Source organism: Melozone crissalis, unplaced genomic scaffold (assembly GCF_028551555.1).
Source record: "Melozone crissalis strain CALT ecotype California unplaced genomic scaffold, PUWL_Pcris_2 ptg000016l_1, whole genome shotgun sequence".
NCBI lineage: Eukaryota > Metazoa > Chordata > Aves > Passeriformes > Passerellidae > Melozone > Melozone crissalis.
In genome coordinates this window covers 31,421,618-31,493,706 of record NW_026535794.1, presented here as the reverse complement: position 1 = coordinate 31,493,706, position 72,089 = coordinate 31,421,618, and the positions used below count along the sequence as shown (strand labels likewise).

At 38.5% G+C, this 72,089-nt stretch overlaps 2 protein-coding genes across 6 annotated transcripts; both read left to right on the top strand.

The window, feature by feature from the left end:
* Window positions 1-30,666: 30,666 nt before the first annotated feature.
* Window positions 30,667-50,054, top strand: TMEM196 (transmembrane protein 196). 5 transcript variants are annotated; one of them, XM_054273446.1, is made up of 5 exons: window positions 30,667-30,986; window positions 42,878-42,934; window positions 44,748-45,002; window positions 46,878-46,951; window positions 49,238-49,325. In XM_054273446.1, the coding sequence occupies exons 1-5, from the start codon at window positions 30,840-30,842 to the stop codon at window positions 49,242-49,244; spliced, it is 540 nt and encodes a 179-aa protein (XP_054129421.1). In that variant the 5' UTR covers window positions 30,667-30,839; the 3' UTR covers window positions 49,245-49,325. The 5 variants fall into 5 exon arrangements, with proteins under 5 accessions (XP_054129421.1, XP_054129419.1, XP_054129418.1 ...); XM_054273444.1 differs by having other exon boundaries at window positions 30,667-30,998; XM_054273443.1 differs by having other exon boundaries at window positions 30,667-31,004.
* Window positions 50,055-66,457: 16,403 nt separating this feature from the next.
* On the top strand, window positions 66,458-71,318 carry POLR1F (RNA polymerase I subunit F). The gene is made up of 4 exons (XM_054273938.1): window positions 66,458-66,687; window positions 66,764-66,905; window positions 68,013-68,221; window positions 69,670-71,318. The coding sequence occupies exons 1-4, from the start codon at window positions 66,458-66,460 to the stop codon at window positions 70,079-70,081; spliced, it is 993 nt and encodes a 330-aa protein (XP_054129913.1). The 3' UTR covers window positions 70,082-71,318.
* Window positions 71,319-72,089: the final 771 nt, after the last annotated feature.

Here is a 72,089-nt window from a genome sequence, read left to right as displayed (position 1 = left end):
GAGGTACTGTAAGGTATACTCCACACAGAAGCAGACAGATGACTAAGGAAGAAAGGACAAGCAGAATACAAGAGGTAGCTCTTGAGATACATGAAGTTTTTTTAATATATAAACCTTCTCCACATACAGGTGGCCTGTGCCAGCACATGACAGCTGCTTCCAGCAGGGTTATCTGGAGGGTATGGATAAGAGCAGGCAGATTGTACTTTGACACCTTCTTGAAGGCATCCAGCCCCTTCTCCTTGACTTTGGTGCAGGTGAACAAGCAACATAAACAGGATTGGGGTTAGGTCCAGATATAGGGTTTGCCTGGGAATGCCAGGGAACAAGAGCTACTGCTGGGACCCCAGAAGTGTTCTTCCTGACTCTTATATCTGGTTCTGCAGGGGGAAAGGCAAACCTGGCATGATTTGTTTGGGAAAAACTAATGTCTCTCAATTAGGGGTTCAGTAACACTGAATGGAAGGAGGGCTGAGCTACAGTGTAGGAAAGTTTGCTAACCCATCTTAAAGGTCCTAAAATTTGATGGATTTGAATAATTTCTTTAGAAATAAATCCACTATTATAATTATAATCCTGTATTAGGATATAAAATTCCAGGGTACTACTTTGGAAATAAAGTATATGTAGACTTCACTATTCTGGTTCTGAAAGGTTTGAGCAGCTCCTGTAATTTATGATCTAGACAGATTAGTCAACCTAGGACTATGGCTGGTTCCTTTATAATCTGGGGTAATATTATTTCTGTATATATCCAGGGTATTTTGGTGGATTCTAACATGTATACAGTATTGGGTTTCTAATGGTGGTGTGATTGCAAGAGTAAGAATTTGGTTTGGGTTCGAAAACGTAGAGAGTTCTGAGATGCAGTAAATTCAGAGATTAGAAATGTTCACTAACTAAACTAAACTTTAGGGCTTGACATGAAAGGTAGTATGGTAAGTGACTTTCCATCACTTCCATTATATTGTACCAGAGTTAAATCTGGAGTTTGGGATAAAGAATACAGAGACATTATGATTAATTTTCATAATGTGGTTAAAAAACATGTCAGGGCTAAATTTAGGACACTATTATTTGGATTTATGAGATTTTCATTTGATTTATAGTCTTGTGGGGTTTTGATTTGGTTTGGTTTTGGTTTTTTTGGTTTTGGTTTTTTGAGCTACCCTTCAGTCTGTGGCATGAGGTAGGATTGGCTATAAGAAAAATCTGCTGTCATTTTGGAACCACTGCTTTTGAGGAATTAAGTTGATAATCCATATGAATTATTTCAGGTAGGACAATAATATTTTTTTAGTCAGCAGAGATTCAGTTAATAAATTATTCATCTGAGACTTTCTTCATAGTGAAGAGTCAAAGAAGTTACTTCGGTTCTAAGGAACAAGTGACTGCTCGGTTCATTCAGGTTTAGGATTTGATTTTGGTATGGCTAGGGATGGGATACAGCCATGCAGTAACTAATAAAATTTTTCACCTTATTCTCTTAGTTCAGAATTGAGCTACTGCTTTAGTCAATCATGAGAATTTTTTTCTTGCACTTTGCAAAACCTGTAACCTATGACTCAATATTTAGATAAAGTTCAGTGTGTTGGTCAAGAAACTAATGCAAATAGTGCTAGAATTAGGTTAGCAATATTTTTAAAATCATGGGCTGACTACTGTTCAGCTTTCCCTGAATGTATAGTAACAAACAATTTAAATAGCAATAATAATAGTAGTAGTAGTAGTAGTAGTAATAATAATAATAATTTATTCATTTTAATTTTAGCATTAGTCCTTTATCAATAAGCTTCTCTCTTTTCTTCCTTCTTCAACCCACTTAGAAAACTTTAGAAACAAAGCTGAATAATTTTAATGATATCTATCTTGTCTTATTACTTCAGCCAAACCATGCTTTCTGCCAAGTCATTCATGCAATAGATATCTGACTAGTTCCATACCTCTGCATAAGGGGAAATTGTAATAACCTGAAAATGGTTTTGTAACAAACTTCACAGAATGAGTTACTCATACATTAATGACTCAATCTTCACATTTAACATTATTACTTGTTGAAGAATGGATAGCTTCTGGACAGGTTTTTTAATCTCTCAGGAATTGATGTCTGGGCTATATTATAATCTCACAATGAATTTTATGAAATTGCAAGTGAGTTCATAAGACTGTGGCTCAGAACTCACTTTTCCATAATATTTTGAGAATTGCCAATCTTGTAATTATGAACCTTTGAACAGAGAAACAAAACAAATAATCACACTGTATCACTGAAAAGTGAAGTTTTAAAAGCTTTTCTTTTAAATTCAACTAACCCTCTAAATTATGCCTCAAGAAAAGGACATTTGCAGACCCTTAAAGACAGAATAACATCATCATAAATGCAATAATACATAATCAGAGAGTGCTTTTTCTGTAACCTTAATATCTGCTAATGAAGAGCCTGTTGCATGATTTTGAGCTTGGTAGAAGTAGAATAACATTAACTTGCCCTCATATTGAAAGGACTGCAGTCATGAAAGCATTATCAATTCATCATTTGTCAGTGTGTAGCCTGACCCTCCTCTGAGCTTTGTTAGGGAAGATGTCTGTGTGCTGTGGCACTGCCTTCAGTGTCAAAGCCAAGGCCCAGCTGAGGTTCCAAACCTGCAGCTCTACACTCAAATATGCAGTCAACATTGTGACATCTTTTCATGGGTCAGTCTTTCCACCTGCATAGTTATGCTACTTAGATTAGCTGTTGTACAGACTGGAAATTTATGTCATCCTAACAAAGCATCAACAGGCTTCAATTCGAAATTCTGGTTAGGATTAATGTTATGATGGAATTATGATCAAAACACAGATTACTAGAAGGTAAATGTGACAATCAAGTACAACATCATGTTTTGGTCCTGGGTCACTGTGACAAATACCTCCTGCACTGGATGTTGGTGATATGAGAGGTAGAAAGAGCTTAGTTCCAAATGCAGATGAAGGAGGTGATTGTCTCTGTGGGGAGTAGTTACTGTCACCTTCATCCTCTCAACAGCTCCATGCAGCTCATGAGCAGGGGTGGCTAGCAAACACAGAGACCATCAACACTCGTTTGGTCAGGAGCACAAAAATAGTTTCAGGAACACTGAACCAGAGGTCTGGTTTCCAGTCTTCACACATCAAACCATCATCTCTGCCTAGAAAAGCTGCAATGTTGTGAAAATACATGCATGCGGTAAATTTTTGCATGCATCAAGACTTCCCAAATCTACAGAGAGGCCAACTCTGAGGTAATACTTGGAACTTTCTGGGGAGAGCATGCTAGCCTGAAATCATCATCAACCCAAACTAAATCAGCCTTAAAAGATTAATTGTCCTAAACTGCAACAAAACATGATGTAGGCACTGCAGTCACCTACTACGCAAACAGAAATGCAAGACAAATTTGAGACAACACTGATACAAAAGACTGTGTGACTAAACCAAAGCTTTTAAAACCAGCTGTATTTAATTCTATCCAACAGCAACCATAAAACTGTGTGCTTGCTGTATTTATCTAATAAGCATATCCTTTAATGTCAATTTTTCTTCTATTGTTAGCTCACATATTAAATGAAGATTAGGAAGAAAACTATGATGTTTCATAGCACTACTGACTGTGTGCTCTTCTGTAGTTCATCTATTCATGGCTGCATATAAAAGAGAGCAAAACAACAAACAAGTAGGTATTAACAAAACCAAAAAAATAAGTACTCAATTGGTATCTCTTCAAGTGTTTGTAAAGAGCATTTACATGCATGGCAATTTGATGACTCTCCTTAAAAGAAAGTGAATTGTATGTTTACAGAAGCCAAAGAAACACTTTGAAAAATTCTTTGAAACACTTGAACCACTGCCTTTGAACTCAGATCTAGAGAAAGTAACCTGTGAGGTTCTGTAGGCCTATTGGTATTGGGAGACCTGCTTTGGAGAAATCTTTTATTTCTGAATTTACACTCTGTAGAAATCATGACTCATGCCAGGTGGTTTTATTTTGGAAGTTACATGTATAGGAACTGGAACACTACCAGCACCTTGCAAGTTTAACATTTGAAATATAATTTACTGAATAGAGTGAAAAGCATATCTAAACTTGTGACATGCAGATCATCATGCAGGTTCAAAGTGATTGGCCATTAAGTTTGCTGATATTTTGGCATAAATAAGTGAATTTTCATGGAGCATTTTTCTGTGAGTGCACACATTTCTTGGAGCAGTTTCAGTTGCTCTCAAAAATCTGTATCAACTGCTTTCAGACAATTTATATACATTTCCTTCTTTCTCTGAGGCAGGTCCATGAGATTTCTTGCATTACAGGAAGGAATAACCTCTCTTACTGCCCTTGCAGAATGATTAAAAAAATTCTAAGAAAGGTTTGTTTAACATATGGAAAGAGTTCTTTGTTATATATTCATCATTAATCTTCTCTCTTTGTGTGAAATTTCTTGCTAAGCTGAAAGCAAATATATATTAAAAAATGTCTGTTGCACTGAATTATTTTTTCTGTCTTGCGTAGCAAAGTGCAATAGTGCAAGATAGGTATCTTGCATTTCAACAATTTTATAATTTCATTTTTTATTAGCTTTACAGACTTCGGTCACTCTTTTGATACAACTAGCAAATTGAAGAATTCATGATGATCCTATTCTTAAAAAAATTAAGCCAAGCCACTCATGAAAGCTATGAGACAAAATTACACTTAAATTCAAATCCAGGCATCACAGATACAACTAGTGAAACTGATAAAAAACCAAACCCACAAGTATCCAAAGACTTCATTGGAATTGCATGTCTTCCTTTTTTCCTTTTTCCTTTTTTCTTTTTTCTTTTTTCTTTTTTTGTTCTTTTTTTTTTTTTTCTATTTTTCTGGCCCTATGGATGAAATAATCGAGGGTGCTAAGTGTTCCTGACAGAGCTGTAACAAGTTTGCAAATCTCTATAGTTATGCTGAGCTTACTGAGCAATGAAATGTTAAACAAGTCTCAGGAATGCTTCTCACAATGGGGAAAGCTGGAGTAACTTTGAATTCTGCTCTGCAATGTTTTAGCTTGTTTTAAAAAGTTTATAATTGAATTTTGCATTGAGTGAAAATTTGCTTGCATCTGTGGAAATATAAAACAAAAGTAGCCAACCTTTTTGTTCCACAGTTTTCACTAAATTTACTTGAAAAATGGTGTTGTTTTCTTAATCCAATTTCCAAACATACTAAGCCCAAAACTACTATATTAAAATGCTAGTTTGAAATGTATTTTTAGCTATCCTACTACCATGGAAATTAATGTAGAGGTCTTAAATACAAAGACACTATGATTTCTACCTTGTATAGTTCAGCATTCTAATAGATTCTTTTGGCTAGAATCAATTATTGCAGAATCAAAGGAAGGCTTGACAATAGAAGGAAAATATTAATTGCTTGGCACACATGCAGGAGGTCAGCATTTATCTCTGTGTTGGTCCCTAAACATCATGCCACAAACAGTCTGTTTAAAACTTAGAATATGTTTGTTTGTCTTCTTTTCTCTTTCATATCCTCTCCCATCACTCAGCACAGCAATACGTTTACTTGATCTTTGCCTCTCTTGAAAAAACATTTTTATCCCACTTCTCACTTAACTCTTTTCCTAGACTTAAATTTGAAATTTGCAAAGTCCTCCTCAGTGTGGCTGAATGAAGCATTTATGAAAAAATTAAATTCAGAAAGAAAGTGCTTTCAAATTTTTCAAGGTCCAATGCCAGCTTGTGTTGCTTCAGAAGTGTTTTCTGAATGGCTCTACAGGGATTCTCCAGGAATTGTGGAATAACTTTTGATCTATGACATCAACTTTATAACTTATATTCTTTTCTTATTTCTACTTCTGCTTTCCTGCAGTTTTTGGGGGTTTTTTGCCACCTTTTTGAAATCCTAGCCATATCTTTCAGTAACTAGTGGTATTACAATTATAACATCTGATGAATATTAAAACCCATCCTGCACATTACATATTGTCCTAGGTCTGTGAAGCAAAAGGTCTTGGAGGAAATAATAGAGGTATTGGTAAAACATTTTCCATCCTTTTATGGATATAGAGAAAAAAATTGCACTGGAGTTCATTAATGAACCATTAATGTAAATGCTTATGCAATATAACAGAAGAAAAACTTGTTTCTCATTGAACAGAGAACTAACAACATCCTAGACAGGACAGACAAATATTCAACTATCTACCACCCATATGTAGATATGGGTGGTAGATATTTGTACATTTATACATTTTTGGAAAAAATGTGTTGTACATTTTTGAAGAAAGCAACAGTACATGCAACTATATGTTACACATTTTTGAAGAAAACAACAGGTATAGAATTGCTCTTTATGTGCAATGCTGAAGGCCTGGGTTACTCACAAATCCTTGCTTAGCAGAAGGCCCTCTCTAGAGGCTCTCATCTATCTGCAAGCTGGCTGCCTCCAACATCCTGAAAGTCTCAGGTGAAAGCATTTACAGGAACTGTACACTGTGCTGTACAGATCCAGGCAGATCTCTCATGATGGAGGTATTAGATGACTGGAGGAAAAATGCACATGTCTCCATGGCATTGTAAACTGAATAGCAGAAGTTTTTGGCAGTTGTCTAACCACAGAGCAAGCCATATTGAAAAACGTGACAGTAAGAGGATATTAGTTCTAGAGTATAATTTCATGCAGAAGTTCAGTAATTTTCCAGAAAATTTGCAAAAATCAGGAGCTGGATGTGATGGCTGTTTTGATTAATTAGAAGAGAGATACATTTATTTAAAAGATACTTTTTTGTCTAAGGAAGAAGGAAATTTGGGCAGAGCTGAGAGCTACTTTTCTTTAATGTTGCAATGCACTGAGAAATCAAATATTTTCAATAGCAGTCTGAAAAAATATTTCCCACAAGTCAAAAATAACCAATGAGAGGATAAGGTAGTTAGACAATGAGGAAGGTGCAGTGAGGGAATGAAGCTTCCTGCAATCTACATGTCTGATTCTACTGTAGGTCTAAAAGATGTAATATAAGATGCCATATAAGATTTTAAACACAAAATGTAATTAATTATTCTGCCTAAAATTCTGCTTTTCCACTAGCAGACTTCCACTTGCTCCTCTCTCCAGTTATTCATTCCGATGACACAGGACAGCAGATATAATAACATTTCATATTTACTGTGCATAAGAAGCACACATTTACTGGGAATTCAGAGAAGTTGATCTTAAGATTTCCGTCCAAAACTCGAGACATTATGATGACACTCATTCTTGTTTCTTTTCAGGATTTTGTTTCCCTAGTAAAGACTGTAGTCTGGCTTTTATTCTGCTTTAAGAGTGGACAAGAGATTAGGACTCAAATTTTGTCTTAAAATGATTCACTGCTTCCCTTAGAAGAAGGCAAAACAGTCAGGCTCTTTGGAACTGCTGTTCATATTCATTCCATTATCACTTCCTGGGCCATGCTGTAGGCTGAACAAAGGAGCTATGCAGCTGTGGTTTTCACCCACTTGTTGGTTGAATGTGATTTTTGTACTGTGATGAACAAGTCCCCAAGAAAATTTAAGCGTTGTTCTAGCTCTCCTAGGAATGTTCTTCTGCACAAAACTATTGCAGTATGTTGTACAAAAGCTTTGTCCTTTCTTATGCCATCTGGGGAATTCCCAAATGCTGACTAAACTGGCAGCTGCCTGCGTACAGCAGATGTAAAATCTTTCAATAAAAGTCCAAGAGAAAAGTGGAATTTACTGGGACCAAGAATATCATGGCTTTTTTTTGTTTATTCTTATGAATATTGGACCATTCTACTGGATGGTTCTGGTCACGGTTTCAGAAAACAAACCAAAATTCCTAGGTTATATTCAAGCCATGTTTATACTTCAGATATTCAGTGTTTTTCTATCCCTTGGGTGAGATTATTTGACCAGTTTCAGAGAAAATAGCCAATTTGGGCTGGCCCTGTTGGTATGAAGATTAGCCCAAAGAAGTTGCTTGTTTTCTTTCCTGTGGCTGAGCAAAACTGTCTATATTCTATTTATACCTGATCAAGATGAGAAGCAGAAAGAAGCTCTAATTCCCTATGTTTGAGTCTTAAGAAATTGTTCTAAATTACAGCAGTCCTGAGGTAGCCCTAGGCTATGTTTTAAGCAGCAAACTAAAATACCTGGAGTATATAAAGTTCACTTTCAGTGACAATTAATGTCTTCTGCACCAACTGGATGGAGGTTGAGAAGAGGATCTGGCTCAGTGTATTGCAAATTACTGGAGACAGCCATGGAATAGATTCTGCTTGGCAGCCACAGCACCTCAAGCCCTTTACCTTTTCTGTCTTTAATGCCTGACTATCATATTGAATTCCTGCAAAGTCAGTGGGTTGAATTTCCTCACTCTGATAGATCTGATTTTACAGCCAAATGCTTTGCCTTCATCTTGTTACTTTGAAATTTGAAAAACTTGATTGCTTTCCATTTGTGGTCAGTAATTAACTTCTAGATAGCCCACCACACTATATTCATCTGCAGAGGAATTGGCATCTGGGTCAAGTGTTAATAAGACATAAAATCAGCATATGAAAACCCTGTTAGTAACCATGTCCCTAACCAGTTTGTCCTTCTGATCCTTTCTGATTTTTTAATACACTTGATAAACATTTAATACCATTTTTACCATCTTTTAACTCACTCTTTTTTTTCTCTTCATGCCTCTTCTTATGTTTTATAGCTATAACATCTGTTTTCATGTGTCCTGTCTTTTTAGATTGTCTTTTGTAGCTTGAGTGTAATGGCAAACAGGATACTGGAAAGAGGAAGACTCCCAAATTCTGAAATTTTCATGGCTGTACACTGCATTTAGGAAAGAGGGATGCTTGCAGTTTAGGCTAACTGAAGCTTTATAAATGTTATGTGACTCTTTTGCAACTGTAGCCTTAAACTTCCATTTTGAAATATTCACTGCAATGGATTACTCTGCTCCATGTGAAATTCTCTGGAGTAGCCCTTCATGTTTTCAAGTTGTACTTGAATTATTCTACTTTGAAATTAATAATACTTTCATTTCCCCATGGTAACAGTTTCTAGATATTCAATAACCTTACCATGAAATTATTATAGGAAAATTACATAAACTTATACCCTTGATGACTTAAAACCATTGGGATTATCAGAATGAGGAGGAAGGCCCTATAAGTAAACTGGAAAGATTAGCTGATACAGAGAAGGGGTTTTTTATATAATTTAATCTTATCCAGAGATTTCTTTAACAGTTGATATATTTAAAAGACTAAGCCATTCATAATCAGATTTTTCATTTCTTTTCTTCAAGTGATATACCTTATATATAATATATTAAATTAATATATATAATTTATAAAAATGATAATAAGGCCAGTAAAACCAGACTGCTAAAATATTTGTCTGTATAGTTATAAAATATTTGTTCTGTATAGTTCCTGCCTTGCCTGTCTCATGACTTTCTAAGCCAGAGGAGGAAGGAGCCTTGATCTTCCTGCCATGTGCACAAGGGAACAATCATTGAACACCAGCTAAAACTTCTGAAATCAGAAAATCTGTCTTCTTAAATGTGAATAGTCTGAGGGACTTTAGGAAATTTTTCATCTGTTTCATTTTTCAAGTTTACATTTGTGTCACTTCTTTGCAAGTGTTGTGTTAAATTAATCCAGTTTCAGAAGAATTTACCAGAACAGCGGCTTCTAAGAGAGAATTACAAAATATTTTAAAAATTAAAGTTTTTTCTTTGCAACTGTAAATATTCATGCCTGACTAAAATTAATGTACACATCCAGGAATAGGGCAGAATCACACTAAGTGATCTATGTGCTGAATCATCTCAGATTCAACTCTTTCATGGTGAATATTTGTATAATTCTATAAAATACTGACTGAAGTCTGTTTAAGCTAATGAATTCATCATTTCTAATGCAGTTTGAGAAGCCCATACTTGAGTTTGTCAGTTTTATTACTAAGGTTTTCTTCCTGAATGGCAGAACTTTCCTCAGAGGGAAAAAACCCCAAAAATAAACCACACAACAGGACAGATCAGCACCTTTAGTGTTGATAAACAAGAATCTGCAGTAGGAAATACTTCCTTACTCATATTCTCATGAATGCATATTGAAAGCTATCCTAAAATCACAGGGCAATACAAGTCAGGAAGAGACTTCCGGAAGCCTCTTAACCAAACTCCTGCTCAGAGCTGGTCCAGCTCAGAGATCAGACCATGCTGTTTCAGGTCTCTGCCCAGCCTGATACTGAAAACTTCCAGGGGTATCAACAGTACAAACTTTCTAGGCACTTTGTTCCACTGCTCAACCCTTTGCATGATCAGTCTTTTTTTTGCCTGTGTCATGTCCAGTCTGAAGAGCTCTCTGAAGCCTCCCATCCTGTGGCCTTTGCCTCCCAGCCTCCCACCATTCACAAGTGTACATACAGCTGTTAAGAACCTGATTTCTCCATAACTTCCCCCCAGGCCCAGCTGGGAGCTTCCAGGTACTGTCTTTTCTCCAAGCTGGATGAGGCCAGTTCTGTAAGCCTCTCCTGACAAGGCAAAATCCTGCAGCCTGCAAATATCTTGGTAGCCCTCCACTGATTTCATTCCAATTTATCAGAATCTTTCTTGTTGTGAGGATCCCAACGCCTAATGCAATATCTACATCTAATGATTTGTGGTCTAAGTGAAAAAGAATATTTACTTCTCTCCATCCACTGATTCTACTGCTGTTTGTACACTTTTATTGCTGACCTCCTTTGCTGCCAAGGGAGCACTCCTGTCTCATGTTCACAGACTACCAATACCCCCAAAATTACTCTGCAGCCTGGAAGTCCCCAGCCACTGCTCTTCCTTCATCCACAAATCCAGCCATACCTACTCATAGCTGTGTATTTAACTTCAGTTCTCTGACATGCCTTAATAAGGACCAGGGCAGAAGTATGCTTATACACTTAAATTGGAAATAAATGGCTTAAAATGTTGTTGGGAATCATGATAAAGAAAACTACAGGTCCCTAAGTGATGTAAATTGACACATGGCAGCCATGCATGGGTTCAAAACATTTAGCATTCCACTGTTAGCTATAGACATTAATGAGATATTGGTTGCATCTTCATCTCTTTCTCCACTAATCTCTTTTAATTAGATACAAGGAGGTTTAACATGCCTGCATACTTAGGTCTTAAGTTCTCAGTGAATTAGACCTTGTATTATATTAATTTCTGCTGTAATTGAATTCAGGTAAATATCAGAAAGTGGTATGACTTCATAGACAATATTGCTGTTATATTAACTTTGATTTTGATGTTTTCCCCTCACTTCATTTTAATGTTAGATATAATTAGTTGTCAACACTTTTATGTGCACTACATAGAAAACACTTACTATGCACAAATATATGTATGTGCACATATATAGGAGGAACACCTGTCAAGAGTCAAGCTATATTCTACAACTCCATCTGGAGTTCTGCATTGTCTCAGATGAAGCTATTTCATATGCAAGATTGCATAAAAATATGCCATGGTTTTGCATTGTGACCTTTGGACAGATGACACCAGAAATGTTTTTTGAAGTGTGCTCTGCTATTTTTCAGGATTGGTGCATTTAGATATGATTTTATTAGATATTATTTTGTTCTGATACTTAATCTCCTGTCCAGACTTTTGCATTTCTCTGTACATTATGCTTCCTGAATTTCTCCTGCTAGATACTACAACCTCCTGCTTTTCTCCTATCTGCTTAAAGTTAGAAGGCATCTATTTTATTTTTCTCCTTCAAAATGTAAAATCCCATCGTTTGTAGCTTTGTTGACAGATTTACTGAGCTGAAGGATGACCTTGGTGATTGAAGTAATGCTGGAAGTTTTCCATTTTAACAATTATTTTGTAGTTTAGGAAAGTATAGAACAGTTCATACAGTATACCCAGTATCCTACTCCCAGGATTCTATTGATTCTTTTGTGGTAAAAAATGAAATAAAAATGAAAGGAGGATGTTGATTGCTCTAGGCTGAAGATTTTTTTTATTCTCGGTGTGGAGAGAATTCTTTAGGATTTTTTCTTCTTTTATATATTCTTCCTTATCTTTGGGAGATTGTTTGATTAACAAATAGTTTTTCCCCACTTTTTGAACTTGATTAGGACTTCTTAAGACAGGAACTTTAAAAACTGATGCTGGTATGTTGCATAAAAGGGTCAGCAGGGCTTTGTACACACCATGTGCAGAATCTTTCTACACAGGACACATTTGGTTCTCTCTTCATGAGATCCAAAATATGTTGGTTTAATCACTCAAAATCCATCCTTTTGAAAGTCTGTTGTGATGGTTAAAATTGCCCAGCTGCATTGGATTTTCAGGATACAAAGAAAGTTCAGATATGTTCTTAAGGATTTTATTTTAGCAGAAATCTAAACCTAATGTTTAGAAGCTGGTGTGACAATTAGAGCTATTTCTTCTGTAGAGTCAATGATTAATTTGCAGTGTTACTTGGGTCCATAACAGTTGTCTGCAGTTTTGAGCATCATTTATTATGACCTCACTGAGATTTGTGGCAGATCTCACAGCTGATTCTCATCATGTTTTGCCTAAGCTGCACTGCTGCTTTACATAGTGCATCTCAGAAAATGAAAAATAAACTGATGATTCACAAAGGAAGAAGGAGCTAGTAGGAAAGTTATAACAAATATGTCTATTTTTGCAGCATTGAAGAGAGTTACCTGCTTCAGAACTAGCATTTGTTAAAGGAAAACATTTTGTTAGCTTGCTGTGAGCCGTCAGAGAGAACTGATTGTTTATCAGGCCAGCTTACAATCACTGATCCCTCTGGATTATCTGCAGTACTATTTAGAAAGACTTCTTCTTCAGGCAAGACTTCCCAATGTAATTTACAGTCCAATCTGGATATCCAGACAGATCTTTGATCTCCTGAGTAATGCAGAGAAAAGACTCCTTTATTCAGTCTAACTTTTTGCAGAGACAATTTTTCTTGGGAGTACTGTTGGACTCTGCCTAAAAATTTTTATGTCTTGTCCAGCCGGATTACTAAAACCCTCACCATTGATCAAACAGTCCTCCCACCAAGGCCAGCCCACCAGAACCACAGTGAGCCTATAAAGCAGAGGTCCTGAAAAACCACATATCCTGTTAGCCATCTGAGTGCTCTTAGCTGTAACAGCAGGTACTGTAGGCAGCTATCAGTGTTTATGATTTTCACTCTAAAAGCATCCAAAACACATCCTACTGTGTGTCCACACCCCCATAAAGTCAGGCCTGAAGGACTCCTTTCCCATTTTGGCATTGCTTTAGCACTATCAGAATTTCCACTGAGTCCTTGACTCAAAGCATTTACTTATGCTATAAAAGCAGAAGATTTGTCTGTGCTCAAGATGTATAAATAGCTTATCTTGGGTTGATGTATTGTACTCAGAATTCCACTTGATTAATTTTTTTTTAATAATTGTTTTATTTTCTGAAAACATTGTCAAAGCTCTATTGCTTGTGCTTTGCAATGCATGATGGACTGGAAGGCTGGCAGTAAGCCTCCATCAACATTTTAATGTGGAGAAACCATTTACCCCAACAAGCACATAGGACTAATACTATGAATGTTTTACCTCTTGCATTTAAGTAAACAGAAGAAAAGCCTACAAAATTATGTGGCTAGGCAAATAAGATTATTTTTTTTGTTTGTTCATGCTGATTTCATTAATTTTTAATGTGCATTTTGTAGAAAATACTCCATTAACTCTACCAAACTAGAAACCTACTTTCCAAGAACACAAATAAATGTGATTAGTTAAGTGGACATGTATTTAAATTAAAAATTGATTATGAGCAAATCCAGTTTCTTTCTGTTCTTTCAGTTCTCTTGCCTGGTAGAAAAATGAATTGCACCATTGATGGTTCACTAACCTAGGGAAAAAAAGCAGGCAATGGGAGCTTGTTGTTTAGCAATTTCACCAAAATTTATCGCGGAGTCAAATGATTTGCGAGGCCAAGCAAATATCCAGAGAATAACAGAGGATGAGCTTTACTGAAGAGCAGAGAATGAAATTTTTGTATTTCAGCACAATATCAAGCAATCATTCTATTATTTGGCCAGATCAAGACTGAACATGTTGCACCCTGTCTGAATCAGTAACAAATATCCCACAACTTCTTCCTGTTGCACATCCAGCACATACTGGATGCTTTGAGGTGAACACCTTGCCTGCAGACACTGAGAAAAACTACTGGAGTACTCAGTGTGCTTAAATTTCTTTTAACCTGATATGGCATCTAATTTGCCTGGATTTATTTAAGGCTTTCTAGAAATAACATTGCAAAATACCGGCGTAGGATGTTCCATTGCACACATAGAAAATATCATTATCATTATCACCATCATCATCATCAGGTGCCTGAAGCCCATGAGACAGATTTAATTATGGAAAGGAATAGCTACTTATTAACAGAAAACAAACCAAAAAACCCCCAAACAATTCAACCCTTTCAATATTTCTCCCTTTATTACAAAGCTAAGGCAAAGTCCTTACTGTCCCCAAACCTTCTTTTTGTCATGTACTTTGTAACTTTACCACTCTTTTCAGAAGAGATTTTTATAGTAGCTGCTTCTTCCCTCTTTCTTTAGATTTCTAACCTACTAGTTCAACTGTATGAGATCTTGGTGATGTGGAATGTTCTCTGAAATGTAGGGCCTTTTTTAAAAAAGGTATGTCTTTGTATTTCAAAGTAACTGCGCAGCAGGACAATCACTGATGGAAGACTACTATTCTAGACTCAGCCTTAAAAAACAAACTTTAAAAAAATTTAAAAATTGAGTATTCTTACACAAATTGTGCAGCTCATGACTTTTACAAATTTTCCATTATCATTTTCAGAGCACCTCTCCTTAAATGATAAAGATGCCATGAGAAGATGATCCTCAGAATAAACAAAGTGCAATTACCAAGTGAAATAATTAAAAGGCAAGGATAAATAGAGGCAGAGGGCACATCAGAGAGAAAGTAAAACCTTTTCTAACTATATATGGAAAGGAACAAATATTTAGACAAAGTTATTCTGAATCATTGAACAGACTTGCTGCAGCATTTTTGTTTATACTGATTTTTTTCTGAGCACAAAAGGAAAGAGACTACTATACTGCAAAATCCTGGGCATGTGTGGTGTTGAAATAAAAAAATGAGCAAGATCTCACAACTTGTCATTGGAGGAATTCAACTGTTATTGTTGTAGAGAGAAGAGAAAGAGCTGGCCAAATTCTGGCATGGATTGAAACATGAATATCTTACCCTGATGTTGATAGTTGCCTTCTTGCATGTTTCTATGTCACCTTCTTCTTCCAAAAATTATTATCTGTACACTTAGAAGCAAACAACCCCCATAGGCAACTTTGAATTTAAATGAAAACTATATAAATGTAACTGAAAACAGAAAAAGAAGCATTTGAAAATTGTTCTTAGGAAAATAATACTTATCTTTCTGTCAGTAAGTCTTACCCATATAGATGCATCTTTAAGTGGTTAAATTTTCTCTCAGAGTTTAAGGAACCCAAATACATGTTCATACCTTGCATGATACCTGTCATTAAGTATACCCATACATCTGGTACTATGTAGAACTAACAAACTGTCTACTCTTCCCCTGGTTCCACCATGAATTGCTGTGAAATCTGCTTTCTTGCACTTTGAAAGGAGCTGAAATATACAAGAAGCACAAAAAATAGTCAGTCAGGAAAAAATAATCCTTCGAAAAAAGAGCATTACATGGTGGGTTGGCCCTGAGTAGCAGCCAAACACATAGAGCCACTCACTCACTCACTCACTCACTCACTGCCCACCTTCCAGCAAAACTGGGGGGAAAACAGGAAGAACAAGAGAAAGATTGTGATTTAAAAAACCCAAACACTCAGCAGTTACGATCATAAGCAAAGCAGACTTGGCTTGGGGAATTTAACTTAATTTTTAATATGTAGTTACCATTTCACATATTGGGAAACAAAAATGATAAGCATTTAAGTGCCAAGGGCTGCCATGGGCACATCTGTTCTGGTGCAGGCTTGTCCATGGCTTCAGTTGCTTTGGGGGTGTCCCTGCTCCAGCACAAAGCATCTCCTGCTCCTCTGGCCTTTCTGTAATTTCTGAAATATGATTTCACAGTGTCATTGCAAACTTCTCTGATTGGTTCAGAGGCAACATCAACTCCACTGTTAAACTGAGCTCTCTCCTGCCGAGGAGCCATTTAGGTGTCTGGAACTGGCTGTGTCTGGACCAGGGCAGTCTCTGACTTCCTCCCCCAGAGCTCAAACATTAGGATCCCCACACAAACATGTCATTCAGCAATATGATTGCAGAGCATCAGGTTCTGTGAAGCCATGCTTTTGGAAACCAATTCATTTGCTTGTAAAAAGGGCATGGCATCTCTTATGAGACCAATGTTCTTCTCAAGAACAGAGTTGAACCACAGGGTACAGACTGCCAGAACATGAGTCTCAGCTCATTTACTCTTGAACAAAGCCTCATGCAGGCAACTGCTCTTCAGCAGCGGTCCTGCAGTCCATGAGGACCTGAGCACAAGCAGCAGTTGAGTGTTAATGGAAGTGGAGACACAATGTACTCTGCAGAGCTCAAGAGCTGGCCCGGCTGCCAGACAGCCCTGGTTAGCCTGGCTGGCACCAGCGGTGAGCTGGCCTTTGCTCCCCTTTGTTCCCCTCTAGTATTAAGACAACCTACAGCTGTGTTCAGTCTGCCATTGACCTGAAGGTTATGAAGTTCAATGCAAAGCTGTTGGTGGAGACTGAAGTCTGTTACTGACAGGAAAAACTGGCACAGCCAGTGTCATTAGGGTAAGTAGATGCACAGTTATACAAATGAATGGTATTGCTGTATCAGTTATGCTATCAGATTGCTCTGTGCCAACCCATGAGCAGGTATCCATTCACGCTCTGCAGACACAAAGCACATTCCATTGGCCAAAATGAGTTGCAGCACAAAAGTAGATGCAGGACCCATTTTTTCCAAGAAGCTGAGAGATCAAAAATTATTGGCAGCTGCAATATTTAACAGTATTAGCTCTTTAGGACTATAATGAAATTTTCACTCAAGCCTTGAGGATTGTCTGAGTAGGTGCAGTTAGGGAAGAACAGACTGTGCAATGAGTGCTGCATAGGGAGTTGGATCAGCCCTCTGTTTCTTACTCCTGGGCTCCAAAGGATCAGGACAAGCAATGGTACTCAGTCTTTTGGTATGGGTTCAGGTCAGTATGTGCCATTGACAGGCATGTTTGTTTTTTTTGTCCTACAGGTTAGTGGAGAAAAGGCTAAGAGGAAATACCTTAGAAAATCAGCTCCAAAGTAGCTAATTTTAGAGTAATTGGTTTCACAAAAGTGATGAGAAGCAAACTTCTTTATTAAAGATTCTTCCTTACAAAGGCTTATTAAAGCCAAGAATTTAAAAACTGAATTCTATCAAAATACATACTTTAAGCAGTTGTCACTGAAACTATATATAGGAACTTTATTATCTTTCTATGAAGATTTAGCTGAAGTTATCTTCTACCTAAAACTTTGTTTTCAAAATAAATAAAAAGTCTCCTGTATTTTGAAGAATCAATATAAAACGTTTTTAAAAGAAAGTGGCATGTTGATAAATGCATGTGATTTGAATTCTTTAAATATTTAACTGATGTTCCTCTTAATTAGCAGTTTTCCATAGAATGAAAATGTTTAGACAAAGACTAACCAGGAAGACCATGGAATAAAAATTACCGGCATTGGTCTAAATAATTTATTACAAGGAGGGAAAACCTAGCTTAAGATTTAGAAGATTGAATAGACCTTTATTGTGACAATGAAAAAAATAAGCACAAAATAAGACTGTCAATACTATGGCTCAGAAAGCAGAATTTGGTCCCCAGCTCCGCTGCCTGTTAGCTTTTTTTGTCCATGACACATATTCTTGAGGTGAGATGACTTTATTCCAATTCTGGGACATTTTAGAATCACTTCTTACTTTCTATAAGCACGAACTTGGCAGGTGCAAAACAGAAAAGTATGAGCTCAAAGACCTATTCTCTGCTACTAGGCATGAGACTTTACAAAGACACCAGACTTAGGAATGTCAGATGCCTGTCTAAATAATTGACAACTACAATGAAGTGAGGGCAAAAGTCGTTCCCAACCAGGCTATATTTAAAACTGCCAACCTGAGAAGGATGCATAGTCTAGGGAAAGTGTCTGAGATTCATCTTAAAACCCTGCTGTGTGCTTCCAAGTTCAGTCATCCATCGGCTGTGGAACAACTTCAAATGAGAGATTTACTCAGCCAGTTACGGCACAAAACTGGCTATGTGGAAAGTTACATTGTACTGATGAAAACACAGTTTATAAATCTTATATCACATTATGGCAAAGCTGATTTACAAACCATCTGCAGCCACACTAAGCTTCTAGCCAGACTTGGACATTGAAAGGAATTGGTGTCATTTTGATTTGAGGTTATGATTTGCTCAGAAATCAATCAAGAACGAGATTAGCTGACGATGTAATGTTAAATTATAGTCAATACATAGACAGATGGAACAAGACCACAAGATCCAAAGGGTCTGGAGGCTGTGTGCCAAACCACTAAACAGGCACCAAGTTCAGGGGTCAAATTCTTCCTGTTGTGAGTATACCTTGCTCCTGCCCAAGTTGGTGGGAGCAGCATGTCTACACTGCAAGGCAGTGTGTTTGACAGTGATATATTTCTACAAATAAACCTTTCTTGTGTTATTTAATAATATTTTTGGTACTGTCGTTTTTTGTATTGTTTTGGTGTTTGTTGTTGTTGTTGTTTTTTGTTTGTTTTTAGGGTACTTTTTAATAAGCCTGCAAAACTGCAGAATGTTGAGAAAAGAGATATTGAATGAAATCCTGGTTTCACTGAAGTTGTTGGGAAAATTCCTATTGACTTCCCCAGGGTCAGCTTCACTCTTCAGTACTGTCCCTTGTATATTTTTGCTTGGTGACACCCAAATAAAATGTGCTTTGCTTACAAATCAAAACATTTTTTATAAGCTGCTAGCACTTTCAGCGCAGCAAGGTAGATGAAATACAAGCTGTGCTCTTCTCTGCATCTCCTATTATTACCTGTCATAAAGAATCCACAATTAGGGTTTAGCTAGCAATTTTGTTGCTGATACACAAAGCAGATAAAAATCCAGATTGTTCTTCCAAATCTGTTTTAGCTCTATGTCACTGATACAATAGCTTGTGGTGCTGAAACAGTAAGCAAATATCTACTTTCATCTATGTTGCCAGATAAGATGCCCAATGAAAGAGGAGGGATGGATTCCCACACAGTAGAAAATTAATATATTCCACAATGTTGCTGTCATTGAATTTTTAAAATCTTCCATTTGGGTTTACTGCAGCAGCAGTGATCAGTGTACCTGATCTTGGCAGACATTTTAGAATTACTTCAGGGACAGCAGGATCAAATCTTTGAGAGCTGACAGCAGTTCCTGCAGACACACACAGGAAGAAACACATAAATTATTTTTTCAAACAAATGTGACTTTAAAGAACACAAATGGAAGAGCAGTAGTCAAGATCATAGCATTGGTATTTCTAAAATACCATAGTAATCTCTTGAAAATCTTCTACCAGCTGTGGAGATAGAAATGGAAGATGAGAGAGAATGAGTAGGAATGAGTAGGCAACAAGATGCGATGTTCTGAGTATGAAGAAGGATTATTTTCTCTTTTGTATATTGACCAGTGAAGCAGGAAATATCTTGTACCTGACTTGGGATTGTAAGTAAGACAATTTCTTTTTGTGTGGAAAACTAATTTTTCAAGTTGTATGAAGAATAGGCAAACTAGTTGGCCTAAATTTAATCTCTCTAGCTGTGGAATAAAACCAGTATGATAAATTGTAGAAGGTGTAAAAAACCCCTTCTTCTTTGAAAGATGCTTCTTTTCTGGGAAGAAATTCTTCTAACTTGATTTCTGTCCTGTTGGAACAAAGTAATAAATATTTAATTAAATAAATAAATAAATAAAATATTTTATTTTATCACAGTAACATCAAGTTGTTATCATTACAGAGAGAGCAATTTCACATTGATCCACAAAAAAATGGAAAACAAAAGGACTAATAGGAAATAATGCAAATATGTAAATTATTTTAATTTAAAAAATTACCAAAATAAAATGCTTTTAATGTTGTTTATATTTTTTCAAAGGAATGGTTCTCTTAAAATTATTTGACCCTATTTATAGACATTGCTTTTTCTCCTCTTGTTTCTTTTTGCGTTACTGTTCAAATAATTTCAAATTGTGATTTATGCTTGTATGGCATAAAAGGGTTGAAGCCAGCGACATCTATTAAAATAGCCTGTGTCATAGATCATGCTATATTTCCCTCATCTGGAGGCATTTTCCTGTGATCTCTTTGAGTTAATTTAATTTGAAAAATGTTGTTCTGGAGTTAGAGTACAATGAATTATAGTCATTTGTTTTGGAAACAACCAGTGCTTTTTTTAATATACTAATTGTTTTGTTTATTTAAATTAAGCAAACTGTATGCCTATGGACCTGTTACTAATTCTCAGGACTATACAGCATTTTCTCTGCCCAGCAGCAAAGATTAATAAAATACAATTTGTAATTAGTTTCTTTTCACGCACTTTTGTAAATGGAGAGCAAAGAAATTTAAACCAGAAGGCACTAATGTATTTCCAAATAAGGAAAACCTAATTTAGTGTTTCTCCAGTTAGTTGAAGACCTTTATCATCTTGAAACAAGAGGGAAGTCAAGGACATGGCCTGTTCTCAAGAACCCAGGTGGGTACCACGAAGCATCTCACAAGGAAAGTGTTGGAGAGTTTTGTTCAGACATGCCATAATCATATACAGCTGATGGAAAAGTAAAAGGCAGCTGTAAGCAGCAATTCTCAAGCCTATTTCTGTAAACAACAAAGTTCTCAGGCACATTTCTGTAAACAGCAGAAGTTCTCAGGTTGTTTTTTAATAACAAGTAAATATTTTGTCCTTGGATAGTTATGGGAAAGCAGAGTGACAAACATGGAGGCCTTGAGAACCGTTCATAACAGGATGAGACAAACAAGTCTTGGTCTCAATAACAAACCACAGGTATTGAAAACAAAAGGAGGGGTTGCTGTGTAATCTGTAGCCAATGATGAGCTCGGGTTTTGCGATATGTATGAACTTAATTAACACGGTTATAAAATGTGCATGTTGGATCAATAAATGGGAGTTCAATGCTGATCAAAGGATGGGTCATCTCCCTTTGCTTCTACAGGAAACCTTACAGCCTGAACAGTTGGGGAGCTTCCTTTTAATGAGGATCCTCTCCTGCTGGCAGGCTCTGGGCTGGAGCATCACCATGTCTGTCCAGAACCTCACAATGTTGTGCCTTAGGCTGGCACGACAGCCAAGCCCTACTGATTCAGAGCTGGAGTGACAACAGTCCTGCTTTCTTCCTGACAACAAACGGAGTGAGGCACAGCGCTGACACGTAACAAGAGCCAGCCTCTGAGAAAGGGCCTGCTCTAAATCAAATCAGACAAAGAGAAAAGCACAAAGATTTTTTTTTTCCGTCTTACAAATGGGAAATGTTATTTTCAGGGAATGTCAGATTCTTATTTAATAGACTCAAAACTTAATGGGAAGCAAATATTCTGATTATACTATATACTTAAATCTCCTTATGCTCTGGAAACATAGGTACTATACATGAGCATGTGTTGTATAAATTACTTACCTCATCACAGAAGCACTTCCTCTCATTTTTACATCTGCTGATGACCCAGTAGCTTCAGCTGGTCCTGATTCATAGTGACATAAGGGAATAGGAAGCATATATGGATGAGATTTTTTCATATTTAACTTTAAATATGACTCTGATTTTTGCTTGCTATATTACTAGCCTTGCAGATTTTAATCTGGTGAATTATTTCTGGTTTGGGGATTTCTTTCCAAATTGTGATGCCCTGAGTTTATTTGGGTTTTTTTGTTTGTTTTTAAATTAATATTAAATAGATTGGGCAACATAGAAATAATTTACCTGTGTTGGTATGCTAAGGAAGATTTCAGTAAAGTGTTTGCTTAGATTGTTAACAAGTCATATAATTTGGTTTATATATTTACATTACTTGAATGCTTAACCAGGGCAATCATATTCTTCTCCGTGAAAATTTTCCCTCTAAATCCATAACCAGAAAGAAGAACATTCAATAATTTGAAGCAATGATAAAACAAGTACAATATTAAAAAGGACATTGCCTGTAAAAACCTGAATATTTCCCTATATCCTCCAAATTCCCTGTCTTGGTTAGTAATCTGTATCTACAGTGCGTGGAACCTTAAATAAATTATGAATGACAGGACAATCTTCCAGGGGTGAAAATTTTCCCCAAGGCATTATAGCTCTGAGAAATAGCTGACAAAGAAGAAGTTGTATCTGGTGTGGTAGAAATTGGTAAATTTAGAAACCTTAATTACTCTGGTGTTAAATGTGGGTGAGGATGTTTTTATTAATGTCTATTCCTGCAGGGTAGATTTTTGGGTGATAACTCACTGGTTCAACTTCACCAGACTTAAAATAGAATAATGCATTCCATGATTAATTTGAAGCCTATTTAAGTCTGTAAATGACAGAAATTTATCTTTTTAATATATGTTGAGTTGCATTTGACCACAATAGCTGGGAACCAAATAAAGCATGCATATTTCAACAATATTTTATCTTTTCCTTCCAATTCCTAAATACCATGTAGCAGGCAGAAACCTATGCTGTTATTTCTAGAGTGCTATAGGAAAGAGATGAGGTAGCATGGCTGGAGGAAACACATCTCTTTATTATATTGAAGTGGCTTCTCTTTCATTCTTCAAAATATTATTTTCATAAAAGCATCTATTTCTGAACTGTCACCATTTTTATGCAGGCATCTTACAGACATAATAAAATTTACATTATTTTTTAAGTTTAATCTCAAAAATAACTTCAAGATATTTTTATTAATTGTACATACGTTTAACATTTCACTTTCAGAAGGAAAATATTGTTTAAGAGGCATTTCATTTAGATCAAGACAATTTTTGAGAAAAATATACAGTTCAAACATGTAAAAAATTATTCTTGATATGCTTGGGAGAAAAGTCTCATATTCAAGGTACTAAAAGGGAAACATCATCAAATGGTTGGTAGATCATAAAAATAGTTTCCACTTATTTTTTATGGTAGTTAAACCAGTCAAAATAATGCAAAGCATGATCAGTGACATCTATGAGTATGGTTTAAATTGAGAAAATCTGGAACAAAGCTGAGGGAAATCATGCTTTCACAAGAGGAAGTCTGTTCAGTCCCAATGCAACAAGAAATACAAAAATCAAATGGGAATGGTCTCCTAGAGATGGCTGAGATGACCTCAGACCTTCTGAAGGTCTGGTGGGCTCTCTCTCTCTCTCTCAGGAGCACAGTCCCAGCCCTGGATGGAAATGTCAATCCCCTGAAAATAACCTGCTCCCTTCCAGCAGAGACATGAGACAATTGGTGAAGGTCTTTTAAATACACATTTTTTAGTTTATCATCGTCTTATTTTAAGGTGTTTTGATTTTTTCCACACACACACAAACCAACCCTCGAAAATTATGGTGCAGTAATCAGCAATTTTTAAAGTAGACTAAAGTAATCATCATATATAATAGACAATGCCAAAAAATGTATTATAAACACATATTGGGGAATGAGCTTTGAATAAGATACCAAAACAGCTCTGTGCTCACTTTTCCAAGCTAGAAAGCACCAAGCAGAAGTGAAAATGCTACTGTAATATGACAGTTAGAAATTATTACAAAATTACTATTAGCTAGAACTCATTGTTCTGCTGGTTGGGAAGGTATGAGATCTTTTTGATTGCTCAACTACAGTAATTGCTGCCAGATGGATGCAATTTTAAGATCATTATTTGTAATCCTTCCTGTGCCCTGAGTACTTTATCTTGAAACAATTGCAATTAATATGTTCCTCAACAGTTTTTTGCTGAGATAAATTCTTTTCTTGCTCACCCAGGTTAAAACAGTACTAAATGAATCATTGAACAATTTAGCTAAGGAACACAGCTTTGTTGGTGTGGAGTTGTTTTTCACATTTAATTAGAAGGAGTCTGAGAGCTGATTAGCTGATACTGTACTCAGTATGATAGTGCAGATCATTAAGAGTCAGATGCAAACCAAAGCACAGTGTCTTGTCTCACCATGTGCAGAGTACTTACCTGAGTAAGCAGAGGTCTCCTGGTGTGAGGCATGTCAGTTCTTAGGTGAAAGGAGATTTTGCCTAAGAGAGCTGGTATTGTCAGGTATGTGTCTGATCCGACCAAAACATGAGGGAACCAAATGCACCAAGGGCAACCAACATCCCAGAAACACGTCTCTAAGGATGCTTGCTCCAGCTACGCTTGCTTTTCAGAGCTGTAAGGCCAGAATTCTAACTTATAATACCAATCTGTAGCACATATTGTTACAAAGCCCAGATGTGAACTTTACCAAGTGAAAGAGCCAGGGTCACTATGGCTTCCTCCTGCTGTTAGCACTGGTCATTTCTGCACAAGGCCCTAATTCCCTGACACTGATGTGACTGCACAACTTCCCCAGCCAGACTGGGTCTGCTGCTGCTAAACTATCAGCAACCTACAGGTATTACTGGAGAAAAATAATCTGATCTTTATAGACTGATGTAACAGGACTTTAGTCTAGCAATACACCCTGTGTTTTTTCAGGTAAAAAATTGTTTGTAAATGTTGACCAGCAAATACTCATAACACACTGATACCTGATTCAACTTGCATTTCATTCAGTTGTAATTTTTTTATTAACTAGACAAGGAATTGGGTCAGACTACAGATCTTCCATCATGTTTTACAGTAACTAACACTTTGCTGGGTATAATCCAAGAAAAAACATGAATTCCAGGCATGTTGACAAATCACTCTTTCAACTCTGTGCCCTCTGAGCTAACTATTTTGGACTCTTTCTTCATGAAGTGTGGTTTTAATAAAAATTATTATTACAGTTTGGCAGAGAAAAGGGGATGATAGAGGCATACACAGTTCAAGGAAACTCTTTTTATTAACCATTAATTCCTACTTTTGCCTAACTTTGAAAGAATGTGAATAATTAAATTTAAGTCCCTAAACACTTTATTTTTTATTTTAGACTGCTAATGATTTTTTTTTTGTACTCTACCTTGGACTCAAAAATTTTAACAATTGTTTTTCAAAGAACAATGCCACAAAAGAAAACCTCATTTCAAATCTTCTCAAGTAACAGCTCAGATGCCCCGTGGTCAAGGACTGTTTTCAACACTATATATCTCATCACTAGAAAAAAATTACTCTGTGGGAGATAAACTCTGACCTAATTAAAAGAGCTGGTGAAGGAAAAAAATAACCACACTCCTTATTCAAAAGAAAAACCATCCTGTGAGGCTTCAGATTAGGGCTCTTAACAGGGTTCCCACCAGGTGTTATCTCTTTCATGACTCATCCAAAAAGTATGAGCAGGCAACAGCTAGAGCTTGGACACTGCCTTTTTCTATAGGGTACTGGATGCCAAAAATGGGAGCAGATACTGGTCCTGAGGTTCTTGAGTGCTAGTTTCTGAGTTGGCACTATTTCCAGTCACTGTAGCAGCACAAACTCCTTTCATGCATGGGTTATGTAGTCTGTCAGGACACCTAACATGTGCAGGTCTGTTCTAGCCCTCTAGGCTGTGCTCCCACTTAGGCAAATGTAAGCTTTGGGAATCTGCATCATGGAAGCTGTAATGACTCTGTTTCACAAAGCATATCCAGTGCACATTTAGCTGTACATGTGTTAGATTCACCCTCATTCAGAAAAGTGTTACTCTTAAGGTGAAATCTGAACTCATTTGACAGCTGTACTGTACAAAGGCTCATATTCCAAAGATACCTTCTAACCTTACTGCTTCAAAGTGCTGCAGGATTCTAAAATTCAGTGGGAAATATACAACATACTGAGGTTTTAGTTAGACACCCGTTTCACAGCCTTTTAGGTTTGAGAATGCTTTATTACAGTCTTCATTGTCAGAAAATATTTTGACTCCATTTAGATCAGAGGAGTTTAATCAAATCTTGATTTAATGGACTTCTCTGGAATACAAAACTTACTCCAAAAAGGGAAAGGCAGAGACTGAAAGATGGCAGGATGTCAGACAGGCTGTGTAAGTCATGCAATTCAAAGCACATGTTAATTTACTATCCTGAAGAGAATGTTTTACACATTCTGTTTATATAGCTATGACAGTAATGTTATCTCATTTTTTTTAGTTTTGGACATCACAAATTTGCAGAATAGTCTGAGTTGGTGGAGATGCACAAGCCCAACTCTTAAGTGAATGGCCCATACAGGGATCTAACCTGCAACCTTGGTGTTATTAGCACCATGCTCTAACCAAACAAAAAGAAGGGAACCAAGTCAGGACTCTTCTTGGTCATTACATCAAATAAATAATTTGGATTAAAGATTTATGTTCCTTTTTTTATTTTGGATCAGTATTCCCAAACAGCAGAGTAAATTGGAGGAGACTCTTGCCAGCAGTGACAACAAGCTGAACAGTGACTAGAGTGACACAGATCCTAGCTTTACTGGGCCTGAACTACTCATTCAGCAGAAATTGCCTGTGTATTGAACTTTGAACAGACAAAATCAATGACACTCCCTTATTCTTCTCCTGTACAAGTTTTACATGGGGTTTTCTTCCCATTTTAGAACACCAGCACATACTAATTTAGAGTATGAGCAGACTAAGGAATCAAATTTACTGAGTTGATTCTGCACAAAAAAAAAAAAAAGGAATACTCTAAGGGCTGTTTCACACACATTTCTATATATAGGATGCAATTGATACAGCTGCTTTTAGAATAAAATCAATGGGCAACCCTTCGTAGAACCCAAGGCAGTGTGTCACTCCAAACACTTAAAAGATGTTTGTCAGAGTACTGGTTTTCCTTGGTTTTTCTTCAGTCAAACTGAATTGAAGGGATTCAGGTGACAAACTGAGTGTAAAGAAATGGAATCTGCAAAGCAAGTTGAAAGCATAAGGTGCTTGTGAAGAGAAGAGGATTTGCAAGTTGCCCCTGAAGCTGAATTTTTCTACCTCCCAGAGAACATCCTGGTAGAAGTCATTTAGTCTGTGTCAAATATTCAAAGATAGCACAACTGATAAGGCTTGGTACTGACTAGAAAATAAATCCATAAGGTAAAAGAGTAATCCAGCTTCCAAGATCATTCAAAGTTATGTCTATTTGTCCAAAATTGCTATCTTATACCTACGTATTAATAACACCAAAACTTCGGGAGTATTTCCCCTCTAGGACTGCACCAACTTGTTTCTCATCCTCTAAGCAGTCACAGGATAGTGTACAGTTTCAATTTTATTCACATTTTCCTAGGCCAAATTGGATTCAATGGCCTATGTTCTGATTTAATGCCATAGGACAAGTTCTTATTCATAATAAAAATCTTTACAGTATTGTTTTAGAGACTCATGGAATTAGGAAATCAATAAACTGAACCATTTGAACAGAGTGTACTCAGCTATGAATACATGCTCAGAAGTGTTACATAAAGCTGGTAATTTTCAACAGAGGGGCTATAACCTTGTTAGGGTCTCTTGGTCATCAGAGACATGTAAAAGGGACTAAGTATAAATGAATCTTTTTGCTCTGATTTCTACTTCTTCATTGCCAGTACGATGTCATCCAATCACCCTTCATCCTGCTGTATGACTAGAAATTTTTTTTGTCATGAACCATTTTTAAAGTCTCCAATGACAAAAAAAGAGAGGAAAAAAAAAGTTTTCCTTCAAAGTCAAGAAGAATAAGATTGATGTCTTTTGTTCATGAATCCAACAGTTTAAATTAAAAGATCCAAAGCCCTCATGACTCCAATTAATTTTACTTTGGAGATGGGATTTTAGTATTTGACTTTCTGCAATTATAATGAAAACTTGCCTGCATGTTGAATGATTTTTCCCTTTTCTCCCCCCCTCCTTTTTTTTTTTCCTTTCATTATAATATTTCTGTTATTATAATCACAAATGCAGGAAACATTTCAAAAGCAGCAAGCTGAGACAGCAAGCAGATAAATAACTTAATGTTGCAAAGATGTAAGCATATGCTGAAATGTATGCATGAAGAGTCCCATGTGTAAAGTTAATTGCCTAGATTAGCACATAATGATGATGCAGCACCATAGTACACAAGTTACATGGACAAAGACTGTACTTTTCATTTTAAAAAGGTTGTGATTAGAACTTTATGTTTTCTTCCTGCCTTTATCTAAAAGAGTGCTCCTCCTGAGCAGTCATTAACTCTGGCTATGGTCTTGCTCAGCTCTTCACGTCTCTGTAGCCTGCTGATTAGAAAGCAGGCACCCAGGGCACTTCCTCTCCTGCTGTTGGACCCCAGTTTTATACCTCTGTTTTATTAACTGTTGCATGAAGTGATCTCCATCTAGGCACACTTTTCACAAGGTCTCTTTCCCTCCATCTTTCTGACAGCTTATTATGACTGAAGTGGAAATGTTACATAAAACAAGCTGTTTATGGAAATCTTATTTCTGTCACATGAGCTCTATTCTGATGTGACAGGCTCTCTATCTGGCTGCAGGCATTAAATATATTAATTATGTCTGTCATTATGCAATTCCCCTCTTATCACCACTGGATTTTAAAGACCTAGTAAAATATACTCTGAGCAGTAAAATCATTGCACCTTAGCACACTTCAGCGTTTATAACAATCTGACATAATAAGGATACTGTCATTGCAGAAACACCTTCCTACACCCATGTGGGTACTTGAAAATCTGTGCTTTCTCCATCCTCCTACATAAATATAGTAGCTTAGGAACTTTTATGCTGTGCCTTGATTTTAAATGATAAGAGATGTCAGGTAACATTTAAAACATGAGAGATGAAAAGGGGCAATTCAGCTTTAACTATAACAGAGCTTTCCTTTAGATGTAGCCAACTGTTCTGCTTCTGTGAAGTGGGAAAAGTGTGAGAAAATAGAAAACAGATTAGGTATTAAACTAGAAAGCATTAAGATCCTGTCTCAGGACCTTTTACTCTAGTTCTTGGATACCTAAAAAGCATAAACACCGTATGGTGACAGACTTTGATGCCAATCTATCTCCACTAACCATAATTAAGTATTGAAGATTTCTACAAATGAGAACTAAACTCTGACCTGCAATGGTGGATCCAACCTTCACAAATGTATATAATACCTATTCTCAAAATATAAGATAGGTTGTGAAGTCCAAAGGAAAATATTCAATCAGGACTTTGCTAATCCTATGCTCTTGCTACCAAACTGCACCATGAAATACTGGACAAATCTAGACTGCCATTCTGGATTCTGACATCTGAGTGTTGGATTTATATGCAGGTTAAGAATTGCAGATTTTTTGATAAAAGTAAAGATTCCATATAAGTTTTTGTTAGAGTAGAAAACAGCATGTATATAGAGGAAATAATTAAATCCTACAGGATGCCAATATTTTTTGAATCCTGGTACAAACTTGGGAGATATAAATGTCTATTCTTTTGCCCTCTTCTTAAGGTAAATATCCAAATGTTGGTGATCCATATTTAGGAAAACCAAGGTGCTAGATTGAGTGTCTGTGTGTTACCATGTTGTGCAGCACATCTGGATTGTAAAACTGTAGTCGGAGTGGCAAAACATCCTCAGTATCTAAGCACAGTAATCAAGATTGGTGCCAAGCAATCCAGCAAGGCTTAAGTTAGCAGCCCTGAATCTCTTGTTCTATTTTGCTTTATTGCTTATTTGTTTTGGGACTGACACAGTTCTGGCCATTGTGAGTGACAGGAATGGCTACGGAAATTGCCTATTTTGGCAGTAGGGTTCTGCAGAAGACCAGAGTTTTGCAGTGGTGAGACACAGCATACCCTTTAACTGATACAAGAGGAAGACGAGCTTCCTCCTGAATTTTGACAGCAGCACCTGGGAGCGGGGAGGCCTGCGGACCCCCACTCCGAGCAGGGTCACCTCTCAAGCGTCCGCCTGCGGCTGGCATCGGCTCCCGCGTCCCGCCCCAGCCAGCCCGAGCGCCGCGGGACGGCGGAGGTGTGCGAGCGAGCGAGCGAGCGCCGTGCCGGGCGGGGGAGGACCGGCAAGGTGCCGAGCCCTTGGCCCGGGGCGGGGCTGCCGTGCGCCTCGCCCGTGCATTGGGTCTGCATTCATACATAAGTATAGCCGGGCTGGGCTCTCACACTCCTCTACCCCCCGCCCCCCAGCCCTGGAAGGGAAGGGGGAGAGAAACAAGAAGGGGGGGAGAAAAATCCCGGTGAGGTCATTCCAATGAGAGCGCAGGAGGAGAGCGGACAAGGTCGACTTTCCCGGCGGAGGCGCAGCCCTTAGGAGCGCGGAGCCGCGCACCCACCGCCGGCGCGGCACCTTGGAGAGCTCCGCCGCGCCGGGGCCGCGCCGGGGCCGCGCCCGGGGCCGCGCCCGGGGCCGCGCCGGGGCCGCGCTCGGAGCCGCGCCGGGGCCGCGCTCGGGGCCGCGCTCGGGGCCGGCGCGGCGCTGCCTGCGCGGGGCCCGGCGGCGCCGGGGCCGCCCCGCCGAGCCTCGGTAGCGCCCCCGGCCGCGGATGCGCCGCTCCGCCCCGGCTGCCTGCGAAGGAAGAAAAGTTTGGGGGCGACTTAGGGCCGCGGGAGCGCCCGAGGAGCAGGAGGAGGATGCGCGGTTTCCCCGGCTGATCGGGAAGGAAGGATGACCGAGGGAGGATGTGCACCAGCAGCCAGATCATCGGGAGCCTCCTGGTGCTCTCCGTGCTGGAGATAGGGTTAGGGGTGTCCAGCGTGGCCGTGGGGGCGGTCAGTTTCAGCCTGGTCCTCACAGAGCATAAACCGCAGCTGGGAGACTCTTCTCCGGTATGGAGCGGGGTGTGTGTACGTTAGCCATTTCACTCTCTCTTTAACTCTTTATGGTGATGATCAGACCGTGCGAAGGCATCCCCTTTTCCCTTCCCTTCCCCTCCTTTCCCTCCCGCGAGTGCATGCTGCGCCGGCCGCGCCGGGTCCATTTGCGATGTGCTTGGGGTACGCTCTGCGGGGCGAGGGGCAGGCACGGCGGGGACAGATGTGCGTGTGTGCTGGGCGGCGGGAGACCTCTTCTTTCTCGCTCCTTTCCGTTTTTCAGTCTTGCTGTGAGCAATTGAACTTTCTCTGAACCCCTCCTCACACCTGGGGAAGCCCGATGCTTGGCGTGAAACCCGGGCCGTAGCTTACGGTCTTTAAATTGACGGCGAGTTTTGCTTTCTCAAAAGAACAGCCCTGTCCATGATGAAGAGACTGTCAAAAGGTGCTTTAAATTAATGTCAAGGGTATGTCAGCTGAGTCCTGAGTTTTTGGAGGAAAAATAGAAAGAAGAATTGGGAAAGAAAAGGAGAAAGATGTTCTCATGTACTGGATGCCCTGAGCTTCTTGTAAAATGAACAAAAAAAATGAAAACCCAGTAATGGGTTAATAGAAGCAGCATGTTCTTATCAACAGATCATTTTTCACTTCTCAAAAATAATTCTTATTTTTCCAGTTTGAGATATGCATGTTTCTAGGAAGAATTTTCCTCCAAATGGTTATTTATATTTATGAAAGAATAGGAAATGTTGAATATTCAGTCTAAACATGAGTGGGCATTTTTGAAGTCCAAAGCTGGTTTTGGCCAGCTTGTATTGTACAGCAGTATTTCTAAAAGGATTGTTTGCTTAGCTTCAGATAACATGATAAATGTAAAACAGTCTTGATTATTCACCAGCATTACCTCCTCTAATTTATAGATTAATTCAGACAAAGTGCTTCATGTAATATTCTCCCTGTCAATAATTATTAATTATTGACAACAGTGATAAATATTTTTTTCAGTATATAAGCACACATATAATTCTGCACTGCAGAACAGGTAGGTGAGAAATGAAAATGAAGACTAGATCAGACAGGTAATGACATTACCAGGCCAACAGGTAATGCTATTATCAAAATCACTTCAAAAAGGGAGGTTTCTGATCATTGTAAATGAAGAAAAAAATTGCTTAAAACCACATGTCTATCTGAAGATTTAATGGCAAAGATCAATTTCCTTGGTTTCACTGAGGTCAAAGAGCTTTGATCAGCCAGTGAGATCAGTATTTTATGCAGTGATTGCATTTTGTGACAATGCTATCACAGCTGATATCATTTCATGACGATGCACATTTCCTGCATAACTGCCTCATTCATGTTTATGCTGTTACCCCAGAGTTTGTACTAGGCATAGAGTAAGAATCTGTTATGTTAGATGTTGGCTTCCAAGGACATTATAATCATAGTAAGAGACAGATACAGTATAAAAGGGTGTAAGCGAGTAGGGAGAAAAAACAAACCAAAACTGAGTGGTATAACAGGTGGTTGCCTCAACACACCAGCTGATTTAGGGCTGTTCATAGGTAGAGTTTTAGAGAGCAATAAGACCGAGAACAGTGAAAAGGTTTTACAGATATTTATAGGAAATTATTCCCATATGTGAGTGCAGAAGCAGGGAAGGTAACCCAAAGGGACTTGTTTGCAAATGTAACAAGTGCGCAAAGGATGCCCACAACCAGAGCCAGCAGAGGCAGACATCAGGTTCTGGGAACTGAGCAAAAACTGCAGGTTGAATAGGCAGAGAGGCCTCAAAGAAAAAGCAGAGTGGAAGAAGGAACCTCATGCTTCATGTAGCAGAGGAAATTACAAAATCAAAGTGATGTGTAGAGTGGGGTGACATGTTTCTAAAGGCTGACTTACTTTTCATTTAGCTAAAGGTCTGTGGTCTAAATTGTCATCATTATACCACTCTTGTTGTACTACTCTAGCAGTTCAAACTGTTAGGTTGCATTCTTCTGACTAGGGGACTAGCAGGCGAGGCAGGCAGGCCAAGAAAGGGGCCAGAGATTTGCTGTTCTACAGGGATACTTAGGGCCATGGGTAACTACTTTCAAATTTAAACAAGTGGACAAAGATTTGTTTGAACAATCCTCAGGATTGTCCTGCTGCAGCAGTGGCATAAGCCTCCTTTCTGCTCACTGTAGCTTACACTGGGCTCATGTTCCTGGTATTAAAGGATATGTCTTGCATAAAATATGTTATTTTTTTTCCAATTCACACCCTTGAATCAGGGTTTTCCTTTAAGAAGTGAACACCAAGGAACAGAAAAGGACATTAAAGAAAAACTAATTCTTTGACATGTTAGATACAAAACACTTAAGTTGAGCAGTGTCATTCCTCCTGTTGCAATTTACTTGGAAATGCACAGAAAACCTTTGACCCTGTTCTATCCTTTTATGTGGGTGGAACTCAGCAGAGACCCAAGTTCATAAGGAAGTAGATGAAGATAGCATCACCATGGAAACCTTAACCTGAATTTCTAAAATTTGGGCATCTTAAAAATCGTGCACATTCTATCTTCTATACTTGCCTCCCTATGATGGTTTGCACTTGACAAACATTAGCTTTTCTATTAAAGTTGTTCTTATTGTTCACTGCTTCCATTCAGACAGATTATTTACTAACATACCTAATTTTAACCATATGAATTCCATCCATAGCATTATGGATACAAGTGAAGTTAAGCATGGGCTGAAGTACTCTGATCATTGCATGCCCTGCGTTATTTATAAGCAAGCCAGGCAAAGTAGAGTATACCAGAATGAAGAAATTGAAAGCCTAGGCAATATCTGTATCCAAAAATACATAAAAATGGTAAAAAAAAGTTTCAAATCTGTTGTTCTCATTGGAGCTGAATTGGATTGAGATAGTACAAATTGTTTAAAAAGTAGCCATAAGAAAACAGCTGAAGGTGTGACTGTCTTCTCAAATTATCTGGAGCATGTGAAGACAACTAACCAGTTTACATCATCACCAATCTGTTCTTTTTAAAATAGGCCATGGCTGTTAAATTGAAAAAAATGCTAAAAACTAAAACAAGCCCACAATAAAAACAGTCCCGAATACCCTGAAGTGCACATGTTGGTGATCTCTAAATTTTCTGTTTGTTGTTTGTATTGGGATAAACTATTCTACAGGCTGTAACCAATGTCTCCCAGATTTCTTTGTTTCCCAGAAACTGAGGGATATTTCTGAAATCCACCATTCCAATTCAGTTATATGACGTACTATAGAATAATTCAACCAATGAGAATGCTGAACCACTAACAATAACATAGCAAGAATGACAGCATCCATAGCAAAGGCTTTTGCACAAACAACAAAAGTCAGAAGATAATAAACCAGAAGGTATTCACAGCTATTTTTTTTAATGGTTACATGCTTCTCTGTCTATATTTAGAACACAGTGGTTTCATCACTCTCACTATGAGTAGTGAATTCACGTAGATATTCACGTACACACACATACATTTGTGTAATTTATCCTCATTTATTCTGCGGTGGTGAATAAATCCTTGCTGTAAATGAGTCTCCCTCACAGAGAGAGAGAGAATGAGACAAAAGCCACATCTTTAGACAAATATGCCATCTATCTTCATATGCGAGAGAGATACTCGATGATTCACTTATGGCTATGCCCCTCAAGAGTAATAATTTCTTCTCTTATAAAGGCAAATATCTGAATCTATTTGAGAGATATGCACTTTATGTATGTTGGTCTGTTTGCCTGTCTGTAGATAGAGGCAGAATTACTGTTTCCATGATTTGTGATTTTATCACAGTGGAAGTCTGCCTGCCCATTAAAAATCTGCATTTGGCTACAGAAATTTGTTCCAAGTTGGCACTTGAAATACTTGATTTAAATTACTTTAATTTTTTTGAACCAAGATTTGAAGGAAAAGAAAGAGTGTCAATCCGTATGGACTTTCCCAGAGCAACAAAACCTTTTTAGACTGTTAAATCAATGTTGGTGGCCTGAAATTTTAAACCACTACATTTTACATCTAGATTTTACTGTTGCCAAGTTTCCTTTGGAAAGAACGGTCAAATTTTTTTCTTTTTTTTCAAAAACAGCACTAAAAAAAAATCACATTATTGTTTAGCATGCAGACAAAATGCAGATGGGTTCCTACTTTATTTTAACATATGCATTGCATTTTCATCAAACTGACCATATTTCTGTCTGGCTCCCACTCGTGATGAAATTAATCACAGGACTTTCAGTGAGCTCAGTAGAATCTGGAAAGAGTTCTGTACCTATAGATAGGGAAGGGCATATCAAGGGTGGAAGCTTCTTGCCTTGCATGGAGCCAGGACAATTCACTGAATTCAGCTGAGGTCTTTCAGTAGGGGTTTTTTGTGATTTGGAGACTCCAGAGGCACATACAAACCTGGAAGAAGTTCCATGTAACTCCTGAATTGTATTTAGTGGATCTGTTGTATATAGACGGACTTAAGCATATGCTTAAATGTTTTACTACTATAAGACTGTAGTTCACCTGCAGGGAAGAATCTGTCATTTATTACTTTTTTGAGATGTAAGCAGTCACACTGTAAACCAAATGCTTGATACAGAACAAAAAACCTAAAAGCATTATTTGTATTTGTTATTCTGATAGGCTCTAAACAAACAAAAAGTAAACATTATTATTTATATATAATATAAACTATATATAACATGCTGATAATTTAAGGGTTTTTAGAGATGGATGGAGGTTTTTTGAATCACCAATGTCAGATTCAGAAACACACTTCTTAATTTCCTTGATTGTTTCTAAAAACCATTCCCCATTTTTAAAGCATGTCTGTAGGTCTATAATCAGATGAGTGGAAACACTAATCACAGGGACTGGGATAGAATTTAAACTGATTGAATATTGCTTGAATCAGTGGGAAGGGCAGCAGCACATGATCTGATAAGACCCAATAGCACACTGCCAGACAAGGTATTGGCTCAGATTAGACATGATTTAACACTATGCCTGAGTTATAACTAAGCCTCCCCTCCCAGCATGACAGATTTGGTGAGACACAGGGTTGGGTTTTGGCAATGCTGCTGCTTCTGGTTCTGTGTCTGGATGCCTTTCAGCCAGCTAGACATTGCTGTCCCCACCATCACTTGCATGGGACAACAACCTCATTAGAAATTTCCATCCCTCTTTTGCAAAAGATTATTGGCATACCTGATACCTAGGCATACCTGGTAATAGGTATACCTGGTACCTAGGCTTGATCTTCTTGCCTGCTGTAATTTTTATTTAGTTTGATGTCTTTGTTTTCATTAGTAGATTCTGTGCCCTTTATGTCTGTGCTAAGAACATTTAATCCTTGTTCTGAAATACTGCTTTGAATAAGAGTTACAGTTAGAGATATCTGCTTAGTTCATCCATTAGGGATTTCAGCTTTTTTCTCATTTGGATGAAGTTGAAACAACATTATTAAATAGAATCTTTCTTTCTTTACATTACTAATTTCAAATTCCTGGTTATTGTCCTGAAAGTCACATGCTTATGCAGCTTTAGTGTAAAAACACAGAATTTTCTAGTTTACTACCTGACAACGGTAGATAAAAGTGAAGTTGTTAATTCTGTCTTGATGGTTTAGTCTTCCAAGTAGAGTGTCATTTGACTAGGTATGATACACTTGCTTTTTCACTATGCTACATTCCATTTTGGAATAATTTCCCTTCATCTGTTTCATCAGATACATATGGATGACGTACAGAGGACTTCCCATACAGTCTATGCAGTTTAGCTGTCTTTTTTGTCATCAACAATGACTAGGGATCAAGCTGTCCTTATATTCAACAGGTTTTCTCTACTATTTTGTTCAGCCTGAGTCCAGGAAATTTTTCTATGAGCAGTTTTCATTTTTTCAAGGGAATTACACTCACCATTGCTTTTGCCTTTTCAAAACATAAGACAGAAAGGTTTCTTAGCTTCAAGATATAAAATAAAAATAGTTCCTTTTCTTCTGCCTGATGGAAAAAACCAAATCTTTGGCTTCCTGCAGATTAACTAAAACTGAATCTTTTTCAGACTACCAGGGACAAAGTACCCGTTTTCCAGAAGGAAGTGAAAGAAGCCAAGTCTTTTGTTCCAGAAAATATGAAATAGGGATAGATCCAAACCACAGAACTTGAATATAAATTGAGATTTTAGCCTTCTTACCAAAATTTATGGGGTTTTGGATCTGAGGTTTTGTTTCAAGGCAATATTCAGTATAAAGTAAATTAAAGCAGTCTCAAAATAAGCATTCTTCTTTTCTGGGAGGTCTTCGGGGTTCTTTTCCAAAGTTGAACAGACAAAAAGAGAAATTTTCCAATATGCATATGGGACATCAGCAGGTACAGCTGCAGCGTGAATGACAAAAACACCACAAACAAACAGACACTACTGCATCACCTTGCAATGACGCTAGTGCTATCAGAGCCACTCTGACTTTGGTGGGTCCATGGTAAATCATCACTGAAAGTGGGATTGAGGCACTCAGTCTCTAAGTAGCTTTTGTGCTTTGTAGCATCTTTGGATTTTTTACCATTCGCCCAAGAGGAATTATGCCCTTGTCTATTACTTGATAATATATTTGCATAAACTCATAGAATCACAGAATCATACAATAAGGATTGGAAGGGACCTTAAAGATCATCTAGTCCAAACTGTCCCTGCCATGGGCAGGAACACCTCCTACTAGACCAGGTTGCTTAAGGCCTTGTATAACCTGGCCTTGAACATTGCCAGGGTTTGGTCAACCACAGCCTCTCTGGGCAACCTGTTCCAGTGCCTCATCACCCTCACAGTAATGAATCTCTTCCTAATATCTAGCCTAAATTTCTCCTCTTCCAGTTATCTCTTTACTCCTTGTCCTGTAACTACAGTTCCTGATGCAGAGTCCCTCTCCAGCTTCCCAGATATTGGAAGGTTGCTATGAGGTCTCCATGCAAACCCAATTATACTTGTGGGTCCCTTCCAGCTCAGAATAATATGTGAATCTCTGAACCTTTTCTTCTTCCATGTTGAACAGCCCAAACTTTCTCCACCTAACTCCTTAGGGGAGGTGCTCCTGCCCTCTTACCAACTTCCTGGCCCTTCTCTGGACTTACACCAGCAGTTTCAATACAAGGCTCCTCTGCTAGTCTTGATGCAAAACATACTTCATGTACATGTGTGTATAGGAGGCATGAATAAGTCTGCAACCAAAAGTAACCCTATAGTCAATAGGGTCTGCGTGAAATTGGTGATCTGTGCAGGTTTTTAGGCGAGCCTTTCAGTCTTTTAGCATTTTACTGTTTTTAAATTATGAATAATAATTTAAATGGAAGTCCAACAATGAGACATCTATTTTAAAAAGTTCCAGCTGAAGTTCCCTCTCGGGCTTCCAGGGAATTTTGTAGGGCTTATTAGCTTAGCTTATCTTTAATGAAATGCTTTAGCCTTATTCTCTGCATAAGTTGTGAACGCTTCAGCAACAGAGTATTCTTCACAAGAAGCTTATCTTCAGTGATTTATTCCTTTTCCACTCCTGATTTACTGTATTTTCAGTATAAGTCTGTTTGCCTAACTTACCTCAGGCAAGTTAGATTACTTGGTTAGAAAATATATAGTTAGAAAATATAATTACATTTAAAAATTCCATGAGATTGGCTGGTAAAAATTTATTAAGGATAATCAATGATCAAGTAGAAAGGAGCAAGTCCTCACCATGACAGTATTAGTTAGTCAAGGGTAAACTGTAGTCCAGAGTAACTCAACAGTTACAAACCAAGTTTTACCGTTATAACAAATTGAAATGAAGTCTTTCAAAATAGCCAAGAACAGATAGAGAGAGTGTCAAGACAACAGAGCCCCTGATGGCTGCATTCCAGTTGGCAGTATTATGAAATAGAAGATTCTAAGTAAAAGACACTTTCAATCTGATTTTTACTTCATCCTTTTTCTGGTACAAAGGGCCAGTGTAGTTTCTCCCATCCCCTTTTCACTACTGCTGATCACAACACTGACATATCAAAAATTTTGTAGGAAATTCCTACAGCACCACAACAAAAAGAACCCCAAAAACAAACAAACAACAAAAAAACCCCCAAAAAATATGCCAAAAGAAAAAAAAAGTTTAAGTTGCTATGCTCCCAAAAAGCAGAGAATAGAGTCAATCACATATCTCACTGAAATCCTAACTGTTCTAGATGTCTCCACATTGGAAAGCTTGGCTAAAGAAATTCTGCATGAGCAGTGTTCCTGAGCCATGGGTCTTACTCTCTTCATAGAGCAGGTTTCCACTGTTTCCAGTGAATCAGCCTTAGAAGAGAGTCATGAACTTGGCTCAGAAGTTTCAAAGTTTTGCATGAGGTATAATAGCCTGACCTTGTGGCACAAAGCCATCCCGTTGGTTTTAATTGCAAAATGCATGCTGGCATAAGTAAATATCCATACTAGGTTTTGGGCAATGCTCTTCTCCATGAATGTAATGCACTGTCATCTTAAAAAAAACCCCAACCTAAATAACATTAATCCTTTGCTACTGCCTGAATAGTTTTCTTCCAAGGTTTTTTAACATATTCAGGCACTTGAGTGCATTTGGTTTCACAACTTGTTTATCTCATAGCCATGCAGATTATAAAACAGGCTCCCCAGGATCTTCAGCATGACCTCAAGATTAAACAGAAGAATTTGGAGGAAGCATGAATATGCAATTCATCTGAGTTAGAATACAAAGAACTCTTTTAGCTCTTTAACTGTGGAACATGTTATTCCTTGCCTATATCTACAAACACTGTAGATGTAGAGAGAGAAAATACACACAGAGTATACATGACACAATACAATAATATCATAAAATTGTAGAATTTCTCAGCTTGTAACGGACCCAAAAAGATCAGCAACTCCATGCTCCTTGCAGGACTACCTAATACTAAATCATAAGACTAATAGCAGCATCCAGAGTGCTCCTTGACCTCTGACAGTCTTGGTGCCATGATCCCTTTCCTGAGGAGCCTGTTCCAGTGGCTGACCACCTTCGCAGTGAAGAACCTTCCTCTGATGAAACTTCACTCCCTTTCCTTGGGATCACTGATCATCCAACAGAGATCAGCACCTCTCCCTCCGCTGCCTGCCTTGAGAAAGGTCTAGACTGTGCAGAGGTAACCCCTCAGCCTTCTCTTCTTCAATCTGATCAAACCAAGTGACCTCAGCTGCTCCTCACAAGTCTTGCCCTTAAGGCCTTTCACCATCTTGGTCGTCCTTCTCTGGACAAACTTTAAAAGTTTAATGCTTTTCTCATACTGAGGCATCCATCTCAGCACAGAATTCTCAAGAAGGAGCTGCACCAGAGCAGGATAGAGCAGGACAATCACTTCCCTCCACCAGCTGGTGATGCTGTTCTTGATGTACCCCAGGGCATGGTTGGCCTTTTTTGCTGCCAGGGCACTGCTGACTCGCATTCAATTTGTCATCAAGCCAGGCACCCAGATCTCTTTTCCTGTGCCTGCTTTCCAATCTCTTGACCCCCAGTATTTATGTATAACCAGGATTACACTGTCCTAGGTGCAGAATCCAGCACTTGGCTCTTGTTAAATTTCACCTGATTGGTAATTACCCAGCTCTCAGGTCTATTCATATCTCTCTGTAAGGCTTCTCTACACTTAATAGTCCATGGTGTCTCCTAGTCTAGTATCATTAGAAAACTTAATGTACATTTAGCTACTGCATCCAGATTTTTACTGCAGGTAGTCAAGTGCTTTAAATGGAATAGTCATCCCTTGTTTTGAAAAGCTGGTACATTAGGGCTCATAGATTAGCTTCATTGACTCCAACTGGAGCAGAATTAAAGCATTCCTGAAAAAATGGGTGACCTTCTCTTTCCTGCTCTTTTACCTTTAAAGGTAAATTATCAAACACAGAGGTTTTTTAACTAGTTAACAAGTTAAAACTATCTATGATGATATCTTCCAACACTAATTATTTTTTCTATATACAAAAATTTCCTTTCAATCCTATTCAATCACTACAGAGAGAAAATATATTATTAATTCACTTTATCAAATCTGACTGAATAGAACTTAATTACAAAGATGTCTTCAACAAATTTCATTTGAGGTTTCTGCACTTTGACAAATACAAAACACGATGTGTGGAAATCTGAAGTGTGCCTTCAGCTGAAGGCAATCTGCAATGGCAGGATTGGGAGTAAAACCCCAAAACTTCACAGAAAGCCTGAGCGAATGCTTACAAAGCAGATGTGATGAGCTGAAATCTTCTTTGCCTGTGGGAATGTGCAGAAGGGACACTGCCCCTTGGTGATTTCCTTTGTTTTATTGTTTTCCAGGCAGTGGGTTCTAGCAGCAATTACCAGTTGTGCCTTCTGGTATGACCTGAGCCATTCAACACCCTGGTCCATGTGACCCAGCCCTCTCTATAATGTGATTGGTATTACATTCACATCCCATGCTTAGTATAAAAGTAAATAATATACATAATTTATCCATATTCATTATGAGGAACTGTCTAACTCAGAGTAAAAAGATACCTCAAGGCTTATACTTAGCTATGCACATAAACTACTTTAGTTAGAGGGAGATAAACTATGAGTTAAAGCAACTCCTCAACTGAAATAGTGAAGTGGCAAAATGTTAGAGTGTAAATAAGAAGTACCTGCAATATATTACACAGACCCTGAATGATTTACAGAACCTCTTAGGGGTTTGGATTTTTGGGTTTTGGTTTGTTTGGTTTTTTACATTTAACATTGTTTGTTACATTTCTTATGTAACAGCCAGGTCTTTTCTGTGATTTAATTATAAATCAGGGTCAAGCAGAGCCTTTTGCTAGAATTACCATCTCAATGCAAAAATAGTGTAGAAGAATACAGCTTTAAAACTATAAAATTACTTCCCAATGGGGGAATAGGGTTAGCTTTATTGAAAATAGGTAGCATAGATTTCTTAATAAAAGACTTTATGAGATATCAAGGAAATCTTTTGACAGTATTACTAACACCTGAAGAAGGCCTTATGGCTTTCATACAACTACTGTAGTTCCTACCCTGACTGCTTCCCTGGGGACTATTCATTGTTTTTATCATTAAACTTTTCTGTAGGAGGAAAAAGACATCAGAGGACATCACTGGTCTTTGACAGAGGTCACTATTAAGCATTATCATTAATTTTTATCAGCTGGTAGGCATTTTTCTGGTTTTGGTAATTAATTTTTGCCTAATGCTTGGTGCTGCAATTAGCAAATCAGTTTATGTGAGGGAATGACATTAAAAAAAAGTACAGATACCTTCATGCTCTCTCTTGCAAATTGGGCCATCAAGAGTCTGAACCATCCTTCTGCATGCCCAGAGTAGTCACACCAACAGACTGTACTGATATTTACACCTGCACCCACGGACATGACTGAATTATATTCTTGCCCAGAGTTCCACTGTCTTGAAGACAACGATCCATATGTGATCCTTCAGTGGTTCAGATGGTAGGATCAGGGCATTAAGTCCCAATGCTATGCTTAGAAGTAGATGATTTGGATCACTGACTAGTACCTTGCTAAACTCTTCTGAGAGAAAAATAAAAGAGTAAAAAGGCGTTTTTGTGCTCGCAACACTGGGGATTTTTTTCCAACTTGTTTATCTAAGCAGATTAAAATTCATATTTCTTTTTTTTCTCGTGACTTATGGTCACTAGGACTTCTCATTCCAGTTTCTTTCTGGTAAGAGTGTTTATGGTTGAGTTACAACCTCCTGAAACATAAGGTTTGTGACAAAAATGCTGAAATTGCCTGAACTGTGGCCACCACCACAGCAACACACTGGGATTTGAACTAAGTACCTTAAATGATGAAATAATTGTGTGGTTTCTTGTTTTTTTGCAGTTCCTGCTTTGCGGCGTATGCGGAATATTGTGCGCCAAAAAAAAATCTGGACTTGTTGTAAGTTTTTCCACTGCATCCATAACACATAAGTATTTGAAAGGCTTACTTATCTAATTTGAACTCTTTACTGGGGGCTTTCTGCATGCGAGGGTATTTGATAAGCAATTAGAAAAAATACAAGTTGGCAATCTAAGAAAAGCAATCAGCACTTTGGAACAGTCACAAAAAACAAGGCAGTTTTGAAATGGCCTATGTAGGTCATGCTATTTAAGCCATACATTTAAGCCCTATTTATCTGTATCTGGATAAACTTTGATCAGAAATCACTTGACATAGATTTATGTCAAGTCAATAAATGCTTCTCAATAATGTCACTGGACTGTATCTTCTCTCCTTCAAAAACCAGCACTGGGTTGCCATCTCAATAAGGCTGCTGACCAAGTTTGTTTCTACATATCATAGCTGTTAAGTGTTTAGCAAGTTTGTTTAGCAATCTGAAACACATGTATGTAAGTTTTAAAGTGGTGGAAGATGTCTCTTCAGGTACAGTAATTTTCTGACTGCAGCAAAATGTTATTACTCAACAAGTCACAGAAGAACTCTGTGTTAAAGACATGATCTTATTTTAAGTGATAATGCCAGTCCTAATTTTCTGTCAGCTTGATTATTCTGCCACATACAATGGAAGTCACATAAAACAAACATAAGTGTGGTGGGAATCAAAAGCTCTTTCCAATTTTTTTTTTTTAATATCTATCCTAAACTCTGTTAAAATGACAGTCCCATTTCTTAAAACATGTGTACCATAGCCAGTTTCCAAAAGCCATCTATTCTGGAGGTCTCATGTAATAGCCATGTGCCAGTGGACTGCAAAATACATCCTCAATGCCACATTCCTAAGGAAATTGTCATCCTAGTTGCGTACTGAACTAGTCTGTAAGGCTCCATAAATTTCTACCACCACAGTAGATAGGTAAATATACAACGCCATATTGAGAAATGTTAAATGCCCATCTAGATCACCTTTTGACAGGTCAGCAGTATCAAGGGAAGTGAGTAAGACAATCATTTAACACTGTCTCCATAAGGTCTTTTGCTCCTGAATTATTTGAGGCTAATGCATATCCTGAATCAGTGCAACATCTTTGTGACTAAAAGCAATAGGAGGTCTTTAAAAATGTCTCATTGATTGCAGCCTGTTTGACAGATTTCTAAAATTCCCAGGAACATTTTACTCAAGTTAAAATCAACCAAACTGAACCACCAACCATATAGTCACCAAACTGACCTTCTGTAAAGCAGCATCACAGATGTCTTTGTTGTTTCTTTTGATTCTTTGACCAGCACATTCACCTTGAACACTTTCAAAGACCCCACAAAAGCTGCAGAAAGCCTTCAATCTGCTATCTGACTGAATAAATTATAACTGAGCAGGAGGCACAGTCAGAATGCACACAAAGCAAGAGAGATTCACTACAAATACATGAGGCATTCACTCCTGAGGCAGGGTGATAAACTGCACAATAGAAAATTACGACTCCTTCTGTCATGTTACTGTTTTGCATGAACAGCTGGAAATCAGTTTTGTGTCCTAGCAGCCCTTCCATCGAATAGGTTTTAACTTTACCTACTCATTTTACCCAACTTTTTTTTACATGCAACATCAATCTTAACTCTTGTATACCAGAAGTTAATATATTCCCTTGGTGCTATAGGGGAGCTAAGAGAGTTAAAAACAAGGGGCTGTGCAGGGTTTTGCAGTCAATGATGCTATCAAAGAATTCAACTGTGGTTATCTCATATTTTATATGCATTAATCCACTTCTGAAAAATAATAATGTGACATAACCTCTCTTGTCTCTCCTGACAGATGATACTTTTTTCTGCCTGTTGCATCTGTGGACTAATAGGAGGAATCTTAAATTTTCAATTTCTTCGTGCTCTGACAAAGAAGTCATCTGCTCTCTATTCTTTGCATCTTGCCTCCATGTCTCTTGCATGCATTGGAATTGGTGGTTGCACCCTTTCTTCATGGCTCACTTGTCGGCTAGCCAGCTATGAACAAAGGAGAATGTTCTCAGAAAGGGAGCATTCATTGCATCACTCCCATGAAATGGCAGAAAAAGTGAGTTGTGTGTCCTCCTTTATTTATTCTGTTTCTCCTCAAATGCTACTGTATGTGTTAACATTTACAATTGGCAAGAGATGTGTTCAGTTTTCAGTTCTATATGAGAAAGAGATTCTGGAAAATGAAATGCTGCCATTCTGTGTAAGCTTTATTATGTTGCATTATATGGAGCTATTTTTAGGTACTGTATATTTGCAGTACATCCATTTCAATGAAGTACATCCATTTTCAACATAATTCCATTGTATAGCTATTTAGGGGCTTAGCTGCTAAATATAGCACTTCCTAAATAATTGGAAGCCCTATTAATATGAATTATGATGTCTTGTACTGTAAAAAAAGCACAGAAAGCTTTCTGTAACCACATCATTGCATGCTTCCAGGATTTAATCAATCTCTTCCTCTCCCAAGTACTCAGCTTATAAATTAGGTTATTTAAACAGAAAAGCCACAGCTCACAAATGTAGGTGACTTAACCTAAGCATCTAAGGGCATATTTAGACACCTAAATAAACTAGTCTCATTTGCAGCACTGAGCATTTACTTCCTTTTTGTATTAACAGGAATCCTACCAAGGTGTATAGGAATATAATTAGGTGCTGAAACTGAAGTTCCCAAAGCTGAGCACATAGGATCAAACCAAGTAATGGAGTGGAATTCTTGAAATAATCTCCTTATCTTAACAGATCTGAATAATATTTTAGGAGTTAAGTGTCCGCTGTAAACCTGTGCTTTGCATTTGGACTTAGTATCTATCCAATGCCTTTCATTTGGAAAATGAGCAGAAAAAAGAACAAAAGTCAAGTGGACTGTCCACCTAAACCTCCACTTGCAAGTCTGCATTACTGTAAAGTTCAAGAGTCTGCTGTCTACTGAAACCTCTGAAGAGCAGAGCAAGGATTAGTCTGCTCAGACTGTAGAATTGTTTTCAGATTCCCTGAAAAAACATGATGTAGCAGTTTAAAATGACTTGTCACTATTTGGTTTCTTAACTGAGATGAGACTTCAAGTAGAAATATAAACTGAATTAATCTTAGATGATGCTTGAAATGTGTCTTAAAAACAGGGAGTTTGAAATGTTTTAAAGAGATGATGTTTTAAACATGTTTTAAAAAGTTAAATAGTAGAGGCTGCAACAGTAACATAAACAGGGTGATCATATCAACAGATGAGATACATTTCTCCATCTCATTTCAAAATGAAGAAGAATTCTGATGAGCTATTAGGCAAATATGATGGTCTTGCTGATGGAAGGCTAGATATCAACTTTCAGAGAGACTCTTGCCTCAACAAGGACAAAGATAGGAGAAAGGAAGAGAGGGAACCGAAGAAGAAACAGCTTAGAAATGAAAAAACCTTTCAAAATAATAAAAGCCAAAACCTTATCAATTTGGGGTGAGGATGACATGGGTAATAGTAGTTCACTGCCTACCTTTCTGGCCTGTGGACCTACTGAGCTTTTTGGCACTTAGCAGCAAGGACTGCCAGGTGTCCACTTAGCCTGGGTGAAGGGCCACAATGTACGTGCAGAGCAAGCTGACTGCACACACTCAGCAGATCTGGGATGCGCCCCACTGATGGCAACCTTCCTGCATGTCTGCTGTAGAGCCAAGTATGCATGTACACATGGCCTGACTTGGGACTTCTCAGACCCACAGACTGCCTGCTGCTGGCAGGGCTGAGTACACTAGCTCATGGCACAAAAACGTAAATTAAATTAGACCCTAATTTAGAAAACAGCTTAGAAGTGTTTTATATATATGGCTGTATTGTATATTTATACTGATATACTGATATACAGTAATGTAGACATGTACTGCATGTGCATTTGTTGGTGCTATATTTATTGTATAATTGTTATATTTATATTAGAGATTGAGGGGTATTGAAATAACCGACCTGCCCAGCTGCCCGGTGATTCCCCCGACACCAGAGTTACCTCCAAGGTACGCTGAACACTAGGGAGCGACCATGTTGTTATGTCACTTCAGGAAGGGCCACCTCTACGAGGAAGTCATAGCTTCAGCTAATCGAAGTTGGCTGATGCTCTGATGTTACTCTGAGGCAGGAATGGTGCTTCCAGGTAGTGACATAACTCTACGTGGTGAACGCTGCAGTCCGGAAGTAAGTTGAGTATTTAAAATATTCACCCTAGTTACAGGCATCCAAATACTCTTATTTGGATGTAGCCACCATTGATTCACTCTGCTTCTAATCTGTGTGCTCCTTCATTCCCTAAATTCAGCACCTTTTTTTTTTTTTAATTAACTTTTTTTTAGATAGAAATATTGGGGAAAATAAATGGGTGTTGTTATTTTCCAAAACTATGGTGATATTCTAACAGCTGATGTCTGCAGACGATTAAAGTGATGATGCTTACAAAAGGAAACTCATGAGTAGCCTTCTGACAGGTCATTGCTATCAAAATATACTGATAGTTAGTATTTGGTATTCTTGGTCTCTTTGGCCTTGGTATTTTTGGTCTCTTTCCCAGCTGACAGATACCTTCAGTGTAGATCCAACAAAGCCTTTGGGCACCCACAAATAAGAAATTACAGTGCCAGACAATCTCCAAACTGGGAACCATAGTCCAGTGTTAGGCATGCATGTTCCTCTTCAATATATGAGGAGAATAAGGCACAATACCAAAACATCCAACACCATCGTCTGCAAATGGAGACCTGGGGTGGTAGAAAATGCTCTAAATTAGTTTCACACCTGATTTTCTCTGAAGCTTATGCTTGATTCAGGAGTATTAACTGGCAAGGCTACTTGGTTTGGTGACATTGTAGAGAAGACTAGAACATCCCTTCTTTCAAAAACTGTGAAGGGAACAATTAAGTCCTGTGATTTGCTTTAAAATGTAGCTGGTAATGTGAGAAAGGAGGCATTAGTGCTTTTTAACTTTATGTTACTATGAGTTCTGGTCTCTGCTTGCCAAATATTGTGGACCAAAAGAAGAGAGAGACTGAGTACGACTAGTAATAAAGACCAGGTTGAATAATTTTCTTCTCTTTACCACGAATCTCAGCTACTATGCTATAGAGTTGGGTTCTTTCTTTCTGTCTTTTTCTCTCTCTCTCTCTGTCTAGCCCAATGAATGTTGCTTCACCTTTTTACAGAGGCTTCCACAGGAAGGGGGACACACAAATCCCTTTTATTCCACGTTTTCTCCAAGTGTACCTAGGAGGAAGAAGAGGTGAATTTGATCTTTCCATGCAGAGAAGAGCCTCTGGTCATCATGCAGCTATTTTAGAACTAGTCCAACACTGACACCTTCACCTCATCTACTTGAATTTTAGAAATACTCCAAGCTGCATTTTTACCTGTATCCATTCCTCTTGCCATAGCTGAATGTTCTCTGTCATTGGACATAAGCAGCAGATCACTTATTTCTGCACCCAGATTCAATCTGGTATGAAATAGGCCTGGGATTGCTCAGAATAAGGTAGTTCCAACCATAAACTCAATGTGGCTTTGCAGGCTTGGAGATCAGGGAACTGTTTAATTAGTGTAGCCATCTCTATGCTTAGACAGCTGCTAAGGGGGTATTGTTTGCATTTCAGTTTGAGAATTAGAAAATCTATCTCTGAGCAAATCTTGGTTCAGGTGCTTTAGGATTCTGACTCATGAGCCGGTCAGCTTACTCTGGGATGACTCACCTGCCACTGGAGAAGCAATCCCTGAACTGCTAAAAATTGTAGACTGGCATAATGAAGGAAAACTAAAATCAGACCCATCCCAAGGGAAAACAAGTACTTAAAACCCTTAGATCCTGTTTGGATCTAGATCTACTTCCCAAATGTCTATTTCAGCAGGCATTGACTGACATCTGTTTGTAGCATGTCAGCGCAGACAGAGGTTTGAATGGAAACAACTTAACTACCATTTCATTCTTTTGTAGATCAGCACACAAGCTTGAGTTGATGCAATTTCAAAGGACAACATCACAAACTAGTACTGGTGCCATCAATGCTCTATATGTGGCCTGAGTGTAATGTCCAACTCAATCACTATCAATGAATCTATCGGCTTTCAAATGTACCTAATTTATGAAGGAAAAAATCTGATTTATTTGTAAGGAGGTTTATCAAGATAAATAAAAATGTAAAGTGTTTTTGAGTGTTTGAAATTCTGAGTTTGTTCAAATTTCATCACACCCTTAGATGACTGAATTTTGTACACCTTACAATAATTCTAATTTTATTTAATGTTTTCTATTCTTGTTCTAGGAAATGACAGACAACCTGAGCAATGGTGGCCCACATCTGATTTATAATGGAAGTGTATATTAAGAAATTTTTAAAAGTTCCATGGAAGGAAGTGGTTTTAGAATTTTCTTCAGGAAATAAAACAGACTCCAAGAAATTAAGAAAATGAAACAATCATAGCTTTTATGGCTCAAATGTCACAACTGCAGACCAGCACAGTTGCAATTCCCTTTTAGAACCATATTCAAAATTTGTCTCCTAAACATTTTGCGGATATACAATATTTATTCACTTCCTGGCTACTCTCTTTCAGTTTTTTGTCCAAATAATCTTTCTGAATTGTGATAGTATTTGAAATAGACTTTGCAAGACTTATTCTCATGAAGACTCAAAAATCAGAAAAAAACTTGAACTGCATTTAGCCCACTCAAAGGAGAAGGCAGAGGAAGAATGGCTCAGGGGAATCTTTTTCTCCTCTCCACTTAGCAGCATCTGGTTTAGTATGATGGCTTCAGATCATGGCAACACATTTGCACAGTCCCTCTCCTCACATTTTGAATGCATCCTGCCTCAGTTTTCCCAGCAGATCATATCAAAAGAGAGTGCAAACTCCTCTTCCAAAAAGCTCCCATCTCACATCCAGAGTGTAAATGAACAGTGTGCTGAAAACAACGCCGATGTCTTTGTTTTGAAAGACAGAATGCTCTAAGAATGCCATAAATCAAAACCTCAATAATGCCTTGTTGTAAAGAAATTGTAAATATTTCCAATTTGTGAATGAAGTATATTTCGTAACTTGTTCATAAAAGATGACAAATAAAATGAAATCTAAACCAGAGATTTTAGGGAGATCTTTTGGGTTTTTTTTCTTGTTAGAAATATCTTGCGAAGCTGAACTGTCATGCTTGCAGTTTAGCACAATATATTGAAAAGTTTCTAAAAGCTCAGAAAGGAAAAAATGAAGGTTGAACAAAGTCATGGTCAAGATCAGAAGTCACTGATTCTTCTCCACACCAACAATAATGTTTGGGGGTATGTTAAAGCAGCAGGTATGCAGCTTTAACTGACCCCAAACTTTATTGCAGAACCTAGTGGTTGGTACAGCCATGAAAAATGGAAGGTATTGTCTGTAGCAGAACATTTACAGCATAATATTAATATTAATATTCATATTCTTGAAAATCACTCATATGTTACATAGTGAATCTATGACTTTGCAGTATTGCCCAGCACTGCAACACGAATTTCAGATGTGAGCATCACTGATGAGTGGCAACATTTGATGATTCATATCCATGTTCCCAGACAGGTATGAATAGAACTCTATTAATGTTCAAACTACGCCATAGAAAGCCCTATAAATTACATCAAATTGTTTTGTGAATCCATATGGCATAAAATAATCTTTAAACTGACTATCTTAGAATTGTTGAAGTCCATAAGGGATCTAATTACAACATGGGGAATATCTTCACTGCAATTTAAGTCTCTCCCTTAAACTCCAAGCTAATTAGTTGGATGGCTACACTTATGAGTTGAGAAACAGTCCACCTTACAAGGCTTCTCTTCACTTACTTACTGTTCCAAAGAGCTTTTGAATTTTCTCAGAGGCCCTGGTTGACTAGTATTCATTACATACCTTAGACATTGCTAATGAGATTGTTCAGGTTCGTTGAAGAATACAGACAGTGTCATAGCAAAATAACTAGATGCTAAGGTATCTCTGCTCAAGGAGGTTCTCCCCTTTCCAGGCATTACCTACCTTTACACTGCTTCCTTCACTATGTTATAAATTGTTTGTGCTCTTTATAGGTGCCATTGTCCCTTCAGTTTGATACTCCTCTTCCTTTGCAGCAGGAAGCATGAGATAAATCTGTGCCCAGTACAGGCCCTTTATGGGAGCATTTTTGCTGCAACTCTGGACACAACCTGCCAGGGCAGGACCATGGTAGAAACAGATGCAGAGATTCACATATATTGAAAAATGCACATTGAACATACAACCTGGGGAGGTGGTTTTGTAACTTTCCTTCCCTCGTTGTCTCAGAAAAAAAACCCAAGGGCCTTATAAAATCAAGACTAAATTAAAATATTACTCAAAAATCCACCTTGGAACTGCCTGGCTGCGGTTCATCATAACTATACTATCATAGTTCACCAGAATCTCTTGTGACATCTCAGGACTAGGAATGGTAGCTTCAGATCCTGGAGTAGTTTGGAGTTGCAGTTCAGAATCTGCTCGGGAATGACATGAAACCACTGACCACAACACCACCACAGTTATTTATCACAAATACTTAATTTCCTGGCATATTAGTGACAGTATGGGATAGTGCAGGGAAATAAGTAATTCTTCTCTATCCAACACAGTAGTGCAGTACAACAGCCACTTCCTCCTACTTTGGAAAGGAAAGGAGGATACATCCTCTAAGCTCACAGTGTTTGAAGCCCTGCTGTGAATTATGAAATACCACCACATCATGTCTGCTTACAGAGGTGCTGGAAGGAGAAAGAAGAGATCTGGGCCCCAAATTCAATTGATAGAGGTTTTTTCCTTCTTTTGGTGCCAAGCTTGTAAAAGGTAGAAAAACTGGCTGGTCCCTACATAAATAAAAGCCTTGGAAATGCAAATCTGGAAATAAAAAGACTTGGGAACAAATGTGACAGAGTGCTCCTACTTGAGACATAAAAAGAGGATCAGAATTCAGAGCAAATTACCACAATATGCGTATGTGGTAGGGGAATTCTGGGAAAAGTTTCACTGTGTTTAATGGTTTTGTTCCATAATTGCATACAGCATTCAACTGTAATGGAAACATTCTCTGTGTGTTTTTGTTACTGGCATAGATGAAAGGACACTCATTCCACTTACCCAACTGCATGAAAAACAAAACTTTCACTTTTCAGAATGCGATCAGCCAGTGTAACTACACCAATAGCTTGGAGGCTGGGCACCCAAGTCCTTTTCAATCTAAATAGGATGAAACATGTATTGCTGTTGACACAGTTGTCTGATTCATGCTGCTGTAAAATCAGATGCTGGCTTAGATTCTCTCAGATATTCAGCTGTTATTTACTAGGTCAAGCAACACTCTTCCTGAAGGAACTTATTTACTGAACTTTGTGCAGAGGACTTAGCTGGTAAGTCCTTGATGCATGTTATAATACCTTAGGCTATATTTTATGCTATACTTAGCATTTCATTGAACCTCAGCTGATGAGAAACACACACGTTTTGAATTTACAACAATCAGCAGTGCTTATTGCAAACTGTGCAGAACAGTGGGTATAATATGTTTTAAATCTGTCTTGCACAATCTTCAAAATATATTTGTTGTATTAGGACATATGAATTTCCCTTCAAATAGTCTGGAAAGGTATGAAGGACAGTGAAGCAGGCCACATTCAATAGGAAATTGATATACATTAAATATACATAATCACAAATAGTCATGCTTATAGAAAAAAATTTCCCTGACAGTGTGATTTTAAAGATGCAGTGAAATGAGAGTCTCATGGTTTAAGCCATTTTTAATCCTTTCAGATCCCAGTCCCAAGCAGGTTAAGGAGTTAAAAGGAACCTTTTATAATTAAATGCTTAAAAATATCTAAAAGCAGACTGGTATTAGTCTACCATACCATTGTAGATACTTCTGAATAATCTTCCTGCCTAAAATGGTTCTATCTAGCTTTCCTTTTCTTTATCAAAGTGACATCTTTAGCTTCACCATAAACCTCCAAAATCAACAATCAGTATGTACAACCAAAGCTGGTTTTTTTACATGCATCTGGAGGCAGATTTTGAGGAATATTTTTAGAACTTGTACAAGGGCTAAGCAGACAGACTTGGAGTTGCCAGGGGGCGAGAGAAAAAAAAAGGAAGAAAATAGCAGAATATTTTTGATAAAACATAATTTGATTGGAGTAAAGATGCTAAACCCATCGTAGTTTAGTATCACCAGCCTAAGGAGCTCTAAATGACCTTGAGAAGCTTGCTCAGAAAGGCTTTTTTACTCCTAATTATAAAATTATGAGAATGCGACATGGTGTTTTCAAGGGAAAAAAAGGAACTGGGTGAGATTAATCAGTAGCTGGGATTTCAGCAGAAGGTGTGTGCCTGGAGAGACTTGCTTGGCTATGAAATTGTTGTTCTGCTACAGGAAGAAGCAGCTTTGACTTGGAGCAGAAACTCCAGAGGGCTGCACCAGGGTCTCTCTTGCCACCTCTCATCAAAACAGTCCAAGAAACACTGAAGACACATCACATACACACACCCACTTCTGCCAGAGAACCAACAATAAGCTGTGAAGAGCACCCTCACTATTGCTCTGTGGTCCCCTCAAATGAGCTCCCAGCACATACAGAAGTGGAAGGTCTGTTGGTTGTTCCCCTTACATTGCATTTGATTTGCTGCAAGGTATCTTTTATGTTCTTTAACCGCAACTCACAGCAGGCTGCTATAGCGACTTCCACATCATTCCAGTTTTGCTTCATAACCTGGAGAAGGTTTGTTTTGGTTTGGTTTCCTAGAGATCTCTCTGAAATGCATTTAAAATCCTGCCATAAGATGCAAAATGTGTCTTTCTAAAAATACATGCAATTATGGCATTTTGAACAGGTTGATCATGTACATTATTTAAAAATTACTTCATCTGCATATTGAAAATAGCTGTTTACATGAACTGGCATAATGTGCAATGGCAATATGCCAGGAAGGCAGGGATGAAGGGGCACCATAAACAGAACTGAAAAGCTGCATACAATTCTGCTGATATGAACCAGGTATAGGAGTCAACACAACTTCTTTTTGCACCCTTAGGAAATCATACATACATTTAAAAATATCTAGGAAGCATGAGGATTTCCTACCCTCTTTCCTGAGTCCCATGAGTAGTAGCTAGTGTGAGACAAATCAAATTATGTTACCAGGACCACAAACTTGTTCAGCTCCTCTCCCACATCATTATGTGAACCCTATTTTCTCTCCCTCCCACTTCATGCTGGTTCAAGCTAGGAGACTGTGTCTTGTATCTACCCTTATCTCTTCCCTTCTGTTAAAATGCTACTGAATCCTTTGAAGTGTTTAACATTGAATCAATTCTTACCTTTGTTGCCCAGAGAAAGGAAACAACAATCATTGCCTTCCTTTTACAGTGAGATTGCAAAAAAAAGCAAATTTAATCCATGATTTACCATGAAGTCCAAACATGCAGACTGACACTATTAAATTCCTGTGGTTTGCTACATTACTGATATCATTGCTGTCTTCCACCCTAAATCCACGAATAAACTCCAGGAATTTTGACAGCTAGTATCTTTTAGAAATATTTATGAACTGTGTAGCACCCTGGAAAAGTGTGTGTCAGAGCTGCTTTTTGAACTATTACATGTGAAGAGCAGTAGGTTAATATTTATACTTACACAACGGTGGCAGTGTAAGTATAAATACCAGAAATCTTGAAATGGTCCAAGGGTTCTGGATCTAAAAGGCATGGGATTCTGCATGATCATACCTATGCAATAAATTGTTTTGTTTCTATTTTATGTCTAAAAATTAAAAAAAGTATAAAACTATGAAGAAAACTGTTGAGTTTGTAAATTTAGATATTCCTGAAGAGATACCTGAATGGATTTTATGATTAACTTTTCCTTCTGTGTAGGACAAGACAGGATACTTAATCTGACAATCCTTTTATAAATCATACAACATCTTTGAAAGAAACATGCACTTTTCCATCAAAACATGTAATCTATCACCTCCCTTTTTCCAATGATCACAAGCTTTCCTAATTTAAAGTAATTTGTTTCTGTGCAGATTTCCCAGGCACTGGCTCTCACTATGCTATTGTATGCTAAATTAAAGAGCCTGGGACAAACTGGAATCAAGTAAATTTTTAACCTTCTCTTGAGTTAGCTTCTTAAAATCCCTCACTGTGGGGCAGATTTCAAGACCATATACATGAAGGTGTAGGTGTACATCTACATGTACATATACATACACATATACATATACATATACATATACATATACATACATACATAACTTCTCTTCTAAACCCTTTAAAATTCTCCCATGTAAACTTAATCTTTCTGCCCTGTGCATAGGAATTATGTCAGTATCTTTAATTTCTTATCCCATTCATCCCTGCCTTACCAAAGATACATTGGTGTCAGTGTTCTCTCCTTGACTGCTTTGAACTAGTCTTGATCCTACAAGGACAATAAAATGGAATAAAATTCCATACAGGCTTAGCTGTTTCTCCCCAGTTTCTTGTCAGACAAACAGCCTATTTTCGCTGTAGGAGTAATGAAGAAAATAAGGAATTACTTTGTATTTTAGAATCTGTCTCCTTCTCTGATTTCCATCAATAGACAGACAGATGTCTTGTGTGACTTTGTTGCAGGCTGGCAAGTTTAACACTGATACATATACACCTAGGATCTTAAAATGTGCTGCAAGGAATTCTGCAGAACCCAGATGCAGAGCAAGCTGAATTACCGAGGCACCCCTGAGCTGAGCTCCTCAGCCATATGCTGGGAGGTGGGGCTGCCAAACACGCAGACAGAAGCACCCACACACACGAATGCAGTGCTCCTGCACACTGTGGGTCACGTACAGGAACACATTGTGTGGCACAGGACACCTTCACTGCCTCAAAGCCACACCTAGCTCGGCACACACAGACCTCTGCTCCCTCTAGCTTTCAAAACCAGCCATCAAACAAGGCTGAAGGACTACACAGGGATTGCATTCCCATCTGTCAAAGGAAAGATGCTTTCCTTATGCTAAATGGTTTGCTCAAGAGGGAATGACCTTTCTCCCCCCACTTAGGACACATGTGAGCTTTTTCAGAGTCTGTGCTATGTGCTTGAGTCACAGCAGTCTCTTGGCAAGTAATGGAGCCAGAATGAGCATCCAACAAAACAGCTTCAAGGATACATAAATATTAATTTGTTGCAATTTGTCTTTCAAGAAAATGTTGCAACAGTCTTAACTCTGTGGTAATTCTATGGCTGCAATTATGGGATTGTGTACGTACAAAAGAGCCAGTTGCATCTCTGTTGTAATACTGGAAAATTTGGGAAAAAAACCTCTGAGAAAAAGGGCTTAAGGGTTTAATGACATAGTGACACATCATGCCTTCAATGGCAGACAGAAAAAACCCAAAACACAACACTCAATAAAAAAAACCCCAAACAAATCCAAAATCAAACCAAAACAAAAAAAAAATACCACTAATGTAGTCTTGTTCAATATATCTTTACATTCTTCACTTTCATTGTAACAATTTTTTTGTGTGTTCAATTTATTCTTTTATGTCATACACTTGTGACTCCCCAGTGCTCTATAGTATTATATTCAAGATTTGGTTTTAAAATCGCACAAGCAGAAAAAAAACTGAAGAGTATTTGAAATTAAATGCTTGTACTTTATGAAGAGAAGTCAGTATGTTCATGTGCCTGGGGGTTCAGCTTCTCAAATCCTAATTTAATGTCTCTTTCGAGGACTATATTTAAAGGCATGCTTAAGAAACTGCTTCCACTGAGAGTAATTGGACCAAGATTTATGTTTAAAGTTAAACCTGAACAACTGTCTCAAATAAGGGTTTTTTTGTAATGGCAGACTAACACTCAGACAAGTCCAATGATTAGCACCTATTTTTGTAGTGGTGTCAGTATGAGAATCAGGGCCTTAATCTGCATTGCCCTGAACACTGCAAAAAACAGTAAGTGGATGTGCAGGCACAGAAGTGATCAATCAGAATAAATGAATTTTATAGGTACAGATCTACTGAAGGACAAGAAAAGGAAAGGAACAAACATTGGGATTTTTGCTGCTTTCTCCCTACCTTTCCATTAGCACCCAATAGTGAAAAATGCCCATTTCCATCAGTCAGTGCAATCACAGCTGCCTTGCCTGCACACGAGATAGACTGCACCATCCTTTCCCCTCACAATACCTACATTTATAGTCTGCAATACCTGCAAGCCTTTAAGATTACTCCTTTTAATGGTTTCCTCAAATACACTCTCTTATCCCCCCTAAAAGGTTAATGTTTGAACACTGAATGGTTTGTTTGGAAGCATTTACTTTTGATTTCCAGTAAATGCACATTCTGGGGACTTCCATGATATATATTGGTTATATCAAGGAATGGAAACATTACAGATGCCCCCCAGCTTACTGGCAAAGAGAGGATATTCTGTCAAAACAACACATTTTTTTGGGAACTAAGAATTTAATTTAAAATCTCCTTCTTTGATGGCACTCAAAGCATTTACATTTGGCATTTACATTCCCAATGTTTATATTGATATCTTAAGAACACTTAAGTAGAACATTTATTTGCAAATAAAATTTCATAACTTGGCAGATTCGGGTTCTCTTTATAAATCTAAGAACTATAAATCCTTTTCCATATAAACATAAGTATTATTTCCTACTGAAAGTGTGTGACAACCAAAAAGTTTATTCTCAATCTATAAACCGGCATGAGACACCTTATCCAACATAATGAGTTTGCACGGGCATAATTAAAAATATACATGTCCAGTAAAGGTAAATAAATAAATAAAAAGTAAGAAATAGCAGTGACTTGCCAGGAAAATTATACTGTATGTTAGAAGAACCCATAGGTTCATTGAGATGCATTTGTGGTGGAAAATTACAGGAGAACTTTTTTTCATCGTTCTGCTGAATTGGAAACTAGCAAAAAAGCAAAGAAAACAAAGACACCCCAAACTGTCCTTTATGCTGGGATGTACACAGCCCAGCAGTGAGGGGGCTGTCAGGGAGAGCTGTTCAGTTTCTCCTGCCTAAAAGTATCTGTAGAGATGGTCCAAAGATTTGCAACACTAACGTGGGCATCATGCCTTCTGTTCTGAGACACAGAACAAAAACAAGATTTAAAAAAAAAAAAAAAAAACAAATTAAAACCCAGTGTATTTTTCCAAATGACAACCTCAAGTGCCACACTGACTGCCCCACTGATTGTACTGGGGGTCACCGCAGAAGTGACACTACTTACCGAGAAAGAGCTCAGTACTGGTTTAGCTGGATTACTTAACTTTTTGGACAGCTCATCAGCAAGAAATTAAGAACAGGCCTCAGCATGGGTTTAAACCTGTGGCCTGCATGTTTTGTAGCTGCCCCCAGCTGGCCAGCCTGGCTGCCACCACCGTGCTGCCCTGGAGGGACACCACACCCGGCTCATCCAGCCAAGGAGAAGCTGGGAGCACTCCAAGGCACACAAGGCCCTCAAACCACTTCTCTGGAGCTCCACTTGAGTTCTACTGTGCTAGTGAACTCCTGTTTGACAACAGGTTTGCATTTCAATCCTCCAGTGGAGATGGTGAACATGAACTCAAACTGAGAGTAAGCTCAGTTCAGGACTGTGTAATGTTAAATCCTACTGGTGAGTCCAGCATTAAAAGGCATTAGATTCTGGTGTTTATCAGCTTTGGGGAGCTGCAAACAAGGCCTTGCAAGCCTTACACCTTATGTGCCTTGCTCTCAGAGTGAAATCCAAAGTTTATTTAAATATTTGGCTAGTTGTGGAGAAAGGGGTGAGCTTTGGCTCTCCAGAGGAAACATTTATCCTAATCCAGAGCTCAGAATTTTTACCATAAATCAGTAACCTGTTAAAGAACTGCGCACTTAAAAACTCAGACTGCCTCAAAAGGACTTCAACATCCTACCATCTGAACCACACCTGCACAGCAAAAGCATATTTTGCCCATCCTGAGAGCATCCAAGCTCCCATTCTGATTTCTCAGCAGCATCCACTGTCTTGCTCAAGGTGACACTGGGAGGCCCTCTTCTGTCGGAATGAAGCAAGAATGATTTACTGCACAGAGGAGCACGAAAAGAAGCTCTGCTCTGGGAACTGCTGACTAGCACAGCCAGCTGCAGGCTTTGAATTTTGCTGTTGGCTTGTTGAAGTTTCTATCAGGTTTGGCTGTTGGGGCTTCCTTCCTCCATCACCACCTAAGCAGAGAAATTTCTCATGCTCTTAAGTGATTTGGGTAAATGAAAAAATAATCTGAGAGCAGGATTTTGTCCATACCTCATTTATTTTTTTTCCTATTTTCACCAGTGTAGGGAACATTAAAATTGTTTCTCACAGAAGAGTCCCAAACACCCATGTTTTGTTTTTCTTTGGTTGTTGGGTGATTGGTTATTTTGGGGTTTTGTCATTTGTTGGTTTTGGTTTGGGGGTAGGAGGTGGGGTTTTTTGAGGGGGGGCAGGGGAGATGGTGTTTATTGGTTGATTGGTTGGTTGGTTTCAGTTTTTTACTATTACCATGACTTCTGAAATCTTGGGATTTTTACATGGAGGGGGGTGGATGTGATGGTAAGCAGTTGAACCAGGTAAATGAGAATGTGACAAACTAAACCAAACCATGAACTCAGCAGGAAGTTGAACGAGAACAGAAAATTTTCTCTTCCAATTAGGACAACTTGGCAATTGCCTAAATTTATGCTACCTTATCTTTATCCTTGACATTCAGTGACCATTCAGGCATCAAGTGATACCTAGCAATGACACATTCAGCAGTGAGGGACACTCTAACAGTTTTCAAGATAAAACACAGCACATTGGAGATTACATAATCTACTGAGGGTGCACTTGCTTGAGCACCTAGAGCTTCTCTGCTCAAATGCAAAAATTGACAGTCAAGCTCTTCAGTATCCACTCAAAGTAATGACTCCTACCCTTTATTTTCCCAAAGGTAGATAGTGCTGCTATTGATAGTCAGAGGCTCAGCTCCTCTAAGAAAATCAATTATATTACCGACTTGCTGAAGTAGCATACACTACTGCCCTGAGAAGGGCAGCAGAAAAATTATAAATCCAGAATTGTTTTACACTGATGTCATTTTTTTAATTCTCATTCTTAAGCAGAGATTTAGAAATGATTTCTTCAGCATTTCAGCAGATTTTCATGTACAAAACACTGATTAAAACAATTAAAAGCTTATCTTTGAGTTATCATATTCTTGGAAAAGGAATCTCAGTGGTTCCTGAAAATAAACAGGATAAACAGAAAATGCTGTAATGATTACTCAGCCTCTTTGGCTTGCAATGTGAAAACAGAATCCCTATCAGATTTAAGATTTTTTTATTTTTTTCATCCTCATAGGATGGAAATACAACAAGAACAATTTTTTTTATATTATCCAAGCAAGTTCATATTTGATCCAAAACAAAAGCATACACTTAGGAGAGTAAAACTAAGCACATCTTTAACTTCAAAAAGAATTGTCTCTCATTTCTCTTACATTTGGGGCAAAGGCTTCAACTTTTCCAGTCTATCAATGCAAAAGCATGTTTAACTGCAGAAGAAAATACAGACAAAAATCCCTAAGATTAATGTGTTACCCTGAACACAGTTGATAATAATCTACCTGCTAAACTCTGTAGATAAAATAAAAAATCCCCATAACTGAATTATTTATCCTTGTTTTTAATACTTCTCAAGTGTCAATCCTCCTGAAATTCACTTGTAAAAATCAGATTGCAGTACAGGGGCTTGAAAACAACCTAGGAGATACAATCAGCTATCTTTCTTTCAAACAGATGGTTACTTTGGACCTCTTGAATGGCAAACTCCTCAGATCTGGGACCTCTTTTCCAGGCCAGAACGATTAACAATTTTCCATTAAAAATAAAAAAATAAAATATATATATATATATATATAGGAATAGGACTGTGCAAGAATGGATTAAAGTATAAATGCCTCAATGTTCTTCATTTCATTTATAAATGTCTTCACAATTATTTTTGTAACAGGGCTCAGGATATGAAGAGCACTGAAAAGACAGAGCAGGCTACTATTAGTAGAACCAGAAGATTACTTTGTCTTTTGCAGTATCTGGAAGAAGTATAGGAGTCATAAAACAGGATGACAAAAAGACGTTTTCTACTCTTAAAATAAATAGCATCTGACTTTTCTGGAGGCAATCCCCTGTGGATCCTTAATTCCCATCTTTCCTGACATTTTAAAAACACCAGAGTAAAAGGTAGCTGGAAGTTTTTCAGAATATAAACTGCAAAATAGCCCAGACAGATTGACAAGAGACACCTCATTTACCCCATTTACAACCTGTGCATCCATCTCATTTGTTAGCATCATTCATCAGAAGCATTCACAGTGCTGCAGAAAAGCCTTACTGTGCTTGCAGTGGCACAAGCTGCTTTCCTCCCTTGTTTCTGTGGCAACATCACCTCTTGTTTCTATGAGAAAGGTCATGTTACCATATTATTTAATCCACTATCTGAGCACACTTCACTCACTAGCTGGAAACACACAGGAGGGTTTCAGCATTGGACCAACAAACAGCCAGATCTCCACACGTCATGATGTCTCTGCTATTGAAACTATGCCTTCAAGCACCAGTGGAGCGGGAGAGGAGCACCACAGTCAGCACCAGGCATCTACAGCAGGTTCCTTATTTCTGCAGATATAAGGCCAGGGAGCTACTTGAACACAGGTCTTTCAGTAATATATTTATTTCAGTAAGTATCTATTATACATTTTTAATAAATACTATATATATTGTATTATATATAATATTTCAGTTGTTTCTTTCTATAATATCCTATAGATAAGATATTTTATCTCCACAAGAGTGATTGCCAGCCATATCAGCCATTTCCCAGCAGGCAATAACCCACTTAGAGAAACGACAGCCAAAGGCAGATCTAGTCAATGCCCAACTGTTTGAAGATGTCCATCCCAAGAATTGTTTGGATGGAAGAGACCTGAAACATTGTCTAGTGCCAGCTCCTCCTGCTGCGGGGAGGGATTCCTTCCATTGGCTCAAAGTCCCATCCAATCTGGCCTTGAACACTTCCAGGGAAGGGACATTCACAACTTTTGTGGGTGCCATGTTTTAGTGCCTCATCACCCTAACATGAAGAACTTCTCTCTCATATCTAATCTAAGCTCACCCCTTTTTAGTATGAAGCCATTCCTCCTTGACCCCACCACTCCACACCCCTGTAAAAGTTCTTCAGCTCTCTTGTAGGTCTCATTTAGGTACTGGAAGGTGCTGTAAGGTCTCCCTGGAGTCTTCTCTTCTACAGCCTGAACAACCCCAACTCTCTGTCTGTCCTCACAGAGAGGTGCTCCAGCTCTCTGATCATCTTTGTGACCCTCCTTTGGACTCGCTCCAACCGCTCCCTGTCCTTACATCATGAATGTCACTACAAATCAAGACAAATTAGTAGCTGAAAGAAATTAACATAATTGCTGTCTTATCGCATTTCTTTCCCTTAATGTTTTTTTTTTAAGTCATTTCCTAGCTATTAGGGATTGACCTACTAATTGCTGACAAAACAGAGTCTGCATAGTGTAACACAGATTAAATTTTCAGCCAGGCATGCAGCTCCTCTCCTTCTCTTGGATGACGGCACTTATCCATACCAAGGCTATTGTGTGCCATCTGGTGGACTTTCAGCATTTGGTACAATTAACTTAAGTACAAATTAAGAGAGTCCTGATACACTGTCAGGGGAATCTACCTTCTGTGACCATTGACAGTTTCATCTTATCATCCTATATTTGCTCAAATTAATGTGTGCCTGACAGTAACAACTTAATTGCTCTCACATTTGCTGTCAAATGAACCCGTACTACTGTAACTGTTGTTAACTTTAGCTAACCCTTTGCATTGATAGATTTTACACATAATTGAATGGTCATCCTTTTTAAAATAACTTCCACAAATCAGAATTCCGAACAGAATTCCATATAGAGGACCACAAGCTGACAGTCCTCAATGGCATTTAGGTGTTTAGTTCTCAATGACCGAAAATGCTCAGATTAGCATCTATTTGTCATGAGGGTCAAAGATATTGAAGCAAACCTATTACCACACAACTTTAAAAACAAAACTGAGAGTTTGAGCACTCATTCTTCCTTCTAAGTATGACAGCAAGAACTTTCACTAAAAATACTGTAGGGTTAAAAACAAAATAAGAGAAGCCAGCTAAAACATTTGAAAAAAAAATCCAGAGCACAATTTTTGTACCATATCTAACCTATGCAGCTGAGGCATTTCTTCATTTATCCTTTTTATAGAATGCAAGCTGTGGGATAAGGAACCTGCGATGGAATAAATTTCGAAATGCAGAAATTTCTTCAGGCATACAGTCCTATGGGGGAGTGTATTTCCTACTCCAGCACACTGCCATCAGCATTCTTCCACTCTGCAAGACTTCCAGGATTTTAAAGCTGGGTGAGGGCCACTCTCTGAATGAATGAGTTGCACGTGCCACAAGAGAGCATCAATAAGCAATTGGTTGAACTTTATACCCAACACACGTTGCCAATTCAGAAACCTGGATACAAGATGGCAGTGAATGTGTGGGTAGAAAAGACCAGCTGAGAGGTGCAGAAGTTGTGGTTGTCAAGGAATCTCCTTTTTGGAATCTAGCCATCCTTTCACAGAGAAAACAAGACAAACCCAGATAAAACAGGAAGAAAAAGGACAGCAGTGACTGCAAAGGCAGATTTTGGGTTTGGTCCCCATTGTTACTTGCAACCTGACCTCTAGAGACAAACAGTCTCAGCACAGTCTTATCAGCCATTGTGGGACTTGGCAAACATACCAACAGCTGTGCTGGTTTAGACATTCATTTTAGCTGCCTTTTGGACTCAGGATCACTGCAGTGCTGCTGAAAAGGTCAGCCGAGACAGACACTTTAAGCTGAAAGCTTACATCAAGGAGTGAAAAGTTATACAACCAGGGAAGAGAAAGAAGCCAAGAAATGAATGTGAGGATATTAGGATTTAAGTCAAATGGTCCAGATAGTTTTAAGAACTGGCTGGAGGAGGTGGCATTTGGATTGAGATTCCTTCTTTCATCAGAGTATCTTTTACAGGGAGGTAGTGAGTCCAAGTCATGCCATGGGTCTGAAGTCTCCACAAGACTGCAAGACAACGTTGCTTTTGGTACAGAGAGACCATGCTGCATCAGGCAGGCGTGGACTTGCAGAGAAAAACAGCTGAGGCCAGGTATTTACAGTTAAAGGATTTCAAACAGGCTATTTTGAATTATCTCTGGCCTACCACACAGACTTAATGACCACTAGGATTTAAAGTTCATTCTCCTGATTGCTTTAGCCTGAAAGGAAATCTGGAAGTCCCAAGAGCACTGTGTAATGAAAACCAGGCACAGAAGCAGGGATAAATGGAGATTCAATTAAAAAGTACAGACTCAATCTTGTAGGGAATCCTCTAGTGACAAGTTTTGATGGGGATAACCTTGGATAGCTGCAGGCCCTGAGAGATAGAGCCCTTCTGACACCATCTTGGACAACCTGACTACAGGGTGAAAGACAAAGTCCACATTTTTCTTCATACTGCTTTTCCATCTTATTATTAGTTTTCATTTTAAGAGCAAAGGTAGGTTTTTATTATCCTGGATAAAATTAAGTAGAGCCCTTAGTGTATTATATGTTCTCACTGCAAACTAAATCCACTCATAAATAAGAGTTATAAAAAATATATTTCTTTTAGGAATAGAAGTGCATGCAGTTATTGTTTAAGGTCTTTAACCAAGATTGAAAGCACATTGCAAGGTTTAAATATGATCCAAATAGTTGAAATAAAAAATACAATATTTTTTCCAGAAAGCTGAGACCATATAACATGAAATTAATTTCAACAGACATTAAATACCTTGGAGGACTAAAGCCATATAGGAATACAGATTACAGTAGTTCAAGACATTTTCTCTTTCAATTTTGGAGTTTGGTATGACATCTGAAAGCCATTTTTATGTCAGGTCTTTCACACTAATCCAACTTTACTTGCAGTAAAGTACTGCAAATTATACCATTTGTTTTACTTGTGAAAGCTAACAATGTCCTGTCTTCACAGTGTGTTCAGTCAAAGAAAACTTTCTGGTGATGCAGTATTTGAGTAGTTTCAAAGGCTTTTGCATCACTAAATGTTTTATAGGGAGTTCAAGGATTTCTGGTATCTGACATAAGGCTTGTTTTCACAAAACAGTGTTTCTGAGCCCTCCACAGTATAAAAAGAATTTTAACACCTGAAACGAAACCGATACGTACTTTTTTTCTTTCTTTTGTAACTCCCCATATGGATTCAATCAGTTTGAAACTGTACATTTACTATAACAAGTTAAGTTGATATAAATTAGATTTAAATCAATGAGAGAACACCTTTTCAACGTTTTGCATGAGTTCAGTTGAGTCAGTTTAAAGTAAAATCATACTGTGCCGCTTTGTGTGGATATAAAGTCTGAATTACTTTTCTGGACCATGTCTTCACTAACCAGCCACAAATTCCATCATTCCCAACTGGACAAGGTTTTAGTACTGCAGTTCTAGTTTAGTACTGCAGAAACCATAAGGTTTCTGGACAAGGTTCTAGTACTGCAGTTCATTTTGTAAGTAATTGCTGTGTAGAGCGCACCAGCAACCCTATTGAGGACTTGTACTTTATTTTGCTCTCCTCAGTCTGCGGCTATTAAATGCACCTAAACATTTCTCACCATATGCATAAACTGGATCTGGGGTCTACCAACAGATAACAAATTCTGTATTCTTAAAACTGCTGTATGTGACGAACGCCACTATTCGTCACTGTGACCAAATTGGTCACAAATTGCCCACCAAATTGGGCATTTGGTGATCCTTTTGCCTGGATCACCAAATGCCCAATTTAAATTCACAAGGCTAATTCACAAGTTTCCAACGCTGAAACTCTCCTGTGTGCTTCCAGCCAGTGAATAAAGTGTATTCAGATAGTGGATTAAATAACAGGATAACGTAAAATAAATAATATTTTATATATTTTATATATAATAAGAATAAGAACTATTCTTATTCTTAACACGATAACTTTCTCATGGAAACAAATTCACAGGCTCCAGGTTTCCTGCCCCAAGGAGCAGATGCTCGGGGCGGGTCCCGGGGCTCCCGCCGGCGGCTCCGGGGGCCGCGCTCCCAGCGCGCCGCTGCTCGATCCCCCGGCGCGCCGCTCCCTAAGAGCCGGACTCGACGCTCCTTCCAACTCAGAACACTCCGTGATTCCGACAAGTAAAACAGGTCGGAAAGAGTTAAACTATGACACGGTCCCGCGGCACGAAACGCCCCTCCGAAGGCGAGCACACCCCCCCGGAACTCCGTCACCGCCGCTGCAGGGCTCGCCTCGGCAGAGGGCCGGGCCTGACGCCATCGCAGCGCGCCGCGGGCCCGTGCGTGCATGGCCGTGCCGCGGGAGCCGCCCGCCGCCCCGGCGCTGCCGCCGCCCGCCGCCCCCGCCGCCGCCGCGCCCTCGTTCGGCGCGGCCCGCGCGCTGGTGGCGCGGCGCCACTCGTGCCTGGTGGCGGCGGCGCACCGGCGGCACGTGGCGCTGCCCCCGCGCTTCCTGGGCCGCAAGCGCTCCGGCATCCGCGCGCAGCTGGACGCGGAGCTCCTGCGCTACTCCGAGAGGTGACCGCGGGCACCCGGCGGGGCCGGGAACGGCTCGGCCCGGCTGCTAACCGGGCCCCTCCTCTTGTCCTTCCAGCCTGCAGGGCGTGCCCGTGGCGTACGACAACATCAAAGTGGTGGGGGAGCTCGGCGACATCTACGATGATCAGGGGTTCATCCACCTGGACGTGGAGGCGGACTTCATCATCTTCAGCCCCAAGAAGGGGAAGAAGCTGGTGGTATGCGAGCGCATTGGCGTCTCACGGGATCGGCTTTTTTCATTAAGTGATCAAAGCTTGGCTTATCTCAACATCAGGGGGTCTGGGCCTTAGGTGGAGACATGTTTTAGTTTATGTTAGCTTATTCGTTTATGCATAGTTTATAGCAAATTGAAGTAGTCTGTACTAGTACTTTTTACTGTAACTTGTCTGTTGTGTCTACCTCTAGAATTTACATATAAATATCTGTTGCTAAACCATTGTATCATAGGGATTGCTCGTTTAATAGTGTATCATAACTGCATATATCATACTGGTGTTCCATTCTGAAGAGCACATAGTTCTCAACCAGGTGAGTTTGTTACAGTGACAGGAACGTTTAGGAACGCAGATGTTTAGGAGCAGTACATCAAGTTGAAGCCTGCCTTTCAGTAAAGGCGTTGTATGGATCACAGAACAGCTTTGAGCTTGTCAAAACCCTTGCTCAGCACTTGTGGGTGAAGCCCGTTGAGAGATGGCTTACATTCATTGTTGTGCCATACCTTTTGCAGCCCAGGTGGTATCTGTATAATTGTGTTTCAGGGTGAATGTGCCATCTTCCTAGGAAGAGAATTGAAATTTTTTCAGTGTCTGTCATGAATTCTACGGGTAAAACAAAGGTGGATATGGATTCATATGCAGATGTGTCAGAAATCCACCGAATAAAGTATTTAGAAGCTTTTTATGTGTCTTCCTTATCTTCAGTTGCTGAGTAACTGCTGTGCCAGCTTGAAGAGCATTTTAGGCAAATAAATCATACTTAAAATGGCTTCAAAGCAAAGTCGATCACTGAAGTGTAAGAAAAGAGTTACCTACTCTATTCAGGTATTCCCTGTAGCTAAATCCCACCTTTTGACTTGTTCTCCTGCAATTCAGTTGCATTTTCAGAGGAATTGTATGAAGAGTTTACAGGACTAACTTTGATTTTAGTGAAGGAGCATTAGCTTATTGCTAGATAAACTGACTTCCTAACTTGTACATAAACTCTTACTGCAAATTTTCCATATGGGAAACTAAATATTTAAAAGGTTTGCATTGAAAGGGCTGAATTTTGCTATAGACTTGCATGACATTGTTTTTCTTTTTTAGGGTGTAATTAATAAAGTGGCCCCTAGTCACATTGGCTGCCTGATACATGGGTGCTTCAATGCATCTATCCCCAAGCCTGAACAAATGTCCCCTGTACAGTGGCAAGAGCTGGGGTTGAAAATAGGGGATGAACTGAAATTTCAGGTGTTGCACTTGGATTCTGATACAGCTGGGGTGTTCTTCATTCGAGGAGGACTCACTAAAAGCAGGTATGGTGCCTGAACAGAATATTTTTAACTGATTTTTAACGTTTTTTGCAAGATAAGTGATTTTAATTACATCTTAGTCTTCCAGCTTTCTTATTTCTACACAAATCCCTATATAACTGTATCTATAACTATATACATATATATATATATATATATATATATATATATATATATATATATATACACATATGTTGTCTTTAACTAAACTTTCTGCTGTTTAAGACTCCCATGGAAGTTTTCTCTGGAAAAAATAAAACTAGGTGTTTCTTGAGCTTTAAAAATCTGAGTATGTTGACCTATTAATTGTGGATTGCATATATAATATTTGCTCAAAATAGCACACCCAGGTGTCCAAGAGTAGCTTTGTGCATAGGCTTTTCAAGTGCAAACAGTCCAGGGGTCCTGAACACAGTGTTTACATTGACATTTGAACACAAACGCATGCATATGTATTGTATATTGACAAATACCTGATTTAAATACTTGCTAAAACATGAGAATTTCGAAGATGAAAAAATGTGTCGGCTTCCTCCTTAGGCCTTTGTAAGTTTATGGGGCACCTTGCAAGAAGTCTTGTCTTCAGAAGAGTTCATTCTTGTTTATCTTCTAAAACAATGCTTTACTGAGCAATGTTTTTCTTTCAACATGGTTTTGGTTTTGATTAAATGTATAATATGACTCCTACTGGCAAATTCATAGCATTTTTTGTTTGTTTCTTCTTTTGATCTGGAAGGATGCTCTGGATCATTTCAGTGGACTTACAGTGAAAGTTAGCAGTTTTGTCTTCAGCGCCTCTGGGGACATAAAAACCTCCATGGTTTTTAACTGCATTCTTTCCATATTTGTCTTAGACATTTTTCCAGTGCTCTTGGTTGCAAGGTACCCCTTGGGGGAGGGAATCTGGTGGTTTTTTGTGGAGTTTTTTGGGGGTTTTGTTTTTTAGGGTTTGTTTTTTTTGTGTGTTTTTGGGTTTTTTGTTTGTTTGTGGGATTTTTTGGTGTTTTATTGGGTTAATTGCTTGGTAAAATCAGCAGTGTGCCTCATATATGACTGAATAGGCCACTAGCTGGGTGTTTTTGTGGATGACTTAAAAAAAACCCAAAAAATCGTTACTGCACAATGTGTGGTTATGAATTAGGGGATGAATAAGCACTAGAAATGAGGAACTACCAAATGGTCTGTATGGCACTTTAGAGAAGAAATTTAGGGTAAGATTCGAAAGAGAATATTTATTATGTGGTAAGAAGGAAGCTAGTAAGGTAATAGAAATTACCCTGATAGTATTAAACTCTGATTCTCTGTAACACAGAGTATCATGTTCTCCACTTGTTGTTTTTAACAAGTGTTTATCTTCTATCTGCTTGGTGTTTTAGCAAATTTTGACATTTCACTGTGTGAGGTGCCCTGACATGTCTCTAATCCAGTTTATATTGTATATTTGTTTACAGCATGCGGCCCAAAAAATCTGCTGCAGTCCCTGAAAGTACAAATGGGGATGAAATTCAAAATCTTGAGCACCAGGAAAATGGCCTGAAAAACTGTGGAGAAGATGATAATGTCACTGAAGAGCCTTTAAATGAGATGGGTAACCTGGAGAGGGAAAATGAAGAGCCAGGTGCTGATGCTGTGAATGGATTATGTGATGACAAAAAGAAGAAGAAGAAAAAGAAAAAAGATAAGGACAAGGACAAACAAGGAGAACAGGAACTTGTATTGCCTACCAGTGACTCCAGTGGTTACCAAAGTGACCATAAGAAGTCAAAGAAAAAGAAAAGAAAGCATTGTGATGAAGTTGAAGAAAGTGAATTATCTCAGCTGTCAGAAAAACCCGAAGCAAAAAAGAAAAGGACTAAGGTCTGAAGTGTCTTCCCTGCATTACATTTCAGATGTTTTTGATAAGTTTCAATAAAACCCTGTTTTGAAAATGTGTATCTCTTTTTCTTTACTACACAGTCTGCTCTGCTAGGTCAGATGGTGTTTGTGTGAATATGTGCACCAGCAGTTTGAAAGGCAAGATTTTTTAAAGTCGTGATAGAAGCAATATCTTCCTGGTTTTTTTACTGGAAAACAAGGCACAAAAGAACTGTGGAATGTAATTACAGGAGCACATGTAGCACCTCTGTGTCTCCTTTCCTGTTCCACATTAGCATTAGCCAGTTGGTAGTTACAGTGCGTGCTGCTGTAACTCCATCTTTGCCAATCAGTGTCTTGATTTTACATGAGTATATTAGGATTATCTTTGGGTTTCTGGGAAATTCATGTGAATTCCCAGGAGGCTTAAAAGAGAAATTTTTGAGTTTAAGTTTTCAGCTTTTGGTTGCAGCTCTTTTCAGTTGTGAGGAGCTCTGGGTAGAACTGTAGCGTGAGTAGTGTTTCACCAAGGTAGGAGGCAGTGATGGCTTTGGTATTGATTTACCTGTTACAAGAAGAAATAATCAGCTCCTTGAAAGCCTTGTAAGTAAACAGCATGAATGTGGAAACTTGCTGTTTATCTCTTTTCCTAGGTGATAAAACATTTTGCTGTAGTGATTAATTCTGATGCTATTAGCTCACTTCAATAGAAGTGTTTACACCTTCTAATAACATCCATTCACATTGAACATGTTCTGCATTTCAAGTCTGACAATACTTAGGGCTCACTTTGTGTATTAATATCATTTATACTTCTTTAAAGCTCCAGATGTGCCAAGATAAAGTTACCAGCTTACAGGCTCGATGGCATGACAGTAGACAGTAGGCATTTTAAAGTTATGGCGCTATAAAAAGCCAAGTTAAGACTTTTTGAAGACTTACAAGAAAGTGCACTTCAGTAGCTAATGCCAGCAGTAGCAGAAATTGCAGGATGTCCTCTTGTGTTTGCTCTTCAGTGTACTCCATCTTGAGATGAAGCCAGTTTCTGAGCAGTCCTGAGGCGAGCACGAATTGTCCCTGTTGTGTTTCTGTGTCATGATCCTGACGCTTGATTTCCACACAATTTCATAGGCACTGGCTCTTCTATCCATTTCTCCTGTGCTGTGATAAAACCTGAGAAGTCAGATGATGTTTGTAATGTATTACATCATGCTGCAGGATCAGCTGAGGGCAGTATTCTGGTGTGTTCATGGTTGTAGAGAATGGTACAGAAGTCCCATGCTGATGTACTTAAAGTACACAGACAGGCTGAAAGTTGAAACAATTTTGTCAGAAATTATGTGCAGGTTCCCCCTTTTTATATATATATATAAAATATATGTATATTTAGGTAGTGACTTGAGGGACAAATTGGATGGATGGGTAAAAGACAGAGAGGAGGATGGCAAGCACAGATATTTTTTGATGATGCCAACGTGAAGAGAAGGATGGAGGCAGTTACTGTTGCAGATGAACCAAAGATTGATTCATATGACTTGATCTCTTACTCCTTAATACTCACTGTACCTCACTTTCCTTTCTTCAAGGGAAGGGAAGCACATCTGCAGAGTCAAGCCTCACCAGTTGATAGAAGCAGTTTGCAGCAGTTTGTAGCACCAAAATTCTGTTTTGCTCTGTTCTGCCTTTTCATCAGCATGCAAAGGAAGACATTCAGGGGGAAGTAGTGAAGTTGCAAGTAATGAATCAAGTAACAGACAATATAAATGCTTTCAGCACTTTGCTCTTTTTCCACTTCTGCTCCTTTACTGTTCTCTTACTGGAAATTGCTTACTGTAGTTCAGCAAATTGTGCAAACTGTTTTGTTGATGATTAGTCTTTTCTGAAAGCCTACAATAGGCTCAGTGTTGGGCCTTACTTAGAGGCAGGTTTATTTTTGGCACAAAAGTTTGGCTGGCACCCACTTGTATCATTTTTTGGGTTTTTTTCTTGGGTTACAACAAAAGAGAGCAGTTAAAAA

What these genes read in the sequence shown, in the direction of transcription:
- POLR1F (XM_054273938.1), top strand. Translation starts at nt 66,458, where the DNA reads ATGGCCGTGCCGCGGGAGCCGCCCGCCGCCCCGGCGCTGCCGCCGCCC. An exon ending in CTCCTGCGCTACTCCGAGAG is followed by an intron (nt 66,688 to 66,763) that starts GTGACCGCGGGC and finishes TTGTCCTTCCAG; the next exon opens with CCTGCAGGGCGTGCCCGTGG. An exon ending in AGAAGGGGAAGAAGCTGGTG is followed by an intron (nt 66,906 to 68,012) that starts GTATGCGAGCGC and finishes TTTCTTTTTTAG; the next exon opens with GGTGTAATTAATAAAGTGGC.
- TMEM196 (XM_054273443.1), top strand. Translation starts at nt 30,840, where the DNA reads ATGTGCACCAGCAGCCAGATCATCGGGAGCCTCCTGGTGCTCTCCGTG. An exon ending in CGGTATGGAGCGGGGTGTGT is followed by an intron (nt 31,005 to 42,877) that starts GTACGTTAGCCA and finishes GTTTTTTTGCAG; the next exon opens with TTCCTGCTTTGCGGCGTATG. An exon ending in AAAAAAAATCTGGACTTGTT is followed by an intron (nt 42,935 to 44,747) that starts GTAAGTTTTTCC and finishes CTCTCCTGACAG; the next exon opens with ATGATACTTTTTTCTGCCTG.